The sequence below is a fragment of the Euphorbia lathyris genome, chromosome 7 (genome assembly GCF_963576675.1).
Source record: "Euphorbia lathyris chromosome 7, ddEupLath1.1, whole genome shotgun sequence".
Classification (NCBI taxonomy): domain Eukaryota; kingdom Viridiplantae; phylum Streptophyta; class Magnoliopsida; order Malpighiales; family Euphorbiaceae; genus Euphorbia; species Euphorbia lathyris.
Genome location: NC_088916.1, coordinates 16,194,311 through 16,266,399, shown reverse-complemented (window position 1 = coordinate 16,266,399; position 72,089 = coordinate 16,194,311). Strand labels below are relative to the sequence as shown.

General features: G+C 37.4%; 1 protein-coding gene across 1 annotated transcript; it reads left to right on the top strand.

Annotated features, from left to right (window-relative positions):
• The first annotated feature begins 40,202 nt into the window (after positions 1 to 40,202).
• Positions 40,203 to 46,307, top strand: LOC136201186 (probable terpene synthase 6). Its single transcript, XM_065991777.1, has 7 exons — positions 40,203 to 40,347; positions 42,212 to 42,485; positions 42,595 to 42,967; positions 43,053 to 43,271; positions 43,465 to 43,600; positions 45,511 to 45,759; positions 45,856 to 46,307. Exons 1-7 carry the CDS (start codon positions 40,246 to 40,248, stop codon positions 46,144 to 46,146), a joined length of 1,644 nt encoding a protein of 547 aa, XP_065847849.1. The 5' UTR covers positions 40,203 to 40,245; the 3' UTR covers positions 46,147 to 46,307.
• Positions 46,308 to 72,089: the final 25,782 nt, after the last annotated feature.

Genomic DNA, 72,089 nt, shown 5'->3' with positions numbered 1-72,089 from the left:
ATACTAAGCATACAGTTTTTGAAAACTTTTTCTCTAAGTTCAGCATGAAGACATTATCAATACGAGGGGCAGTTAAAATTAACTCATTTGTTTTACCCTCGAATATTTTACATCGAGTGTCATCAAATATAACTTTTCTCCCATTGTCATATAGCTGAGCTACGCTGAGTAAGTTATATTTGAGTCCGCTGACTAGGGAGACAGACTCAATAGTAGGATTACCTCCAACGGTTCCTGACCCTACTATCTTACCCTTTTTGTTGTCTCCAAAACTTACGCTTCCTCCTCGTTTACGCTCAAATATGATGAACTGAGTTTCATCACCAGTCATATGCCTCGAGCATGCGCTGTCAATATACCACATTTTTTACTTCTCAGCACACCTCAGGCTTACCTGCAATGTAACTAGTTACTTTTAGGTACCCAATTCTTTTTGGGTCATGGCTTGTTAGGTTCAACAGGTAAAGCATCATATTTTATTTTATGGCGACATACTTGGATAGTATGGCCATTCTTTCCACAGAAGTCACAGCTGACCTTCCGTTCAGGATGTCTCACTGACTGGTCAGCACCCCAGTGCTGAGCGTGCCAGCACACCTTTGTGGTGTGTCCTTTCTTCCCACATAAGTCACACTGGACATTCCGCTGAGGATTCCATCTCTACTGACCAGTACTATGGTACTGAGTATTCAGAGGAATATTTCTTTTGTTTGGAACCTTCAGTTGGTTCTGAATAGATGTGGCATCCTTTCTCAGTTTCTTAGAATCTGATTGGACCTCAGAGACAAACTTTTGCATAATTCCAATGTTACTATGCAAATCTGAGTTGTCCTGAAGAAGATATCGAAGGTCACTCAGTTTGACCTCCTCAACCTCGTCACATCGCCTGCTGAGTGCTCTAACCTTTTTATTACACTTTTTGACAAGTGTGTAGAGGTCACTCAGGGCATTAACCATTTCATTTCTGAGCAAGGGTAATGATATTACCTCAGTTGAATGTTCCTCATCATCAGATGAAATGGAGGGGTCAGCATGCTCAGAAACACATGGCTCAGCAAGTTCGTCAGCCATGAAACAAATCTTTGCTGACTCAGTGGCATCAGCTTCAGATGATGATGAATCATCACTATCACTCCAGGTTGCCACCATTGCCTTCTTGCCGTTCTTTCTTTCTTTCCTCAGCGAGGGACAGCTTGACTTGATATGGCCAGTTTGATGACATTCAAAGCATGTAATGGGCTTTGAGCTGTCCTTCTTGTACTTGTTGTCGCTGGAGTCGGCTTTGTACTTATCAAACTTCTTATAAGGCTTCTTAGAATATTTGTCATTCTTTTTGAACAGCCTTTTCATCTTTCTGGTAAACATAGCCATCTCTTCATCGTCTGTTGAGCTCCCATCAGTGGAGTCAGCTTTCATGACAAGAGACTTTTGCTTCTTGTCTTCAGACTTTTCCTTCACCTCGAAATTCTTCATCGAGATCTCATGGGTCAGCAGTGAGCCGATGAGCTCATCATACTTATAGGTGGTTAAGTCTTGAGCTTCCTCAACAGCGGTCTTCTTTGCTTGCCAGCTTTTAGGAAGACTCCTAATAATCTTCTTGACTTGTTTTTCCTCAGTGAAGATATTCCCAAGTCTCTTGAGCTCGTTGATGATGTTTGTGAATCTTGCATTTATGCCTGAGATCCCTTCATCATTGTTCATTTTGAACAGCTCGTACAATCTCATATGCTGGTTCACCTTGGATTCTTTCACCTTGTTGGTTCCTTCGTAGGTGACCTCCAGCTTCTTCCAGATCTTCTGCGCTGACTCACAACCTGAAATCTTGTTGTATTCTACAGCATCTAGCGCACAGTGAAGCATGTTTATAGCCGAAGCATGATTTTGTAGCTTCTTGAGATCATCCTCTGTCCATCTGGTCTCAGATTTGACAACCGTTTGGCCATCAACAGTTTCAACAGGAACAAATGGGCCTTGGACTATAGATAGCCATGCACTCATATTTGTTGCCTGAATGAAATTTTTCATCCTATTCTTCCAGAAGGTATAGTTAGACCCGAAGAATAGGGGAGGCTGAGTTATGGATAGACCCTCAGGAAGAATCTGAGTTGTCAGATTTCCTGGGAAAAACCGAGTGCTGTTTTCAGCCATAGTGGGGATCAGCTCAAGATGGTTAAACCTTGCACAGTGAGCTTTTAAGCTCTGATACCACTTGTTGGTCCCTTATAACGTAACAAGTTAGTTCCAAGGGGGGGGGATAGGAACTATTTAAAATTTTTTATATTGAGGCTGACTTCTTTTTCTTTATAAAAGATTTACACAGCGCGCTGAGTGAACTTAAGACACTAGCTTAGTCAACTGGTGACTAAGTCAACTTCTTTCCTTGAGTCAGGAGATATCACTTGAGTCTATTCCTGAACTCAGATACTCAATACACATAACTCAGCGTGACCTCTTTACTTAGTCAGTTTTTAAGCAAGCAATATATATATATATATATATATATATATATATATATATATATATATATATATATAAGGAGTTTAAGGTTAGAGAGATGTTACTCAGCAGATTTATCCAGGTTCGGCCTCTATGCCTACGTCTTGTCCCCGGAACACATTCCGAGCTTTCGAATTCTCTACTGAGCTCTTTAAAGGTAGAGCACCAAAACTTTTACAACTAGAAGCTGAGTATAACAAGAGTACCTTCCTCTATACCTCTACTCACTCCTATTCTACCGCTGAGTACTATAACCGAGTACTCAGCCTCTCCTTTCTATTTCTAGAATTGTTAATAAGATTGTCCTAAACAACAATTGCTAAGACACTTTAGATGATTGGAAATCACTCTAGACTTTTACACAATAATCTGGAAATTAGTGTAAGTATTTGCTTTGCTTTTTCTCACAGAACTTCAAGTGTGAATTTGGTCAGCGTAATGGCTAGTTGAAGATATGTGTGTAATGAAGCAACTGAAAGGCCTATTTATAGTGACACTTGAGGCATTCAGTGATTTCAAATTTCGAAATAACCGTTGGAGGGAAAACGGCTTCATGTCGTTGTCACTCAGTCTACTCAGTGCCGTTGGCCAATCAGATTCTTGCATCTTCTGTCTTCGCTCAGTGATGAGCAGCTTTTGGTCAGTTCAGCAGAATGTCTCTCCTTTTATGGAAAAGTCAACCAGACAGCTTTCTGTGTCTTCTGAACTTTACCCGAAGTGGAAATACTTTGTCTGGAAGTTGCTCTTGCTCAGTTGCTGTCTTGTACTCTTTGTCGTTCAACTCAGCAGCTTCGTTCCGAAGTAGTCAAGGAAGGTCTTCTCGATCCTTCTCATGCTGAGCTGCATTTTATCAACAACGACAGCGTTTTGCTTACACGGGCCGAGTGGTCTTGATCTGTTTTGACTTGGGCCTTTGACTTTCTTTTGGGCCTTTAGCCTTTTAATATTTGTGTCTTATAAACAAGTAATTTAACATTGAACAAACACATTAGTATAATAAATCAAAGCATTTAAACTTAGTGTGTTTAGAATATTTTTAATCATATACTTAAATAATTTTGTCAAATCAAAATCATGTGGAAATGTGTTTCAACAGATTCTGGGGACTGGACGTAGGCAAAGAGGCCGAACCAGGATAAGTGATACTGAGTAATTTCTAACTCTCTCAAATATATATATATATATATATATATATATATATATATATATATATATATATATCTGTTCTTGTGTTGATTGTTGCATTTGCTCAGCATATAAACTGTTTGAAACAAACACAAAGTAAATCGAAGTGCTGAGTTGGAAACTGACTACAAGAGAGTCAATTCCTATCTCTCAAGTAAAACAGTCTTAGTCAGCATCTGACTAAAGCTATCTTACGCTAAGCTCACCCAAGCTGACCAAAGCTGAGCTGTTCAACTTACTAAAATAACTAAGTCAGCAAGATTAATTAGCGAAAAAGTTATATTAGTTCCTAACCCCCCATTGGAACTAATCACACGGGACCAACAAGTTCTGCACGTTGAACGAAGTCAGGCATGTTCCATTGATGACGAAGAATCTGATATCTCTGAGTCTGTTAGACAGCAGGGGTCTCAGCTGGTCAGGAAAAGATGGAGTTCTACATGTCTATAAAGGTTCTGATGTGATTCTGAAAGGTGTGAAGCATGGTACTTTGTATTTTCTATAAGGTTCCACTGTTACAGGTTCAGCTAATGCTGCATCGTCAAAGATTGACCAGGAGGATATGACAAAGATATGGCATATGAGACTTGGTCATATGGGCGAAAGAGGGATGCAGATTCTATCAAAGGATGATCTTCTTGATGGCCATAAGGTCAAAAGTCTGGAGCTTTGTAAACCTAATCATGTAATCTAATTTTCGCCTCCTAATAATACTATTCTCCTTCTGCCCGTGGACTAGCCAACACAACGTTGGTGAACCACGTAAATCTGTGTTTTTCGACTGCTTGTTTATTTATCTTTCATTTATTTAGTCAAACCACCTCTAGGGAGAAAGATTATTACTTGCAAGTGGGTTCTCAAGATGAAGGAAGGGATATCACCTGTAGAGGGAGTCAAGTATAAGGCTAGAGTTGTTGCTAGAGGTTTCAATCAAAGAGAGGGAGTGGATTATAATGAGATATTCTCACCAGTAGTCAGACACACCTCTATTAGAGTGTTGCTAGCTATAGTTGCACATCAGGATTTGGAGCTTGAGCAACTTGATGTAAAGACAGCTTTTCTGCATGGAGATTTGGAGGAAGAGATCTACATGACCCAACCAGATGGTTTCCAGATTCCTGGGAAGGAGAATTATGTTTGCAAGTTGAAGAAGTCCTTGTATGGACTTAAGCAGTCTCCTAGGCAGTGGTATAAGAAGTTTGACAGCTACATGATGCAACTGGGCTACACCAGGAGCCCATATGATTGTTGTGTCTATTACAATAAATTGGAAGATGAGTCTTTTATCTATCTGGTGTTGTATGTAGATGACATGTTGATAGCTGCAAGGAAGAAGCACAACATTCAGAAGTTGAAGGGTCTTCTCAGCGTAGAGTTCGAGATGAAAGATTTGGGTGCAGCTCGGAAAATTCTAGGAATAGAGATTTACAGGGACAGAAGCAAAAGGAAACTTTTTCTGTCACAGAAGGGCTATATTCAGAAGATCTTGTCAAGATTTGGCATGTCTACCGCAAAGCCCATAAATACTCCTAGTGCTGCAAGTGCACATCTGTCTATTGCTTTTGCACCTAAGTCTGCTGAAGAGAAGGAGTACATGTCTCGAGTTCCCTATGCTAGTGCAGTAGGAAGCTTGATGTATGCAATGGTTTGCACTAGACCTGATCTTGCACAGTCTGTTAGTGTTGTTAGCAGGTTTATGGGTGAACCTGGCAAGGAGCATTGGCGTTGTTGTGAAGAGGACCTTTCGGTACCTAAAAGGTACTTCTGACGTTGGTCTCATTTATGGAGGTGATACAGAGTGTTTAGTGACAGGTTTTTCAGACTCTGATTATGCCGGAGATGTTGACAGTAGAAGATCTATGACTGGTTATGTTTTCACTCTTGGCGGTTCAGTTGTCAGTTGGAAAGCTACTTTGCAGCCTACAGTTACTTTGTCTACAACGGAAGCAGAGTATATGGCACTGACTGAAGCTGCTAAGGAGGGGATTTGGCTTAAAGGACTGGTTAGTGATCTTGGTCTACATCATGATCAGGCTACAGTGTATTGTGACAGCTTAAGTGCAATCTGTTTAGCCAAGGTTCAGGTTCATCATGAGAGGACCAAGCATATAGATGTGAGGTATCATTTTCTGAGAAGTGAGAAGAGGGTCAAGGTGAAGAAGGTAGGCACTGCTGACAACCCGGCTGACATGTTTACCAAGCCTGTTCCACAGAGCAAGTTTCAACACTGTTTGGACTTGCTAAACGTCAGAGATTATTAGTTGCCTTATGGGGGCGACTCTGAGGCAGAGGGAGAAGTCTGTTCATCTGGCACTATCATGGGTGCATCTGTTATGTTTTCAGGAGGATTCAAGTCAAGGTGGAGATTTGTCGTAATGCCTTGAATCAGTGTTTCCTATTCGGAGTAGTATTGGGTTTCGGATTCCTAGTTGGATTTGGATCATGGGTTCCTAGTTGGATTGGGATCATGGGTTCCTAGTTGGATTGGGATTGGGATCATGGGTTCCTAGTGGGATTAGGATCATGGGTTCCTAGTGGGATTAGGTTAGATTGTGTATTATAAATACCCCTTTATGTAACCTAATCATTGTAATCTGATTTTCTCCTCCTAATAATACTATTCTCCTTCTCCCGTGGACTAGCCAACACAACGTTGGTGAACCACGTAAATCTGTGTTTTTCGATTGCTTGTTTATTTATCTTTCATTAATTCCGCACAACAGAAAGATTTTTGGTCTGAATCTTTACTTCAACCTAATTGGTACAGTGGAGAAAACAAAACAATTAAGTGAAATTGTAAAATGCCTTTGAAGTTGCAGGCACATTTATGAACATAATGCTCATTGGTTTGTAATTCAAACCTGCACAAATTAGAATACCAATTAAGACAAAATTAAGGCATTAGATCAATATTATCAAGAGATTAATGCAACTCACTCACTTGGAGCCTAGGAGAAGTTGAATTCCACAGTTTGACAAGGTAAAATTCGAGCTAAAATTAAACAAATAATTGAGAGCTACCTATCTTCACTTCAACTTGATTGGTACAGTAAAGAAAACAAAACAATCAAGTGAAATTGTAAATGCCTTTCAAGTTGCATCATTATAATTTATAGGGATAAGGTACCAAAACATGTCTAAGGTTTTTGGGGAAAGAATATAATATGATTAATTTAATTATGACGTTTAGTTTAAATTGTATATATTTTGTAAGCGTTAAGCTTAAATTTGTATTGTTTTGTAAACGTTAAGCCTATATTGGTGCTATTTTGTACGTGAGGCCTAAATTGATGCTATATTGTAAACGTTAAGCCTAAATTGATATTATGGTGTAAACGTTAAGCTTAAATTCGTATTATTTTGTAAACGTTAAGCCTATATTGGTGCTATTTTGTACGTGAGGCCTAAATTGATGCTATATTGTAAACGTTAAGCCTAAATTGATATTATGGTGTAAACGTTAAGTCTATATTAGTGCTATTTTGAACGTTAAGCCTAAATTGGTACTTACCCAAAAACCTTAGGCCTATTTTGGTAACTTATCCCTAATTTATAAGAACATTAAACATAAGATTCAGCCATTGCCCAAACATTAATCCTATGAATTTAGTCAAATAAAATAAAATTGGCATTATTGAGCCACCAATATATATCAATTAGTTTTAACTTACAGCTAATCAAGCAAAACAAAACATAGCAGTACAAACATTAAGTAATTTCATTAGAAGGGCTTGTCGGCAAACAAGAAGGCTGTGTATTAAGTAATTTCATTAGTAAACTCTGTGGAAGTTGAAAGTAAGAAAACAAATGTTTAGCTCAACTCACCTGGTAGATATAACTACTATCTTTTGGATTTGACCTTGAGCAGCACTCAGCCGTGGCATGTTAGAGTGTTTCAGGAAATGTTTCTTGTGCCAGACCTGATAACTTTAACAATCCAAGTCTCACCAACAAATCAATTCTTTCGCCATTGCACTCTGGTTCTGGTTTTCTACCACCTAATAGAGTAGCAGAAAATAAATCAATGTATGCAATCAATGTGTCTCATAGTGTCGGCTATAATATTAGCAATTTACCATACCTATGGCATTTGAACCAGATGAAGTAGAAGCAACATTTCCATTTATTTTGAGCATAAAGTTACCACCAGTTCTTAGGGTGGCAGATGGAAGAAACACCTGAGACGAATTTTCCTGGTTCATCAAAGCTGACAGACAATTGGTATGCTCTTCCCATTCTTGGTCTTTGCAGTTCTTCACTGATGAAAGCCATTGCATAGTCAAAGATAGACGTGCACAAGCATCAGAATAGGATCCATAAGAGTTGGTGAAAGCTTTTCTTAGATAATCCAAGCTAGAAGGTCCCTTCAACAACGGTTCTGATTGAAAGTGCTATGGCTTCAACTGAGTATTTCCATTGATTGACGTTGGAATATAAAGAAGTTACAAGAGAGGTTACAACATAACAATCTCTAAGATACGGGAGATTTTGAATGATTCAAATAGTCAGATAAGCCTAACTAATATTAACAAAATATTAGGAGATAATTAAAGTTAAGGTTAATTACTAAACCGTCCTCTATCAGTCCCCCTCAATTTGAAGGTGGATGAACCTTCAAATTGTCACGTAGTTGAAGAAACCGAGCTTTGGAAAGTGGTTTGGTAAGGACATCAGCAGTTTGATCGAGACTGGAAATGTAGCAAACCTGGAGCTCCTTCTTGGCAACTTTATCTCTAACAAAATGAAAATCTATCTCAAGATGTTTCGACCGATCGTGAAAAATCGGATTAGCAGTTAGGTAAGTTGCTCCTAAATTGTCACACCATAAAATCGGAGCTTTACTCGATCCGAAGCCAATTTCATTGAGTAACATACGAAGCCATAAGATTTCTGATGCAAGACAGGCCAGTGCACGATATTCTGCGTCGGTTGAAGAATGAGAAATCGTTCTTTGTTTACGGGACCGCCAAGATACAAGATTAGGACCAAGAAAGATTGCAAAGCCCGATGTTGATTTCCGATCATCCGAATCACCTCCCCAATCGGCATATGTGAAACCAACAAGATCAAAGGTACGACCACGGTGAAAATGCATACCATGCGTCAATGTGGAGTGTAAATAGCGAAGAATTCGCTTGACTGCTTTCCAATGCTCTAAGGTGGGGCAATGCATAAACTGGCTCACTTTGTTGACTGGAAAACTGATATCCGGTCGAGTAATAGTGGCATATTGCAAGCCACCCATAATACTACGATATAATCCAGGATCATCAAATGGTTCACCACCGATAAGAGTTAATTTACTTGACAGACATGAAAGGGTAGAGATACCATTGGCGCCTGTCATCTGAGCCTTGGCAAGGAGATCCTGTATGTATTTATGTTGATTAAGATGGAGACCTGAAGCTGTCTATGAAGCCTCTAGACCAAGAAAATAGTTTAGTAAACCAAGATCACGGATGGGAAACCGAGACTGGATTTGAGAAACAATCTTTTGAATTGCAGCAGTGTGAGAACCCGTAATAAGTATGTCGTCGACATACAATAAGCAAAACAACTTAACACCTCGATGATTAAAGCAATAGAGAGATGAATCGACTTTGGAGCACACAAAACCGAGAGACACTAAAGCTTGAGTGAGACTACGATGCCACATACGAGGAGCTTGTTTTAACCCGTACAAACTCTTCTTTAATCAACAAACATGAGATGTAAATTGAGGATTGACAAAGCCTGGGGGCTGCTGCATATAAATAACTTCATCAAGCTCACCATGTAAAAATGCATTGGAAACGTCCAATTGTCGAACCGTCCAACCATTTGTCACTGCCACAGATAAGATAACACGGATTGTAGTAGGCTTCACAACTGGACTAAAGGTTTGTTCAAACTCCAAACCGGGTCTCTGATGAAATCCCTTTGCTACCAACCGGGCTTTATAACGATCAATTGTACCGTCAAAATTAAGTTTGAGTCGAAATACCCAACGACATCCTATTTCATTAGTAGCCTGATCACAAGGCACTAATTCCCATGTACCATTTTCAACCAAAGCATTGTATTCAGAACTCATCGCATCACGCCATTCTTTCTTTTTGAGAGCCTGTGTATAACAAGTTGGAGTTTCAGATTCAATAGCAGCAATATATACTTTGGGGCGCAATTTTCCAGTTTGGGTCCTTGTCACCATTTTGTGAGTTTTGGGCGTGTTTACAGTGTGTGTTGGGGCGGTTTTACTGCTGGCTAATAGTGCATGAGATCTGGAAGTGGTAATTGGTTGAGGTATAGTAGGCCGAGGTGAGATCGGGTTTGAGGATGTGGGGTTATGTATTACTAAAGGAGTTGCAGGTGGTGTAGATATTGGCGGTACTGTTTGGCTGGTAGTGGTTTGTAAATGCTGATTCGATAGTGTAAAGGGAATAATTTGGCGACAAGTGACTGGAGCTGATGTATGAGGAGCTATTGAATCTGAGGCAGTATTTGATGAAGAAATTGTAACTTGAGGCGGTAAAGCTGATGGAAAGGTTACAGATACCGGAGAACTGGACTGACTGTTTGCTGACAAAGAACATGCCTCACGATTTAACTGTGAATAGGGAAACACCTGTTCATTGAACACAACATGACGTGAGATGAATAGTTTATCAGTGAATAAATCATAACATTTGTAACCTTTGTGAACTTTGTTGTAACCAAGAAATATGCACTTTCTAGAACGGGAAACAAGTTTATGTTTATTATACGGTCTAAGCCATGGATAACAAAGACAACCAAATGGAGGAAACATGGTATAATCGGGAGCAACATTAAATAATTTCCGAAAAGGAGTGTAATTATCAAGAGAAGAAACAGGTAATCTATTGATAACATACATGGCACAATCAAAGGCATAGGTCCAAAAATTGTTGGGAATTTGCGCATTATGTAATAAGGAGAGACCAGTTTCTATCACATGTCTCTGTTTTCTTTCTGCACATCCATTCTGTTCAGGGGTATAAGGGCACGATACTCTATGATTTATTCCATTTGTCGATAAATATTGAGTCAGAGCCTGAAATTCACCTCCCCAATCTGATTGAAAAGTTTTAATTGGTCTTTGGAAGTGATGCTTCTTGGATATATAGCAAAATTAAGGTCAAGTATAAACCTATCGCAACAAGTAATAAAGTGTGCAAGCACAGGTCGAACCCACAGGGAGACAGGATTGCAGAGCCACTAAGTCTAATCAAACGTCCAAATGTCAATACAAATAGAATTGGGATGGAATTGGCATTAACTAAATATGCAATTGATTATAAAGAACTGAAAATTAATGTTAGGGATAACAATTGGTGAGATTAATGGATGAAAAATCTGGGATTTCGGATCCTTTGGTTGAATCATATATCTAGGTCGAGAGTTAAGAGTTGTTAAATCATGTCAGAATATAACGACAACCATTCTAGAGAAGGTATGAATGTGATCAGTATTCTAAAACCCCTATTCACATGTGTTCAAACAATAGCTTGGTTAGGCAATATGTTCTACAACATGTAAAGCATTACTAAGTCCTGTTTGGTTGAACTCTAAGCCGTAGCCTGAGTAAGAACCGCACTCCTAGTGTCCTAGCGAGGTCTGACTGTATGGGTTCAGTATAGATTCTCTCCTCTCGGTCTCGAATCTATCTAAAATTCTATTTCCTTTCGGATTAAGACATTAAGTACAGACAATCAGATTACAGTTGACAATCAAATCATACCCTAACTCTAAACCCAAATATAATCATTCACACCAAATTCACCTCCATCCCAGATCGGATGGAGATTAGCTCATAGATATGTAAATCAACACAATCATAATGATAAAGATGAAATCCATAAATATATATTGAAAATCAATAGAAGAGTACAAAGGAGAAGAAAACTAGACTGTCACTCTAGTGATCGTCGATGAATCCTCGATTGAAAGTCGCCAGAAAATGGAATGAGAGTAATTGAAAATCCCAATTGTTATAAATGAGCCCAAGCCTAGCTTCTAAAATGTGGTTTGCTATAACAATGGCTGCCCAAAATGTTTCAGAATAAGAAGATGATTTTTGAAGAAGATAACCTAATTCCCTTTTATAGTCACAACAAAAGCTAAAAGGGCAAAAAGGTAAATTACAGGAATAAAAATGGGCATTTCCAGGTCTTCATAGGGCCAATTTAGCAAAAAGAGCCGGACTTGCGTTGCTGATTCGCGTTCTGTCTCGGCGAGACAGAAGTTGTCTCGGCGAGACAGTGGCTGTCTCGGCGAGACAGTAGTTGTCTCGGCGAGACAGCATGTGGCCGGGTCCGCTTCAGCTCCTCGTTCTCTCGGTTGATGCCTGATTGCTTCCTAAAGCTCCGAGGAGGTCCAAAAAGTCCTGAAAGACACTAATCATGCCATAAGGTAAAGGAAACATAAAACCGACCTAAAACACGAAAACAATAAACAAAACAGTTGAAAATAACTAAGAACAGTGAATGAAATGCACCTAAACATCTATGAAATATGGAAATATCAGGAAGTATTTTTCAACAAGGGTTCGAAATTTGATGAACACACTCATAACTTCAGATTTATACTTAACAAAGAACAACCAAGAAAATTTACTATAGTGATAAAAAAAGATAACATAGACTCGACATTGATCATGTGAAGTTACAGGCGCAGGGCCCCAAACATCGGAGCAAATTAAATCAAGTGGACCAGAAGCAACATAATCAGATTTGGAAAAAGGTAATCTATGCGATTTACTCACAGAACATGAATCACATAAAGCATGATCTTTATTATTACTGAAAGGAATATTATTCAAACAAAGTGCTTTCTTAATAATTGGAAAATTCGCATGGCCTAATCTAGAATTCCATTGCGAAAGAGAGACATTAAAGGCTCGAACTCTATGAGGTACGGTTGGCGGAAGGGACATGGTGTATAGACCATCTTTATTCTGTCCTCTGTAGATTTCCTTCTTTGTCTCCAAATCCTTCAAAATAAAGTGATTAGCAAAGAACTCAACAGAGATTGGATTAGATTTGGTTAGAGAGGAAACAGACAGTAAATTGTGAACAGTTTTAGGGACACGAAGTATATCTCGAAATTGAACAGAGGAATCAGAAAGACGTAATTTAGAATGACCAATATGAGAGATAGGAATTGTATTACCATTGCCAACTGTAACTTCTTCAGGGCCATCATATTCTGAATGAACAGTGAGATTCCCTAGGTCTGCAGTTAGATGATGAGTGGCTCCAGAGTCAACAAGCCAGTCAGTAGTGCTCGGTATAGATGTTGTAGCCACATTAGAAGATGGACGAAAATTGTGTCTGTTGGTGTTATTACGATTTTGTTTCGGTGAAGGACATTGTTTAGCAATATGTCCAGTGCCTTTGCAATTGTGACAAGTCAGCGTACTGACATCAAGTGAAGCAGAAGCGGTATAATTTGGGCGAGGAGAATAAGAACCAAAGAAATTACCGCGACTGCAACCTCTGCCTCGTCCAGAATTGCGGCTAGCATAGTTAACCGATGGTGTAAAAGTTGGCATTGGAGTCTCTCTGGCCAACTGTCTTTCTTCACTCAGCAATAATCCAGTAAGATTGTCAAAAGAAATCGGTTCCAATCGGGCCTCAAGTGTTCGGATGAATGGTCTGAAGGCTGGACCGAGTCCATCAAGAGTAGCCTCTACGAGGTCATCTTCAGAAACGGGACTTTGAAGAGCAATCAATTGATCGCTCATATGCTTTGCAGTGCTCAAATAATTGGTAATTGAGTCATTCTGTCATTGCAGGTTGGGCAATCGATGTTTAAGATCTTTAATCTGAGATCTAGACCCCGTAGAATAAGCATTAACCAGCTTTGTGTATGCAGCAAGAGCGGTTTTTACGCCAACCACCTGTGGTAAAATGCTCGCAGACAAAGATGAAATCAACAGGCTGAGTACTTGTTGATCAAGTTGTTCCCACTGTTTGTACGCCGGATTAACAGCTCCGGTAGGCAAATCCTTGGGTGGAGGATTTTCGGTTGCATCAACATGATGTGCCAACCCATGACCTCGCAGTAGCGGCATAAGCTGCGTTTGCCATAGCAAGAAATTAGTCGAAGTTAATTTCTGTGGTAATTTGAGATGACAGGTTTGTGGGAGTGATTTGTATGGAGGTTGCGGTAGGTGATGTAGTTTCGAAGGTGGAGGAGGCGGTGCCATTAACATTTGTCATCGTGATAGGAAGAGAGTGGAAGCAAGAAAAATTAGGGTTTTGGGATGTTAATCCTCTTGTAGCTCTGATACCATGAAAGTGCTATGGCTTCAACTGAGTATTTCCATTGATTGGCGTTGGAATATAAAGAAGTTACAAGAGAGATTACAACAGAACAATCTCTAAGATACAGGAGATTTTGAATGATTCAAATAGTCAGATAAGCCTAACTAACATTAACAAAATATTAGGAGATAATTAAAGTTAAGGTTAATTACTAAACCGTCCTCTATCACTGATTTCTTGTTTCAGAGCCTGACATAAAAATAAGCCTCAATTAGTTGAATCTAAAACACAGCAGTACAAACATTTCCACCATGATCTTCCTCTCCACCTTGTGTTAATAATAAATATAAAAAAGCATACAATAAACCATAAGTTTGATATTAAGCTTCCGAAATTACTTGATTCGTGCTTGAAGGAGATAACCCTTGCTCTATTCCAAACCGATGTACAGTTCAAGCTCGTCCGCAAAATGAAAAACAAAAGTTTAGAATTAAACACAAAGTTTAGGACTATTCAACTAAATTAAACAAAGACCATTCAATTCAATTAAATTAACCAAAGACCATTCAATTCAATTCAATTATTCTTTTATGCAACAACAACAGTTCAAACTAAGCTTTTATAAAAAAAAACAGCAATTCAATTCAATTGAGAGAGACCAGAATTTGAGTAGGAGCAAATGTTACCAACAACAACAATTCACTTAAGCTTTTATCAAAACGAAATTCAATTAGCAATTCAATTAAGGATTTACAAAAAAAAACAACAGCAATTCAATCAATTAAGCTTTTGTGCTTTCAATTCAATTAAGTTTTTATGCTTTTAAGCAATTCAATTAAGCTTTTAAGCAAATGTTACTTGTTATCTGCTGAAGTTGATTCTGTTTTAGTTGAAAAAGAGAGAATGTTGGGGTCGGTGGCAGAAGGAGGAGCGCTGGCGGTGGTAAGTCTCCAATTCGCAGAGTGGCTGGCCGGCTCTCTTTCTCTTTTGCGATTTCCCCAATTCGCAGCAATTAGGGATTAGATTAAGAGGAGAACAGGGCAGTCGATGTGAATCGAACGGTGGGGAAGACAGAGAAAGGGGAGAGCTGTGATCGGTGTTAATGGTGGGGAAGAAGTCGAATTGGAAGAAAGGAGAGAGAGATGGAGAGCGATGAATCGATAATTAACGGTAGGGAAGAGAGAGAAAGGCGTGTTAGTGTTTTTTAATTTAATTAAACAAGTTATTAACTCTAATACTGTTTGTTAGTTAGGTTAATTTTATTCTTCCCTTAGAATAAAAAGTAAGGGACTCCCTCTCTATAGCCTGACTGTATATATATATATATATATATATATATATATATATATATATATATATATATATATATATATATTGAAACCAAAATCATATATGTATTTATGTATATATTTCACTTGTTCATAATCAAGCTCACAATTTTTCCATTCTCCAAAATATCAATCTTATATACCATCAATCAATAAAAATTCCAAAATTACTCAACTAAATTAAACTTTAAATCAACATAATCAAGTAAAATCTGAAATTCACATATAAGCATAGTCAATAGCTTCATTTGAACTATAATTTCACAATAAAAGCAAGATCGTGAAAAACACCAATTTTACAAAATACCTGTATAAACCCTAAGATATCAATTTCTGAAAATTCTTTGATTAGAAATAGGGAAAAGTATAAAAATAAACATTGTGGTTACACCTGTTTTCGAACAACACCCATGTGGTTTAAAAGTTTACAAAATGGTACCATGAGGTTAATTCCGTTAGCAAACACAAACCAAATTGACTAACCGTGTCAAAAGTCAAAGGGAAAAAAGTTAATTTGTTCCTTATATTTATTTATTTTATAAATTAACTTTCCCTTATTATCTAATTATTACAAACAAATCCCAAAATTAAAAATAAAAATCAAGCTCTCTAATTTCTTTTTCTTTTTTCTTCTTTCTATCTCTTCTCTCTCCTCTTTATTAATCAAATACACCTTCTTCTTCATCTCTCTGATCTTTAATTCATTCGGAGAGAGATGGAAATAGCATCATCTTAGCTAATGATTCAATTGATTTATGGCTAATGAGAACAATTGAGGGATTACTAGAAGAGTAAATTGTCCTGCTAATTCTGCTACTGTGTCTTCTTGCCCCAATAGCTTTAAAACTGGTGTTGCATATATGCTAATTGGTAAGAGCATTATGCAGCTAACCCATAGAATTATCAATGATCTTTGCATATATACGCCCAGGAGTTGAATTTGGCCTGCCCCAAATGCTTGCCCACATAGTGTCTCTAGTGCACTCCCCATACCCAGCTGCAATCAGTCACCAAATTCTCAGTTTTTCATGTTAAGATTCTATCTTTTTCAAAGAAAATGAAATCATAAGAGCATAATAGACGATGGGTTTAAACATAATCATGATTCTGAAACAATAGAAATTTTTGAAAACAGATGACTCCATACCCAGCTGCAATTCAGTTCACGAAATCATCAGTTTCTGATTTCAAAATTGTACATTTTTCAAATAAAATCAAATTTTAGGGAATAATAGAGATTGGGATGAAATATTGGAAATTTTAGAAAACAGAGTACTCTCCATACTCAGCTGCAATTCGGTTCACAAAATTATCAGTTTCTGATTTCAAAATTGTACCTTTTTCAAATAAATTCAAATTAGAGGGCATAATGGGGATATGTTATGCGGCTTGAAAAGAGAGAGGAGGAATCGAACCATGAAGCCGTAAGAGAAGGTGCCGATTACAAATAGAGAAATGGCGACGTCAGAGAGCTCGAGATCTCCGATATGGCCGACGAAAATGTTAGTGACAGAGTTTATACCGTATTGGCAAACCATAATGAATACAATGGAAGTGGCAATTTTCCACATCTTAACACTTTCAATCCAAAATACACTTTTTAGGTCCTTGAAATTGGTGATCGGAGAGCAATTGAGTTTAGAGAGATAAATTAACAAAGAGGAGGGAGAGAAGAGAGAAAAAAAAGAAAAAAAAAAATTAGAGAGAAATGGAGAAGAAGGTGTATTTGAATTTTATTTTTAATTTTGGGGTTTGTTTGTGATAATTAGATAATAAGGGGAGGTTAAGTTATAAAATAAATAAATATAAGGACCAAATTAACTCTTTTCCCTTTGACTTTTAACACCGTTAGTCAATTTGGTATGTGTTTGCTAACGGAATGAACCTCATGGTATCATTTTGCAAATTTTTAAACCACATGAGTGTTGTTCGAAAACAGGTGTAACCACAAGGTTTATTTTTATACTTTTCCCTTAGAAATATATATACATAAAACTCAAAATATAGTTGATAGTTACTTGCCTTGCTACTAATTGAAGAAAACACACCCGATCGATTCTTCTCTAAATTCTGTCTAAGACGTTTTCAACTCCAAATGCTTCCGAAACTCAAAAAATCTTCGGTTAGAACTTAGGACAAAGTCAGTAATATTTCTGAGAATAAACTGTAAGCACAAAAGTAGAGAATCAGTAAGTGTAAGCTGGGGTATTTATATAGGTTTCTGTAACCTTCAGCATTAATGGGGAAGCAGGTGAAGAGTCATGTCATTACTCATCTTTAATTGCTATCAATTCTCCATTAATCCCAGCATTTAGCATTGAAATCCTCAGAGTTGAGGTATTCGAACAGTCAAGCCTTTATTCCCCTTTAATGGCTATTACTTGTCATTTAATTGTATTTATTCCCATTCATGGGTGATAATAAAGGCGCCTTTTGGTATTCTTAGATCTGCCAAGGCGTATGCACGCTCTCCTTGAGAGCTATGGCGGGTCTCCACTACTCACTCTCATCAGGCGTATCTCGTTATGGCGTATCTCGTCATGGTCCATGTGGCGTGGCATAATGCTAGAAAGTCCTTCATTTTCTTCATTATTTGCATATTCACCCCTGCATTAATCCTGCATTAATTCCACATTAGTTCCATATTAATCATGCATAAATATCTCTTTTAGAAGGAATAATGGTTTGCCATTATTTCTATTAATTTTCCTTTATTCCTGATTCTAGAATAATTTGGGTTGTTATCAGGATGCTATGGTTTAAATTTCGAGTAATTCGAACTGTCGAAACTCCGTAAATCAAAGAAACGGTGGAGATGCGGTTGAAGAAACGATGAAGAGGCAGAAGAAAAAAAAAGAAACAGAAAAGAAAGGAAAAGAAGATGCTGGAATGTCTGAAAGATTTGAGATTTATATCCCTAAATCTGGAAAATATCAAGTTTGATCATCTATCTTTATATAATCTTTTAAAAGTTACCTTAAACTTTTAATTTACACATAAAACCATCGAATTAATCCCAAACTTTTCCTATAGCACCGAATTCATATCACACACCCAATAATTATAATATATACTAATATCAAGATATAAATTCTAGAAATTTAGACACGGACGTGACATCATACTAACTTATTTGTATGCTATTAAATTTCTTGTAAAATGATACTTAATCTCCATGTGCTTTGATTTTCTATGGAATCTTTGATCTTTAGCAACAACAATAAAGAATTAACTATCATTATTAATAACTACATGAGCGTTAGAGGTCGTAATGTTAAAATCCATCATGTTCAAAATACTGCCTTTTGGACCATATACGAGTATGGCACATACTCTACTTCTATGGTGGATAAAGTCAGATAAGCTTGTTTCTTCCCATTCCAGGACATCTAACCATTTCTTACAAGAAAATGTGGCATGACATGTATTTTATCTCATCCAAGTCTCATGTCCAATACGCACATCTTTACCCTCTTAGATTAAGATATTTGCCTTTATAACACATAAAGTAATCTTGAATAGCTTTGAGATGCATTCATATCCTTTTCACATGTTTCTAATGCGCTTCTCTAGGATTTAACTGATATCTATTGTAACACCCTGCCCAATACCATGTAGAAATTGTCTGTTTTGGCCCAAATCCAACACCTTGGGCCTCACGGCTTTAAAACGCGTCTACATGTATTGGATTCTCATCTTAATAATAAGCTCCAATCACTTCCTATCCATTCCCGATGTGGGATTCAGTTCATTCCTGCCCCCCATCACCATCCATTAGGACCGCTCCTTGCTCAGGCATTCTACCTCGGTGCCACCCTCTCTGGACCGGGTCATTACATGCCCACCAGCTTCCGCCTGGTTCGTCCCCGAACCACATATCGTACGTGGGATTCAGTTTTGATACTCTTAGCGATATTTTCAAAATATGCTAATTTCAACCTTGTCACGTGTGGTTAGGGTGCGGGCGTGCCAGAGACATTATTTCTCAATTATTAAAGACGGTTAAGTTTGTGAAATTGTGCGCCAAAAACATGAATTCTAATCGAAACGATTGGCGAGGGATGCAAGGATTGAAAAAGTCCCTCTTGGGTCTCTAGCGCCGTTATAAAAACTTTGCTAGATTAATTATTTTAATTAAGCTAAGTGTGTAAATTGAAGACGGGTAAAGTAAAGAAATTAAAAGTACGAAATTGACACAAGATTTAGTGAAAAAATTGGTATTTTATTGATTTGATTAAGGTTTGAATACATATATTCAACAAGCATGAAATTGGGTAATGAATTACAATTGAAAAATTTCTATACTAAACATATAGACAATCAATTGAATTGGGAAAAGACAAATCAATACGAAGAATTGAAATGCAATTAAAATAAAATTGAAATTCAACGACAAACTCGGAGCCACAATAGCTATCTCGGCTGGACGTTGAACTTTGATGTCGGCTTGGAATTCTCGGAGCACTGCGGTCGGTCGGGCCTGTATGGTATACGATCTTGGCAATGTCAAAACGTATGGTAGGCAAAAGGGGCAGATTTAACCTTTGACTTCGGTGAGTTCATTTGAGTGCTTAGGAATACGGAATTGGACGAGTAAATATGCTAAATTTAACTTTGGAAGGTCAGGAACAAACTTCTATAAGGGATCGAAGGCTAAAACGGACTCTAAATAGACGAAATTGAGTTTTGAAAATAACTGGACGAATCTGGAAAATTCTGGAAACAGACTAGCTAAAAGAATTTGGGCTGTAAAGATTGGCTTGTAACTATAGTTTCTGGGCACGGAACTGGGAAAATAAATATACTAGATTGAAATTCAAAACGTCAGGAACAAGTTTGTTGAAGGGATCGAAAGCAAAAAATGAATTTAAATGGACGAAATTGGGTCTTGAAAATACTTGGACGAATCTGGAAAATTAATTTGGAAACAGAATTCTAGCTAAGGATTGAGCAAATTAAAGGCTTGAGAATGCTAAATTGAATTGAAAAACTTGAAAAGAGGCTTGAATTAAAGCTAAAGCACACTAAAAGAGCTAGAAAAAGGAAAGGAGAACTTGAAAAACTTGAAGAACAAAAACTAGGAACTAAGCATTGGAGCTTTGAGAAGGGATTTATGTGTTGAATGAGTGTGTTTTATTATGAAGAATGGAGGGTCTATTTATAGTTTTTTTGGAGTGGTGTTTTGGTAATTGTTGAGTGGTATTTTGGTAATTGTTTATCAACTAACCCTTAAAATTCTCTCTAACCTTGCCCACTACCTTGCCACATCACCCCACTTCCTCAACTTCCACAAACCACCACTAACTACCATGCCACATCACTCCACTACCTTGTGGTTGGAGAGATTCTCAAAGCTTGGGCCTAGGTGTGGGGGTGAGCTCGTAGTTATGTCTGGGCGCGTTCGGAGAAGTCGGTGACCGAAAAACGGGCTCTGGACGAGAACTAGCCTCTAGCTTGCCGAGACAAAGAACACGTCTCGCGTAAGTCTGGTTACGCCCCGCGTAATGGAGCCTCTGAACCTGATGCATCTTGTTGATGCATTTTACGCGTGGCGTATAGGAAGGTACGCCCCGCGTAGTGGAGTCTCTGAAGTGGAACGTCTTCGGATGGCTGGTATACGCTCTGCGTATAGGAAGGCACACCCCGCGTAGTGGAGTCTCTGAAGTGGAACGTCTTCGGATGGCTGGTATACGCTCCGCGTATAAGAAGGCACGCCCCGCGTGTTTGAGGTGAGTTTACGAATGTATTTTTATTTTTATTTTATCATTTATTATTTTCTAGATAAAATATAAACTATATCCTAAAATCGAAACCCAAGCATTCTATATACATAAAATAAAATTTATTTTATTTTGGGCCAACAATTGCCCCCCTCTTTTGTGCATAAATAAAATAGCAAAAATAAAATTTATGTATAAAAGAAGTTTTATTAAATATCTTTTTTCTCTTTTTTTTTTATTATCAAGATAACAGAGAAAGAATCCTGTAGGATTTTTAGAATTTGAATCCCTTAAGACTCTCAACCTTGATCAACTGCAACTCTTTTTCCTCTTCTACGTTTTTTTTTGTTTCTGCCATTTTCTTTTCTCGAAGCTCAACAAACATAAGGAATCAAGCTCTCAATTTTCCATTATGGGTATGCAAACTATCGTTTCTTCTCTATTTTCTTTCTCTATTGATTTTTCTTTTGCTTTTACCGTATGTAAAATTATGTTTGTTGAAAAACTGATAGATTGAATTGGAATTTAATGTAAGAGTTTTAGAACTACCATATGTGGGTGAAATTTTATTGCTGAAATTTTGTATCTGTCTGTCACAGCTAGCTGTTCATATTCTGACACCATTCGCGCCGATTCTCGCCTAGGCATAGCTCTTGGCTTGCAGGAGGTAATTTTCAATGAATTTTGCAATTTCCTGATCATGTATTTGAAGGTAGCATCCATAGGCTTTAATTGATCATGTTTATACTTCAATTTCAAGATAGTGTCTTTACTATTAGCCATGTTGCTGCGAATAACTCCCCTTTGCCCCCTTATCCCATGAGTAGTTCTACCGAATTGGCCCTTCATAGGAAAACTTATCAATTCCCTGCAAGTAAGAAAGGGCTGATATTCCCTCGCTGTTACATTGGATGGAATGACCTTGTAGATCGCTTAGAGCCGAGATATGCGAGTGTTTGGGACCAAGTTGGCATTAGGGATTTTGTTCGTTTGACCCGTCATGAAATTACTCCTTGTGTGAATGTGCTTGAGCGGGTGCTGAATTATTGGTCGCCGGTATGTAACTCATTGATCCTTCCGTTGGGTCCCATGTCTATCACTTTATGTGATGTAGTTGCTTTGATGGGATTGCCTATTATCGGAGAGGAAGTCCCGAGTTGTGTCGAGACAAATGCGTTCCCTGAAGTGAAGGATATCTTATCCAAAGAGGCCGGGACGTATGTCCAAATGATCAGAAGGAAATTGGACAAGAGAGAGTTGGATGAGGAGGATCATGTGCATTTTCTGTGGATGATGCTCAGCAATTATATCTTCGAGCCGTTGGGCCTCAGACCTACTGCAGAAATATTGATCATTGCTAAGGCTCTAGCTTCGGGCCGCCATTTAGCTCTTGGCACCATGTTGTTGGCCTCAACATTCCACCGCCTAGCTCTTACTGTTGAGGATAGACCATTCATAAAACCTCGAGGTGGTTTGTGGCTATTGCAGCTGTGGCTTTTTTTTATCTATTTTCCTCATTTGGCCACCGCATCGTCAATGGAGACTTCGGGGCATCTTGGCGTGGACCTTTTCTACAGCTCTTTGAGTCTGGCTGTTAGTGTGGTTGTGAGATTTCTTCGTACTTTAGTGCCATCTACTCATAACAAGCTGTTTCTTTTTTGGGAAAAAGATAACTCGTGTCTACCATCTTGGGCCCTCTCTTACTTGTCTGCTGCCCCCCATGAAGGTGCTGAATGGTGGATGACGGTATGTGCGACACGTCGGTTACACCATGGGGTGAACCGAACTAGAATCTCTCGATCATCAAACCCTGGTTTGACCTTATATGCACCTTGTCCTTGGGCACGTCAATTAGGCTTTTTCCAATCTATCCCGGGGCAACTCCCATTTCCTACCTCTTCTCAGCGGTGTGGGGCTAGTGATGAAGATATAGTCGCTGCGGTTCTGGATGTAGGATATGATCAGGGACCACTTCTGCTTGGATCGGATCAACCTTCATTTGATGCTTGGTGGGAGACCATTTTTCAGCATTGTATCCCACCTGTTGGTAAGTTCTTTTGCTTTATTTAGTTATATTTTTTTATTATTATTACTTTTTTTTGTTTTATATATTCTTTTTTTTTGTAGAATCAAGCGGTAGCTCGGGGAAGGACAACAATCCAACTTTCCTAGCCCCAAATGTGCTTGACACCAATGACAAGGGCAAATGAAAAGCAGTTATGATGGATGAGGGAGAGCGGGTGGCTACTGTTGCAGGGCCTTCCGCGAGACAAAGGGAAGAAGAGGACTCCGAAGAAGGCCTATATTTCGGTTTTGAGGATGAAACACTAGATCAACTGGGGGAACGCTGGAACTTGACGTCTTCGCTTGGAACCTTGTCCCTTGATGAGGACTCGACTGAGGTGGGTATGACTCCATTGCAACTTCCGGCACGGACCCATCTTCCTTCCGCGTCTTCCCTAAACCGGCTGGTTCTTGCACCATTGTCTCAGGTTTGTATGATCTTGCTAATCTGTTATTTATGAACCATGCTTGAGATGCCTTAGTCAGATGGATTGATTGAATTGCTAAATTATGGCAGGAATCAGCTCTTATGCGTCCTTTGTTGGTTCCTATCGGTCTTAAGGCTGATAATCCTTTTACCGACTTGGATTTCTCATTTTTGAAAGGACCATCTACTGTTGCAGCTGACTCATCCTTGCCTAGTGATGATTCTTTGTGTGATGCTCGTGCTAATCTTAGTAAGCTCGTCGCTTCTCCTCTTGACTCTTGGACTCCTACCCGTATTGAAAGGGCAATGACTGATTTTGATCTCATGATGGGTGCGTGTGCTCATCCTTTCAAGACTGAGCCATTGAGATCCGCCAAGAACTATGTATTATTTTGCTATCAGTCCTATATTACTGAGAAAAATGTAGCAGCAGGTCTTGCAGCTCGGGTTAGATCAAACATGGCAGAGCTTGAGTCCTATAACAAGAAATTTAATGCTTTGGTTGATGTTGAAGAAGCGGATAGGCAACGGTTAGCCAAAATTGCAGCTGTAGAGGAGCGTCTTTTGGTATTAGAGAAGGAGGTGGCTGAAGCTCGATCGTCTAAATAGGAAATGGTTAGAGCCAGTTCCGGGTTTAGAGCTTATTTCTCGCGGATGGAGGAAGAGCTGGGCCGTGAGAAAGATCGGTTGGCCAATCATTATGACGAGATGTTGGAATGGCACCGACAGAGCGAGCAACACAAAGAGGCTGCCTCAAAGCTTTGTGAATCTTGGTCGAAATACCCAAAGCCTGATTTTTGTTTATTTCCGTGAGGCACGTTCACGGGTTGCCTGTACTTTTCCCTCTTTGTTTTGAGCTTGTGACCATGTACGCTCATTCTTTCATTTATTAGTTTTTTTGTAGCACAAATGGACATTATTTTATGAGCTAATTGCCACCTGAACATTTACTAATTTATCTATTTTTATGCCCTAAACATATGGTACATGCGAAATAATCGAAAATGCATAGGATACAAGGAGAAGCGCAGACATTAATTGAAAATTGAGATGATTTATTGATTAGGTTCCTACGTTAATTACATCCCACATACTTTGAAAATATTTCTTTAAATATTTACCATTAATGTACCTCCTATGTGGTTCTCCGTCCAAGCTCTTCAACCAATATGCGTTCCCGGGAAGCACCTTGTGGATTTGAAATGGTCCTTCCCAGTTGGGCGACCACTTCCCAAGCTCACGGTCCTTCGTCCCGATTGGTAGAATTAGCTTCCATACTAGCTCGCCTTCTCTGAAGCTTTTCTTTTTCACTTTCTTGTTGTACACGTCTTCCACTTTCTTCTTTTGGATCATCATGCAATCGAGCGCTTTTTGCCTTTCGTAGTCTAAATCTTCTAGTTCCATGGTCATGGCTTCCACATAGTTGTCTGGCTCCAAGTCATTTTGACGCATCACTCGCAATGAAGGCACGATGACTTCTAATGGTATTACTGCATCATGACCAAACGTTAGGAAAAATGGACTCACTCCAGTCGCTCGTGTCTTAGACGTTCGCATAGCCCAAAGTGTTTCTGAGAGAACTTTATGCCACTCCCTAGGATTGTCTTCTAGCATCTTCTCCAAGATTTGGATCAGAATCTTGTTGGACGCCTCTGCTTGACCGTTTGCTTGTGCGTAAAATGGGGTGGAGTGAATTAATTTAATTCCGTACTCTTCCACAAACTCGTTCATATCCTCGCCTGTGAACATAGTTCCTTGATCCGTCGTAATGGATTCTGGAATTCCGAACCTGTGGATTAAGTTCTCCTTGATGAACTGTATTACTTGTGCTTGGCCGACTTGCTTCATTGGTGCTGCTTCGACCCATTTGGAAAAGTAATCCGTGGCAACTATGATGAAACAATGGCCTTTTGACGAAGCTGGAAATATTTTCCCAATTAGATCAATAGCCCATCCTCTAAAAGGCCATGGTTTCACAACTGAGTGTAATTCTTCTGAGGGCGCTCATTGGATTTGGCCATACAATTGACACTTCTTGCAACCCTTCGCGTATGTGAGGCAATCTCACAAGATCGCTGGCCAGAAGTACCCATGATGATTTATGAGCCACCGCATTCTCCTTCCGGATTGGTGAGCCCCGCACGTGCCTTCATGGACTTGCTTCATGACCTCCATTGCCTTTGGAAAGCCGAGGCATTTCAGTAGAATTCCGTCATAGCTCTTACGGTACAAATCACCCGCCAACAATATGTAATTTCGAGACTGAATGCTTAGTGAATACTTCACTTTTTTGGATGGGTCATTGAGGTAATCGATGAATGGTTTCCTCCAATCCTGAGCTAAATTAATGTCGATGTTGAATGACTCGAATTGGACGCCTCTATCCGCCATGGAAGGATGACCCTGTCTTCTGATGATGACGATTTTGTATGCTGTCTCTTTGGAGATTTTCATTCCAGAAGCGATTTGGGCTAACTCGTCAGCTTCCCAATTGTCATTTCTTAGAATATGCTCCAAACTGACCTCATCGAACATTTCTAGAAGTTGAATTGCAAATGCGAAGTACGGTCACAATGATAAACTTGAACATTTGTATTCTCTTGTTAGGTGTCGGATGACCAATTGTGAATCCCCGAAAATCTTGACTTCTTTTGCTCCTAGGTCGATCAAGATTTCCAAGCCAATGATTAGAGCCTCATACTCGGCTTGGTTGTTCGTGCATTCAAAATCCAAGTTTACAGCTAGTATTGTTTTAGTCCCGGATGGAGCTGTGATGATCACTCCCGCTCCGTTGGAACTGTCTGTGCTTGAACCATCGAACTTTAACTGCCAAGGTTCCTTGTGTGTCAGATAGACTGGAAGTTCTGCCTCTTCGGGATATTGGAAGCTATATGGGTGATCGGCTACAAAATCTGCGATTGCCTTCCCTTTTACTGAGGATTGTGGGAGGTACGTCAAGGTGAACTCGGCCAACGCTAACGAACATTTCCCTATTCTTCCCGAGAGGATAGGCTGATTTAGCATGTACTTTATCAAATCTATACTAGCGATCACATAAACCCTTGCTTTGAGCAAGTAATGCCTCAACTTCATGCAAGCGAAGTAGAGGGCTAAGCATGTTTTCTCGACTGGACTGTATCTCGTCTCTGCTGATAGCAACGTTCGGCTTAGGTAGTAAATGGCTTGTTCATGGCGGTTTGCATTATCTTGGGCAAGCAGACACCCGATTGACTCGTCGGTTGCTGATATATAGAGCTTGAGTGGAGTGCCCTCTCTTGGTGGCATCAAAACAGGTGGATTACTCAAGTAAGTTTTGATCTCTTCGAACGCCGCTTGATGCTTGTCGTCCCATTTGAAGCTTTCTTCGTCTTTGAGTCTTAACAAATCTGAGAATGCTCTGGACTTTCCAGCCAAGTTGGATATGAATTGCCTCAAATAGTTTACTTGACCCAAGAATCGTTGCAACTCCTTTTTATTCTTCGGCGGTGGGGCTTCTTTGATTGCTTTCGCCTTATTATTGTCGATCTCTATTCCTCTTTGATGGACTAAGAATCCGAGGAAATTTCCGGCTTTGACCCCGAAGGCACACTTCAGAGGGTTGAGCTTCAAGTTATACCTTCGCATTCGTTCGAAGCTTTTCCTCAAATGGTTGTCATGTTCTACTTCTCGCTTGGACTTAATAACAATGTCGTCTACGTATACTTCCATGGAGGTGCCTAATAAATCGTGGAAAATGGCATTCATGGCTCTTTGGTATGTGGCACCGGCATTTTTTAAACCGAATGGCATGACAACCCATTCGAACGTGCCAATTGACCCCGGGCATCGAAATGCCATTTTTGAAATGTCTTCTTCGGCAATGGGGATTTGGTTGTACCCCGCATAGCAATCACAAAGAGATATCAATTCATTTTTAGACACGACATCTACTAACATATCGGTTATAGGCATCACATAGATATCTTTTGGCGTAGCTAGATTCAAATCACGGAAGTCTATGCATACGCGTAGTTTACCGTTCTTTTTCACAACAGGTACGATGTTAGATAACCATACCGCGTACTTGACTGGTCTGATGAATTTGGCTTTGAAAATCTTTTCTATCTCTTCCTTCACCTTGCCTTCAACCTCTTTACTCATCCTCCTTGTTGGTTGCTTGAAGGGTTTGAATTCTGGCTTGATCGGTAACCTATGCTCCACCACGTCTTTACTCAACCCGGGCATTTCATCATAATTCCACGTGAAACAGTCCTTGAACTCGTGAAGCAAATTGATAATGGCCTCTTTTAAGGCTGGGCGTAGTAAGCTATTGACGAATGTAACCCGAGGTTCCTCTTCCGTTCCTAGATTTACTTTGTCTAAAGGGTCGACTGCCATAGAACCTTCATCTTCTAACTTTGTGTTCGCCCTCTTCAGATCTTGTAGTTGGATTTCTTCTCCTTGAGGACTTAGTTCTGTTGTTCCTTTGGGGGTTTCGACTTTTGAGACCCCCATGTCGTTTGCTTGGTACAGTTTCTCCGCTAGTTGTTGTGCATTCAGTTTTGATATAGCGGCCAAAGCTACCGCTTCTTTTCCCGATGTTGTCTTAATCATGGAATTTCTTCAATTATCAGTTCATTACGGAATGGCCTTCGTCGAGGCATGATTGCCGTTGGCTTTAAGATATTCTTAATCTCTTCACCACATGATTGCTCTTTGTAATTGGACCCAACTCGGATTGGGCCAACAGATTCCTCATAAAGTCTGGCCTCGACCACATCTGAGTAGATTTCGAATGGCTTCTCGTTCGCCCGAATGACTTCCACATCGTCTCCCTTCCAAAATAGAAGAAGTTGGTGTAATGACGAGGGGATGCATGAGTTGGAGTGAATCCAATCTCTCCCCAAAAGTGCTTGATAGCTCGCAGTTGAATTTACCACAAAGAAGGCGGCCATAGCGGTGTGAGAGCCAATAGTAAGCTCCAAAGGTAGGACACCGTACGTCTTCGTAATTTCTCCCGTAAAGGCTGAAACTGACACCTCTGACGAGATTATATCTTCCTCCGATTTTCCTAGGGCTAGGACCATCTTCATTGGCATGATGTTAACGGCTGATCCATTATCGATGAGCACTTTGGAGATCGGTTTGCCATCTATATGAGCCTTGATGTATAAAGGTTTGATATGACGAGTCATCCTTGGAGTGGGCTTGTCAAAGTAAACCCTCTTCATACCCCTTTCACTTGATGTCTTTGGTATTGTGTCTTCTTGCTCCTTATGCTCGAGTTTGGGGACTTCCTTCTTGGTGTGTTCACCTCTAAAATCCGAAGGTAAGATTAAAGAGGTAGTTGCACAATCTATCCGAATGATGAAATCTCCAACCCGAATCTTGAGATTTTTCTCTTGGGTTTTCCTACCTTCTCTCGCATTATTAGAGTTAACGCTGGGAGATTCCTTTTGACTATTTCTTTTTTCTGCCTCTCTTTTCCTTAATCTTCTTTTCGCATTTTTTGAAAGAGGCCTTGGGAACTTCTTATGGTTATTTAATTGCCAGTGATCAATGGGCGACGTGCTTGAAGGTGTCACAAAACGCGGTCGTTGTTGTTGCACCTTTCCTTCCCTTCCTTTTCGTGATTGCCTTGAACTCTCCTCCAACTTAGCTGGCCTCACCTTTGGTACCCATATCTATCGAATCCTCGTGTTGCATTGTTGTTTTCCTTTGCCCCCCCACACTAGTGAAGTGGCATTGATCATGTTGGCCACCGGGAATGGGTCATCATCGATCAACATGCTTTCCTTCTTTTCCGGGAATTGGAGTATCCCGCGGTTAATCCTATCCTGCACGGAATTTCTAAAACCAAAACAAGCTTGAGTGTTATGGCTCCAGTTATCGTGATACTTACAGTAATCTCGTCCGCGTATCTCCTCTTTGGATGGGATCACATGCCTAGGTGGTAACGTGATGAACTGCTCTTTTAACAAATAATCGAAAATTTCTTCCGCCTTTGAGACATCAAAAGTACATTGGGTGGTTGGAACCCTTTTGACTACCTCGGGTGTTTTGGGATTTTTTAACAACACAAGACATGTTCGAGATCCGGTGTTTGTTAGGTCGGCGATGGCTACCTCATGTGTTTGTACCTCCCCTTGATAGCTTCCCACCGAGTTCTTCTTGCGTCGGTGATCCTCCCTCATCAATTCCTCGTACTCTGAAACTTTGGCCACCAATTCATAGTAATCATGAAAATTGATTCCCTGAAATTTCTTCCGGTTTTCGAACTCTAGTCCACGTTGGGCAATCTTTACGAATTCGACCTCGGGGATGTTGATTCGGCATCGATGTCGCATCTTTTTGAATCGGTTGATAAAATTTTCAACTGGTTCCCCATGCCGCTGCGTCATTCGGGACAGTTCCGCCACACAAACCTCGGGCTCCGTCCGATAGAATTGGTTATGGAAAAGCCTTTCCATTTGCTCCAATACATGAATGGACCCCGATGGCAAAGTGGTATACCAAGAGAACGCTGGTCCCGTTAGTGATCCTGGGAATAGTCACAAGCGCAACATGTCGAAGTTCATGTCCATGCTCAAACCACTGCACTGAAAGGTGAAGCGTGCCACATGCTCTACGGTGGATTGCCCTTCCTCTCCTGAAAACAAAGTGAAATCAGGGACTCTAAAATTATGAGGCAAATGGTATAGTTGGTCATACTGCCCATAAATCTCTTAGACGATGTTCTTTATGCGTTGGGCCTCTCCTATGTTGTTGGTGGGTTCCACGCGTGTGTGTGTCGTCCGTTGTGGGTGAAAGCTGCTTCCTCTCCTATTGCCACCCGAATTACGAGTATAGCTCTCCTCATAATGTTCGGCATGGTTACTAGGCCCGGTATGAGACCTAAACTGTTGTTGAGGTGGTGGGACTTGAACAGGTTCTGGGCTGATCCTATCCCCGCGCTCATTGAACCTGAGGTTTTCTTCTCGAACTGGTGGAGGGGTATACCTTTCACCGGCAACTGAGATCGGTGTTCCTTTTCCATTGCCTGCCGGTCCTTAGGATCTTGACTTTTGTGAGAAAAGCTCGGCACATTTTTCTGGGATTCTGCCAATTTCTCCGGTTAAATCGACAATCCTCTCCTCGAGAGCTGGAACTTTGTTGGAATTGTTTACCGCCTCATTGTTAGCTTTAAACATGGCTTCGTTGCTAGCTTGCATCGTATGGCACATAGCCTCATGACTCTCTTTCATGGTTTGTGCAAACCCATGTAGAAATTGGCTGATTTGCTTCTCCATACTTGCTATGATTGATGTCATGTCGAATACGGGTAGCCCTTGAGGTGGCAGTTGGTTTGCACCTCCGCTATTGCTCACAGTCTCGGCCACAAAGCCTTCGGGTACTACAGATTCATTGTTGTGATCTCGGTTCTGATTTTGACTCTCTTCGGAGTCCGATGGAGTTGGGTCTTTCCCGGTGTTCTTCCTAGGAGGCATCCTCCGTGAGTATTGATAGGTGAAAATGGTGAAATTAAGTTAGTAATCGAATTTGAACAAGAAAGAAAAAAAAAAATATAAATGAATGCTTAGTAATGGAATAAAAGCAAAGCATGAACATCAAGTTATTTAAAAAACTGAGTGTGAAAAATTAAGGACGTAAAAGAAAACGGGTACAAACACAATTTTTGGTAGCTAAAAAAAAATAAAAGGTCCCACTGGGCGTGCCAAAAATTGTTAGCGTTAGCTAATAAATTTTGGTATGGTAAAGTGGGGCGAGAAAAGTGCAATACGAGGTCCAAAAAATAATAAATTGTGTAAAAAAGAAAGTTTTAGGTTCTATATGCAATTTTTGGTAGCCTAAAAAAAACAAAAGGTCCCACTGGGCGTGCCAAAAATTGTTAGCGTTAGCTAATAAATTTTGGTAAAGTGGAAGTGGGATAACGAGTGTGAAGAGAAAAAAAATGTGTGTGATGGGTATTCAATTTTTGGTGAAGCCTAAAGAAAAGGTCCTACTGGTCGTGCCAAAAATTGTTAGCGATATTTTCGAAATATGCTAATTTCAACCTTGTCACGTGTGGTTAGGGTGCGGGCGTGCCAGAGACATTATTTCTCAATTATTAAAGACGGTTAAGTTTGTGAAATTGTGCGCCAAAAACATGAATTCTAATCGAAACGATTGGCGAGGGACGCAAGGATTGAAAAAGTCCCTCTTGGGTCTCTAGCGCCGTTATAAAAACTTTGCTAGATTAATTATTTGATTTAAGCTAAGCGTGTAAATTGAAGACGGGTAAAGTAAAGAAATTGAAAGTACGAAATTGACACAAGATTTGGTGAAAAAAATGGTATTTTATTGATTTGATTAAGGTTTGAATACATATGTTCAACAAGCATGAAATTGGGTAATGAATTACAATTGAAAAATTTCTATACTAAACATATAGACAATCAATTGAATTGGGAAAAGACAAATCAATACGAAGAATTGAAATGCAATTAAAATAAAATTAAAATTCAACGACAAACTCGGAGCCACAATAGCTATCTCGGCTAGACGTTGAACTTTGATGTCGGCTTGGAATTCTCGGAGCACTGCGGTCGGTCGGGCCCGTATGGTATACGATCTTGGCAATGTCAAAACGTATGGTAGGCAAAAGGGGCAGATTTAACCTTTGACTTCAGTGGGTTCGTTTGAGTGCTTAGGAACACGGAATTGGACGAGTAAATATGCTAAATTTAACTTTGGAAGGTCAGGAACAAACTTCTATAAGGGATCGAAGGCTAAAACGGACTCTAAATAGACGAAATTGAGTTTTGAAAACAACTGGACGAATCTGGAAAATTCTAGAAACAGACTAGCTAAAAGAATTTGGACTGTAAAGATTGGCTTGTAACTATAGTTTCTGGGCACGGAACTGGGAAAATAAATATACTAGATTGAAATTCAAAACGTCAGGAACAAGTTTGTTGAAGGGATCGAAAGCAAAAAATGAATTTAAATGGACGAAATTGGGCCTTGAAAATACTTGGACGAATCTGGAAAATTAATTTGGAAACAGAATTCTAGCTAAGGATTGAGCAAATTAAAGGCTTGAGAATGCTAAATTGAATTGAAAAACTTGAAAAGAGGCTTGAATTAAAGCTAAAGCACACTAAAAGAGCTAGAAAAAGGAAAGGAGAACTAAGAACTTGAAGAACAAAAACTAGGAACTAAGCATTGGAGCTTTGAGAGGGGATTTATGTGTTGAATGAGTGTGTTTTATTATGAAGAATGAAGGGTCTATTTATAGTTTTTTGGAGTGGTGTTTTGGTAATTTTTGAGTGGTATTTTGGTAATTGTTTATCAACTAACCCTTAAAATTCCCTCTAACCTTGCCTACTACCTTGCCACATCACCCCACTTCCACAAACCACCACTAACTACCATGCCACATCACTCCACTACCTTGTGGTTAGAGAGATTCTCAAAGCTTGGGCTTAGGTGTGGGGGTGAGCTCGTAGTTGTGTCCGGGTGCGTTCGGAGAAGTCGGTGACCGAAAACGGGCTCTGGGCGAGAACTAGTCTCTAGCTTGCCGAGACAAAGAACACGTCCCACGTAAGTCTGGTTACGCCCCGCATAATGGAGCCTCTGAACCTGATGCGTCTTGTTGATGCATTTTACGCGTGGCGTATAGGAAGGTACGTCCCGCGTAGTGGAGTCTCTGAAGTGGAACGTCTTCGGATGGCTGGTATACGCTCCACGTATAGGAACGCACGTCCCGCGTAGTGGAGTCTCTGAAGTGGAACGTCTTCGGATGGCTGGTATACGCTCCGCGTATAGGAAGGCACGCCCCGCGTGTTTGAGGTGAGTTTACGAATGTATTTTTATTTTTATTTTATCATTTATTATTTTCTAGATAAAATATAAACTATATCCTAAAATCGAAACCCAAGCATTCTATATACATAAAATAAAATTTATTTTATTTTGGGCCAACAGATACCAATTGTAACACCATGTTCCAATACCATGTAGATGCATTTTAAAGCCGTGAGGCCCAAGGTGTTGGATTTGGGCCAAAGCGGATAATATCTACATGGTATTGGGCATGGTGTTACAATTGGTATCAGAGCCGACTCTTCACGTATGATGTGTGGTTTGGGGATGAACCAGGCGGAAGCTGGTGGGCCTATAATGACCCGGTCCGGAGTGGGTGGCACCGGGGTAGAAGGCCTGAGCAAGGAGCGACTCTAAGGGATGACGATGGGGGGTAGGAATGAGCTGAATCCCACATCGGAAATGGAGAGGGAGTGATTGAGGCTTATTCGTAAGATGTGAATCCAATACATGCAGACGCGTTTTAAAGCCGTGAGGGCCAAGGTGTTAGATTTGGGCCAAAGCGGACAATATCTACATGATATTGGGCAGGGTGTTACATCTACTCACCATTCCAATGACATGACAAATATAAGGTCTAGTACACAATATAACATACATTACTAGCCGCAACATTGGCATAAGTACATTTTATACCTGATCAATTTCTTGTTAAAGTTTAGGAAACATATGCATACTAAGAATTATGTAGTTTGGCATCGGGCTATAATGGGCTTGAAATTTTGCATATTGAATCGATCAATGACTTTGTTGATGTATCTCTGTTGAGACAAAACCAACATTTTCTTTGAATGATTTCTTGAAATCTTAACTCCAAGAATATACGCTGCTTCTCCTATATGGTTCATTTCAAAACTTGAGCTAAACCAATCTTTGATCTGATTCATATATTCAATTCCATTTCAAGCTATCAAAATGTCATCAATGTATAATGATAAGATGGTGAATTTTCTTTCAGAGTGTTTCATGTAGACGCAATGCTCTTCTTCAATTATTTGAAAGTAATTTGTTATCATTTGTTTATGAAAATGAATGTACCGTGTGAGTGATCTAGCATAAAATATGAGTCGACATAGATAACAATAATACTAACAAAAACAATTATTGTACTAAAGAAACATGAAAGCAAGATTCTCAAAATATAAGAGGATGTTGATGTTTGTATATTTATGTATATGATTATGAATACTCACTAGGTGCCCACGTCGAGAAGAAATAATTTAAATATATAATTTAAATATAGCTAGAATAATTATTTATCTTTTCCTATAACGTGTTACTAATATTACGTTTAATTGAAGAAATAATTGAAGTATATAATTTTAATGGGTAAATTACACCCATGGCCACTGAACTTCAATTCTTCACGGTATAACTATTGAACTTTACACTTTGTTACACCGGTGGCCATTGTGACTGTTGACCAGCCTTTTTGAACTGTTGACTCCCCTTTTAACTGTCTGCCTCTCTCCTTTCACCTTTCTAAAACCTAAAATTCTCATTTTACCCTCCATTTCTTTCTCTTTCTCTGTTTCTTTCTCTCTCATCACTTTCTTTGTCTCTCTTTCTCTCTCTATTAAGAGAATACATTGATTTTATTTACAAAACAAGTTTTAAACAACGCGTAAATGCAAATTATCCAAAGATTAAGATTTCTTTTCTCCTATAATTCAACATAAATTTTTGAATTATAAGAAACCTGAGGAACTTCACAGACGAGACACTGCCATGGCCGTCAAATACGCTAGCAAAGAAGAATCAATTAAAGCTAGCTGATCGAAGGATAAAATCATCTTCCGTTTCTTTACGGGCGCCCTACAAGCTAGTAGAGCCTCATCGGATCCCAGAAACATCTGTTAAAGACGACGATAAATCAATTGCAATCGCAGAGCATTGGTAAAGGGTTTGGAAGTAAGAAATTTGTTTTTGGTAGAGGTTATGAAGTTGGAGCTACAACAGTGGTGGAGCTTGGTAAAATAGAAATTTTAGGTTTTAGAAGGGTGAAAGGAGAGAGACAACCGGTTAAAAGGGGAGTTAACGGTTGAAAAAGGCTAGTCAACGGTCACAGTGGCCACCGGTGTAACAAAATGTAAAGTTCAATGGCCATACTGTGAAGAATTGAAGTTAAATGACCATAACGTTAAAATGGATAAAATTCAGTGGCCATGGATGTAATTTACCCTAATTTTAATAAGTGAATATAAAAGGAACAATTTGGAATAAGATCCTATAGCTATGAATAATTAGATCAAGCAAAACAGTGTGAATATAATTGATATAAAATAAAAAAATAAAGAAAGATTTTTGGAATACTTTAAATCAAAACAGTGAACAAAGTTCAAATAACATCGTGAACACGTGCTAATGAGAGCAAGTGCACCTTATCGTATATCAAGAAATAGAATGGAAGTAGAGTTCGTTTCGACAAGAAATATGATCATAATTACCAACCTCTATGTAAAGTTATTATTATTATTTAGGGAATCAATTAATGAAGATATTGTAGAATTAATGAAATTCCAGTACCAACTGAAGCAAAAGCTAAGTAAAGCAACAGAGATTATGAGATGAAAACTAGAGCTTTTGCTCATATATTCAAGTTCTTTACCTTATTTGAGATGGTGGCTTTTCCTATCCAAACTAATATTGAGTTTTCAAATTATTAGTTCTAAACCTTAAGGTCCCGTTTGGTACGCCGTAATGAGCATCGTAATGGAATGTCCATTATAATGGAGGCTCATTACCATGTTTGGATTAACCATATTCGTAATGGAATCATAAATACATCACTTAGGTTTTCTTTACAAATTCATGTAATGAGCATTACATAAAGAATAGACATGAATTCTCATTACGACTAACTCTTGCATTTTTATTATTATTACTTATTATGCACAATTCTTATCAAACGATAAAAATACTAGAAAACCATGAAAAACGAAAAAAATGTGAAAACTGGAAAACATGAAAAACGGAAAACCCGGAAAACTTGATGAAATATAGCCCGTCGAGATTTTTTTTGTTTTTCGTCTTTTTATTGCATTTTTTTCATCTTTTTCTATTTTTTATGTTTTTCGTGTTTTTCTCATTTTTAACGTATTCATATTTTTCGACTATTTTAATTGTACAAATAAAATTTTATGATTACATTTTAAGTAAGAAAATATAAGTATTAACCTTCTATATCAATCTTATTAATTTCATCATTTTTTTAGTTTGTCAATCAAACATAGTAATGGAATCACTATTCCATTCCATTACATTACAATGTTCATTACATTACATTACGTCATACCAAACGGGCCCTAAATTAATTATTTTACTATGTCTGGTGAAAACAATTAACTGAATGAAGCATTACGTATAGTGAAAAATCTTGGAAAACAAATAAACCTCACTAGTTGACCATTAAGTCTAATTTATGAATTTCGATTTACCGATATAATCATGGCGAATTAAATGATTAACTATATTCAAGTTGGGAATTTGGTCTATAACCAACAAGCATTAAGAATCTTAAATTTGTTTTCAAATCTGGAATTACCTCTTATAGCGCGGATAACCTCTTATGTGATTTGCAGCAGAAGTATGGGTCACCACGACCTTCATATTACCGTTCACGCTTCCGTTGTACTTAAGTTAATCAGAAAAGGAAACCACTAATCCATGAACTAGTGCTTATGGTTTTGTTCAGGCTGTCTTGGGTCATTGTCTCTTTACATTTACCCACAATGGCACTTTTCCTATGTTAATTTTCTATGTAGATGATGTTATCATTACATGTAATTCTGAATCTCCTACTACCCATATTAAAACTCATCTCCATGTTCTTTTTAGGCAAAAAAAAAACATCTTGAGGCCCCTGATCTTTCATTGTTTGGTGCATTAAGCCATTGATCTTTTATTTAGACACATTAAGCCCATGATCTTTCATCATTTGGTGCATTAAGCCCTTGATCTTTCATTTAGACACATTGAGCCCTTGGTCTTTCATATATGGGTGTATTAGGCCCTTCCGTAAATCAATTAATATATAGGTTTATTAAGGGCATGTTTGGTTAGGTTTATATAACTGCAGCGTTTCGCATTTTCTCTGGACACTGCAACATTTTGGAGCTTTTCACGAAAAGCTCTTTTCATGAACAGTTGTTTGTAGTTACTTGTTATTGATAAAATTACCCTTCTTATTTCTACAAAATGTGCTTCACTTTTAACATTATTTTTATTTTTAAAACATAATTATCAAAAAATAAGGTTTTATTGTGTTCAATAAATTTTTTATTTTTTATTTGAATTATTTTTATTAATTTGTATAATATATTTTTTATTTTAGAATTTGTTATTTTTAGAACATCATTTGTTGTCACACCAAATATGCCCTTAATAAACCTATATATTAATTGATTTATGGAAGAATTTAATACACCCATATATGAAAGATCAAGGGCTCAATGTGTCTAAATGAAAGATCGAAGGCTTAATGTACCAAATGGTGAAAGATCAGGGGCTCAATGTGTCTAAATAAAAGATCGAGGGCTTAATGCACCAAACAATGAAAGATCAAGAGCCTCAGGATGCTTTTTGCCCTCTTTCTACTATTAAAGATCTTAGACATGCTCAGTATTGAGATTTCCCAAGCCAGTGATGACATTTTTTTTTTATCTCAACGTATGTGGTTTATTTAATTCCTGATGCGGGTTTTGACAATGCCTTGTCTATTTCTTGTCCCATGTGTCTAAATATAAATTTAGATCCCTCTATTGGCACTATTTCTTCTACTCAAAATCTTTATCAACGATTTGTTGGGCGCCGCCTTTATCTAAATTTTACTCGATCGGACATCAGATTTGTTGTTCAACATCTTAATCAATTTATGCATAGTCTGGATTCCCATCATTTGGATGCTGTTTTTCATTTTATTCGATGTCTTAAGGGTACTTTACAATATGATTTATTTTTATAGTTTTGTCTAATTTTTGCCTTACCGAGTTTTGTGACACGGATTGGGATCGTTGCAAACAAACATGACATTCGATCAGTGGCTATTGTATTTTTTCAGGCGATTCCCTTATTTCTTGGAAAGCCAAGAAACAAACCACTGCTAGTCGTTGTTTTGCTGAAGCTGAATACCGTAATATGGCGAATACTAAATGTGAAGTTAAATAGATTTCTTATTTGCTTCAAGTCCTTCAAATTCCTCTTTGCTTACCTATTACATTTTTTTTACGTGATAGTGACAGTGACGGTGCTATTCATATCACCTCTAATCCAATCTTTCACGAACGCATAAAACACCTTGATATTGATTATCATAATGTTCGTGATCATATTTCCATGAGTTTTCTTTCCATTCCACAACACTTCAATTCACTGATATATTTAGCCATTATTTGCTGCTTATGTGAAACATTTTTCTATCCAAAACATTTTTTCTAACCTCCATCTTGAAGGGGTGTTAGATATTATTTATTATTATCATATTTATTAACTAGACTTTTACACACTTAATTACTCTCTCACCTTACAGCCGTAACCCTAGTAACGGTATTAGAGTTTTCTAGACTTTACTTTTTACTTGTATATATACAGTTTGTAACGATGGAGTATGTGGCGCTAGGGTAGAAGGCCTAGTAAGGAGCGGTCTTAAGTGATGACGATGGGGATAGAGATGAACTGAATCCCACACAGAAAATGAAGAGAGAAAGACTGGGGCTTATTAGTAAAATAAGAATCCAATACATATAGACGCGTTTTAAAGCCGTGAGGACCAATGGATTGGATTTAGATCAAAGCGGACAATATCTAAATGGTATTGAGTTAGGATGTTAGACAATTGCTTTCATAATTAATAGACTAAATAATTTATTAGTCCTCTACTTTTTACTAACACGCTGTTTAGTCCTCTATTTTAAAAAAATACATTATAAGGTCCCATCTTTTGCTAATATTAACCTTTTGATCATTTTGTCTATTTTTTTAGACTTTGAACCGTTATATTTAGCATAAAAAAACTGACGTCACATAATAGAGTAACATGATTATTTTGTATTGTACTATTGTTATACTAAAAGCTAAGATATATTCGTTTAAAAATCTAAAAATAATAGACCAAAGGACCAAAGAATTAATATTGGCAAAAAATAAAAACCTCATATTGTATTTTTCAAAATAGAAGAACTGTTACGTAAAAATAAAAGACTAATAAATTATTTATCCTAATTAATAACACACGAAGAGATATTTTACCATTTTCACTTTGTTGAATCTCTGATGATGATTTACTAAAATTTTCTTTTAGTAATAAATTATTGGGCAGTTATAATGATGGTTGGACCAACGAAGAACGGACATGGAGAAAAAGTTGATTGAAGGCTTAATTCATCCGGTGTACTTGTTCAAAAAGCTTGATTGATTCTTTAAACTTTTAAAATATTCCAATAGCCCTCTCAACTTATATAAAATATTCAGTTAGCCCCTTAAACTTGCATAAAATATAATCCGTTGATCACTCGGTCGTAAAAAGGTAAACTAAATGCAGAAGATGTATTCCACACATCTTAGAATGTTATTACATAATTCAAAAATAGATTAAAAATGAAGTTATTACTTGCTCAACTATACAACTTCTCTTTTCTAATCTAAGAACCATATACCCCGATTTTGATCGTTTTACTTTTTTTAAGACCCGTGGAATATATCTTCCGCATTTAATTTACTTTTTTGCGACCAAGTGATCAATTGATTACATTTTACGCAAGTTCAGGAAGCCAATCAAGCTTTTTGGACAAGTTCAGGGGCCAAATGATGTATTAAGCCTTGATTGAATTATTAGGGCATTCTAAATTTCTCCTATTTAAGCATTGGATGAATTGAAGTATGCAAAAATATTGTAATTGTTTGAGCAACTTCTACTTAAAATGGCAACAGAAATTGATCAGAAAGACCTTTTCCGAGCATTGCCAGGCTTCCCTCCGTCCGTCTGGGGTTCTTCTTTTGCTTCTTTACCCTCCCAAGATCAAGTAGGAAAATTCCCATCTTATCATATTTCTTACTTTTGCTTTATTTCTAACTAAATTTCAAATGGAATATGTGACAGATAATAATGAAAGCTTTTGATTAGATTTTCTTCACGTATTAGAGATAGAATGCAAATTCTATAAAATTTCATTTATGAACACCAAAATCAGTGGTGGTTCCAAGATTTTATATACGAGGGCTAAATTCAAGCCCCTTAGAGCTGAGAAATTATTATTTTTAGCTTTCAGCACCCTAAATAATCGTCATTTCGGTGTGTTGAATAATAAAAAAAATAATAGTGGCCAGCCTAAAAGAAATAGATGTATTTAATATTTTATAAATCCAACACTAATTTCTTAAAAATTATACAATTTTTATCTTTTTATTTTTAATTATAAATTTCTTATAATTTTCAGAAAGTATAATTTAATTTAAAATTAAATTTTTAATTATAAATTTCTTATAGTTTTCAGAAAGTATAATGTCTCTTAACCAACTCAGCCATTTTAAAATATTGTAATTATACTACAAAAAAAAAAAAAAGTCAAGATAAAGGTACCAGGGGCCGGAGTCCCCGAATCCTAGACTGGATCCGCCTGTGACCAAAATTATATCCAACTTTACAAATGATTTTTCATATAGTCATGTTGACTGGAATCTCACAATAATAATGATTATCAGGATGGATCACTGCGTACCTTCTAAAATAATTAATTAGGTCTCCATCCTAGACCTTGAGCTCAATTACTTCCCAAACTTTCTATAATCACAAATTTAGCCCCTAACATATGTTGAAACTGTCAATTGGATATATAAACTCAATACTTCCCTAACTTTCTATAATCACTTTGAAATAAAATTTTGTTTGATTATTTCATACTTTAAGTTTTGTTAATTAGATCAGTTTTTATAATATTTTCAATTTTGGGGTGAAGCTCTTAGCCTAGTGGTTGAGAGTTTGTCTATGCCTTGAGAGGTCATGGGTTCGAATCACATCCGGGTTTGGTGGAGATTTTTCTTTCTTCTTTAATGTAAGCGCATTGTGCGCAAATTTTAAAAAAAAATAATATTTTCAATTTTGCTTATTTGCTCGGTTTATTAATATATTATACCAATTTTTTTTATATTTATATATAATATTATTTTTGGTTAGATTTAACTGATTTTTGTTTACTAAACCTGAAAATATGAAAAATATTAATGAAAATCAAACTGAAAATATAAAATAATCAAATCCACAATCCAAATTGAAAATATCATAAACTACTAAAAAATGAAATAAAAATATAAATAGCCCAAACGATAGACAAAACTGAAAATATCATAATGTACTAATCATAACCGAGTTTAAATATTAAATAGTTGAACCAAAATTTTATTTCAGTTACGAGATCTATCCAATTGACGGTTTTAGCAGTCATTAGGGACCTAATTAATTAACTTTCAAAGTATAGTTGAGGATCTAATTGGTGATTTTAGAAAGTTCGTGAGCTAATTGATTTTTAAGATATTGATTAGGGACCTAATTGAAATTCAAACTTATAATTAATTACACTGTTAGCTTTTTTTACATATTTTTCCATTAAGCAACTCCTTTATTTTGTAATATATAAGATCCATGTGCACTAATGCCTTGGTTTAACTTTTATTGCGAAGTTTTAATATATAATACTCAAAATATTTTGGTAAAGATAAAAAAACGTTACAGTGCTTGACAAAATTAAATTTTCAAGATTTTGTGCATTAAGGATTAAGGATGTGTATTCACAATGCATTGGTTTCATTTGACTAGATGTGTAAATCTTGTTAATGAAGTTGATTTTTTTTTTTTTAAGAAGTGGATTTTTTTTTTCTTTTTTGTTATAGCAATTTGAAGCATATACTGAAGAGATGGAGATACTTAAAGTAAAAGTGAAGCATATGTTAATGCAATCTAAGACGAGTTTAACTACTAACATTGAGTTCATCAACTTGCTATGCCGGCTTGGCCTATCTTATCATTTTGAAAGTGAAATCGACGAGCAACTCAATCATATGTTCAATATATTTCCAAGTTTATATGAAGGAGAGAATTACGACCTCTACACATTAGGAGTTTTCTTTAGTACTTTCAGACAACATGGCTACAAAATGTCTTGTGGTAAGATTTTTATAAATATGTCTTGTATATATATCTAAGTTACAAATCGTATTTTTAGTTAATTGGAAGATAAATTTGAATTAATTTTCCTTTTGGTTGTAAATTTCAGATGTATTTAAAAAATTTAAAAAGAGTGATGGAGAGTTCGACAATAACATTACTAGTGATGTGAAAGGGCTTTTGAGTTTATATGAAGCAAGCTTTTGGCGTGTTCACGACGAAGACATATTAGATGAAGCCTTTGATTTTACTAAGAAACATCTTGATACTTTCATTCAGAAATCAAGCCCTAATCTTCAAAAACATATCAAAAAGTCTCTCTCGAGATCGTTCCACCATGGAATAGAAAGATTAGAAGCTCTGGAATATATATCATTTTATGAAGAACAAGAGTCCCGAAATGAAATTCTCCTCAAGTTTGCAAAGTTGGATTATAATCGATTACAATTATTATATAGGAAAGAGTTGGCATATCTCTCAAGGTAATTCATTAAATTCTTTGATTATATATACAAGAAGAGTAAAAAAATTAAATGGGTAAAATTATATTTTTTTTTGTAATTTCAGGTGGTGGAAAGAGTTAAATGTTGCTGATAAACTCCCCTATGCAAGAGATAGAATAGTAGAGGGATATTTCTGGATAGTTGGAACTCTATTTGAGCCTCCATATTCTTTTGCTCGGCTGATTGGGACAAAGTATTTAACACTTGTATCACTAATAGATGATACATACGACACATATGGAAAAATAGATGAACTCGAACCTTTTACCTATGCTCTTCTGAGGTTTGTTTCATATTTATTGCAACTATTTTTCCTATTTATTTAGATCTTAATCATTTATTTTACATATATTATGGAATCATTTTTTATATAAATGATTTATTATTTCATTGGCACTGATTATTAATTTGTTGGCCTACTCCATAAATAAATGACTAATTATATGATGATATTATTTCATAATTTGTTTATTTAGGTGTACAAAGGATGCCAGTGATGGATTACCAAATTATATGAAATATTTGTACAAACTTATCCAGGATGTTTTTGCTGAAACTGAAAATCATGAAAATGATGGAATCCGCTACCGAACCTCCTATTCCATGGAGAAGGTAAACTTCTTAGGGTGATTATTTTTCACAAAGCCATGGTTTTACTTTTTAGCTTGTTAGAAGATCAAATTACAATGCTAAAACTTAAATTACAAATTTATGGTTGTATTAGTAGTGTTTTTTGTTTTCTTTCTTTTTTAGAAATTACACCAATAGTGTTAAGGAACCAATTTATATAAAAAAAAAAGTTTAAGTGATGTAGAAAAAGATTGAGAGGAAGAAGTTGTTGAAGGTTTGACCTTAAACTAAGAAATAATATTTTCAAATTTAACTTCAAGGAGTTCAAAACCCTTAAAATGATAAAAGAGACGAACCATAGCTTCAAAGGAGCAATTTCAGAATTTGATAGATAAAAGATTTATTCACATTACATGAAACAGATAACTTATTTATACCAAACTAATCGTAAGAGTAATATCACATACTAAATATATAAAAATCTAAAATAAAAGAAATAAGGATAACGGGGCCAAATACGTAAAAGAAATATAACTTAAAGACCGAAGTGAATTAACTACCTCTTAAATAAGCCAAATACATGAAACGGAACCAAAATTCATGGCATCATCGACCTTGGCTGAGGGCAACGACCTCATTGGTTCTACCCAAAATGCTCCTCCACACACATTTTTCTCTGCAATGCTTCCCCAATGCATTCCAATCACCCTAACATCATCTAGCACCGTCCCGAGCACTTATATTGTCCCTTTGAGCATTATTTCTCCATGTTAATAAAATCATAATGATCTCCAATGGTCCCATGTTGCTTTGAGTTAAAACTCTTTGACCCGATTTCTCTCATCAATTACTCAATTTTGCATTTTTGGTCAACTTGATGTCTTCATCCTACACTCTTGAAAAGATATTGACCGTAAGCCTTTTTTTAGTGTGGAAGAAGATGTCGATCTTGAGTAGACTCAAAAGCTTTCACAGAGCGCTGGAGTGTTGTTGTTCCTAACGAATTCAAAGTGGTACATGATATGCATTCGGGCTCAACTTCTTCATCTCGACATTCTTCTTCCACTCTATGACAAAATCAAATGGAATGTCTTAACGAAGCTCGTCCACCCATTCATTGGAAATCCCATGAAAACTCTTTGAAACCCCTATATAGCTTTGAGCAAACAAACTTTGGGCATTCCTTCCCTCCACTTTATTAACCCGGATACTATTCACAACCTTCTTCCACTCTTAGCCTACATTAAATGGAATTTCTCAAAGAAACTTGTCAACCCACTTAGTTGCGATCCCATGAACATTCTTAGAAGCTCCTTTATTATTTTGAGTTCACAATTGTGAGAATTTTCTATTCTTCTATTTTCTAACCCGAACATTATTCCACAAGTCTTGGGTTGATATATCATATTCTCCTTATCCCTCCTAGATACCATCCACCTTCACCACATCATGAACTTCACTTTCAAGCTTGCTCTTCTACTTCTCAACTTCATTTTTCTCTTTGGATCTCACTACATCGTGAGGAAGACTAGGTAAATGATCTCTTGGATCCAAGTAAATATGATGCGGTATCTTCCCCAAAGGTAGAAGTTCTTGAGGTTGCTATTTAAAGGAAACATCATTTCCATCTTCGGGCATTGGCTCTACTTCCATTTGGTTAGTTCCGTTGTTATAGGAATTTGTTGATTCCCCATGCATCCAGTCAAAATTGATTCCTGAGTTGGACAAGCAATCAAAGTGGTCTTTCAAAAGATACTAATTAAAACACTAAAACAACATAAATGAATTAACCTTATTGATATTAATATTAAACATAATGTATTAATTTAATTGCTATAAGAAATCACTTGTTTGACACTTTTATTTATTGTTACAGCTCATAGTTTAGTTGATTGGTCTCCTGTTTCATGTATTACACATATAATTTTTCATTTTACCATCTTGTTAATTAGTTCCAAGAACTGGCGAGAAGCTATTTTGTTGAGGCACAATGGTTGAATGAAGATGAATATGTTCCCCCGTTTGATGAGTACATTAAAAATGGATTAGTCACAAGCGCTAATGACGCAATTTCTTCAGCAGTTATGATTGGAATAGAAGAAATAGGGATTAAGGATTATGAATGGATGAAAAGTAACCCAAAAATAATTGAAGCTCCTAAATTTCTTGGTCGTATGATAAATGACACAAAGGCTCATGAGGTATGTATAATATTAATTAATTAGTACACATTAGCAAGTTGAGGGAATATTACTAGTAAAATATTATAATTCTTGCATGTTTATATATATATATAGGTGGAGTACAATAGGAGAGATTGTCCTATAGGATTGAAAAGTTACATGAATGAATATGGACTCTCAAAAGATGAAGCAATTGAAGGGATTCAAAAAATGTGTATGAATTCATGGAAAGACATCAATGAAGCTTACATGAAGCCAAGTGCTGGATCAAGGATTATAATTAAGCATTTTCTCAACCATGCTCGAGTAGTCGATTTTATATACACATCGTGTGATATATATACATACTCATCATATTTGAAGGATATTATTGAGTCATTATTCATTCACCAACTCCCTTTGTAATGTATTGCATATATATTTGCCAAATCTATTATCATTTGTCATTATTTTGTGTTAAGAGTGATCTACTTACGAATAATGTTATGAGTGTGTATTAGTTTGTCAGGCTCTCATATTCCTATTATATACTTGATGCATAAATAAGAAATGTTTTTCTTGTACAAGCGATTCTTCCTGTAATGATATTAGTGTGATAAGGATAATGCGTAGTTCACATTTAGAAAGAAATCTAAAAAGAATGAAATAATATGAATGAGGAAAAACAACTCTTTTTTATTGAATAAGAACAGATTATAACTTTGTTACTTATATACCTACATGGTGTAATGACTAACAACTTTTATGAAAGAGAAAGAAAGTATATCTAATAGATTATGAAAGAGAAATGACAAAAATGAAAAGGTGAAAGTATAATGTGTGCATACAAAAATCGTGATCCTCTCCTTGTGTGTGATTAGTTAGCGATGAAAAAAATATTATGCTGATTTGAATGAGAATGGAATGATGAAAGTTTAATGAATTTGGTGATTTTAGAAAGTTTGTGACATAATTAATTTTTAAGGTATTAATTAGGGGCCTAATTGAAATTTAAGCCAATAATTCATTATACTATTGGCTTTTAGATTTTTTTCCATTAACCAACTCCTTTATTTTGTAAAATAACACTTGTCGTACTCTATGAAATACCTAATTTAACTTTTATTACAAAGTTTTAATATATACTCCCTCCGGTTTTTATTATATGTTATTTTAGGTTTTTTATTTTGTTCTTTTTTTTTATATGTCCTTTTGTATTACAAATACACGTCTAGTAATATTTTCTCAACTTTTTCCTTGTTAATGGTAGGCGAGAGAAGTTTAGTATTAATGCAAATAATCCTAATAGAGCCATTAAGTTAAGAAAAGAAATAATTTTTGCATAGAAAATAGAAATTTAGGGGAGAGATATTAAATGTAAATTAGTCATTTTAATAGTTTAATTAATGTTGCATTAGAAATTTTAATTTTTCAAGATTTTCTGCATTAAGAATATGTATTCACAATGCATTGGTTTCATTTGACTAGATAAGTAAATCTTTTCAATGAAGTTGATTTTTTTATATAGCAATTTGAAGCATACATGGAAGAGGTGGAGATACTTAAAGTAAAAGTGAAGCACATGTTAATGCAATCTAAGGCGAGTTTAACTGATAAGTGCAATTTATACCTGAATAATTAAGGGATTTCCACTCATTTAAGAACCTAAAAGAGCCATACTTTATCCATATTTCTTATAAATTGCCTTATCTATGTAGGTTGTACTCAAATGTGTCAGCTGCTCTCCTTTGGAGTCAAGAACAGTCAAAACACACACACAGAGAATGAGAGGGGGGGAGAGAGAGAGGAGGTCACATGATGAAAGAGCATGGGGAGAAGAATCCTCCTTTTCAAGAATGAATGTAAAAGTTAAAAAATTGGGTTATCACATGTTGTCCATTTGTGGCACATGAAAAGTTGAACATTTGTTATTTAGTGAGCAAGTTGTTTGACAACTTGTGCTTTTGTCTGCATGTGGGTAGACTGTTTTATTTTATTAGGTAGACTATTCTCCAGCTGTTGAGTTTTAGGTATTTATTATGCTTATTTTATTGTTTTCTGCATGTTATTTATAGCACATTGAGATGATGCTAATAGAGGAATCAAATTATTTGTTCCTTAAATCTGAATCCTTTTAGATTCAAGAGGTTCTATCTATAAAAAATTATCATTTTCCAAGTGTTCTTCTTTATTTCCTATTTAGTTCAAATATGAGCATGAGTGAGTAGTCACTCTACGGCTAAAGCTAGCCTTAGACTGATCAATGTAAGTAATTTCTTCCTTAATGTCAATGAAAACATAGTTGGATGATTGTTAAATAGGTTTGTAATTCATTATAGATTGATGACTGGTGATGAAATCTTAATCGGCGCCCTTCCCTGTGAAACGCCGTTGGGATCGGCGGGAGACACTCCGATGCTAAAGTCAGTAACTTGAATGAGAATAAACTGTAAGCACGAAATAGGGTTTTTGGAAAGTGTGTACTGGAGGAAAATAGGCAAACGTTTGGCAGCGGAAATATAAAAATTTTAACCTTTTTCCATTAACCCAAGATCCGTTAATCGTTATTTCATATAAAGAGGGATAGAAGGAAATACCTTTTGATGTTCTATCTACCGTTGCAATCGAAGTGCCCACAACTCTTACTTCGAGTTCCCGAGCACAAGACAAAAACACAATTCAAAACCAAGTTAGAATTCAACCGTATGAAAAGCAATCAAGAATAGATTGCCTCTAATTAATCAACACAAGATCAAGGAATAGAGAAAGAGATTGATAATCAATTGAAACGGAAGGAAGCGGTGAATAATCTCATCCTCAACAAGGGGGTCGAAATTCTTCTCTTCGGTAGACACTATGTTGGCATATATACTCTCTTGTATCTAAACCCTAGTTAGATAGAATTAGGTTATTGAATAAGAATTTAATTCGGAATATAATTCTTATTTATTATCTATAATTATATCTAAATATAAAGATAATAATAATAACGTTTTAGGAGAATAATGGGAGCAATTTAATCTCATTAAACCTCCTAACTTATTTATCCTTTAATTAATTTAATTCACAATCATAATCTAATTAGGATTGCTTAAAATCAAATTAATTTCTTTATGTAATTTATACATAAAAATCGCCCCCCTTGCTTATTGGGCCTTAGTGGACTCAGTTGGGCTTCCATCAATTAATTAACATCTGTTTCTCTTTTGGGCTCCAAGTCCTATGTGTGACCCATTAGGTTCTTATTGCTTTTAGCCGTATGCAACTATTAAATTAATTTTCTCAGAATTATATTTGATCTTTGCATAACGGAATGAGTACGCGAAATGTGATTAGCAAATCCGAAACATTCCCCCAGAGCTATAAGAAGACAGGTTGATTCTGTCGTTGACCTTTCCGTATTAGTTACAGTATAATTCGATCCTTTATCAACTACATCCTTGAACTGAATCTTATGACTATGGATAATGTCAAGTCACATATAGCGAGACGTTCGTTTTACTTGTACAGGCCGAGTCAACTCCAATTAGATAGGTTAAGTGAAATCTGTATTTCAAGTCTTAAGCTATCACCTTGTAAGGATTTAGAGTCAAGTCTTCCACAAGCGATCCTTGGACGTATCTCCCATTTATCGGGAGTGACAAATGCTTAATCCAATGTATAACTATCCTGCAATTACTTCATGTGATACCCAACGTCTGCTGTTCACACCCCAGAGTCATCTCTGTTAAGGATCGTGTTACAACAGGATCAAAACGTCACATTCCATAATCCAGAATCACTAATTAACATTCCTTTGAGTCTGAAGATTACTTATACCTATTAATACCAATGAGATGAACAGGTGAAAAGGATAAATCTACCCATCTTGTTATCTCAAGTCGCGTCCCTAATCCTAATGAACTCACTTTCATTGGATCCATGTAACTGTCCAGATATCTGCATATCTGAAGCTTGTGAGATCAGCTTTCTGTCTCGACAGAAGACATTGTTACATGCAAGTCTCAACAGTGATATGTCAATCCTATTTCTAAACATATTACTTGACTTAGGGTAGTTTTAAGTTTATTAGTTTATTATAAAGTTTCGTCTCACTTCATGCTTGTATGAACACTTTATAATCACTTTAAACAAACTTAGGGATTTTCTTTTATTAGACTTATTTAGTTCTTAAAAGAGGTTGCCTTTATATAGTTATGAAACCATATCTTATTAAAATAAATGATGCAAAGAACACTTCATTTACATTAAGTTTATATCCTAGAACAATTGTCTATAGGACACTAAACCCCTACATACTCCCACTTGGACTAAAGCCAATTGTTTCTACAACTTATCCCAGTAGAGCTTAGATGACGATCATGTACTTTCTGGGCTAAGGGCTTTGTCAACGGATCTGCAACATTGTCCTCAGTAGGTACTCTTTCTATTCTCACATCTCCTCTTGCCACAATCTCTTTTACAATGTGGTATCGCTTCAGGTAATGCTTGGATGCATTATGAGACCATGGTTCCTTTGCTTGTGCAATGGCTCCATTGTTATCATAGTACAGTGTAATGGGATTTACAATGTCAGGCACCACACCAAGTTCAGTAATGAACTTCTTAATCCAAACTGATTCCTTTGCTGCTTCCGCAGCAGCGATGTACTCTGACTCGGTCGTAGAGAAAGATACGCTTCCCTACTTGGAACTCTTCCAACTGACCGCGCCCCCATTCAAGATAAACAGGTATCCTGATTGGGATCTAAAATCGTTCTCATCTGTGAGATGACTGGCGTCTGAAAATCCTTCTATTTTCAAATCCCCTTCTCCATACACTAGGAACATGTCTTTAGTCCTTCTCAAGTACTTAATAATGTTCTTGATGGCATTCCAATGCTCGTCTCCCGGATTACCTTGATAACGACTCGTTATACTTAACGCGAATGCTACGTCAGGTCTAGTGCATAGTGAAGGAAAATAGACTAATGTATAGCAGCGGAAATATAAAAATTTTAACCTATTTCCATTAACCCAAGATCCGCTAATCGTTATTTCATATAAAGAGGGATAAAAGAAATACCTTTTAGAAGTTCTATCTACCGTTGCAAACGAAGTGCCCACAACTCATACTTCGAGTTCCCGAGCACAAAACAAAACAATTGAAAGATCAAGTTAGAATCAACCGTTTATAACAACCAAAGTAGATTGTCTCTAATTAATCAACACAAGATCAAGGATAAAGAGAAAGAGATGAAAATCAATTGAACGGAAGGAAGCGGTAGATAATCTCATCCTCGAACAGGGGGTCGAAATTCTCTCTTTTGGTTTGCTTGGGGTGTTTCGAAAATCACACTAGGGGGGGTATTTATAATCTCTTGTATCCAATCCCTAGTTAGATAGAATTAGGTTACTGAATAAGAATTTAATTCGGAATAGAATTCTTAATTATTATCTATTAATATATCTAAATATATATATATATATATATATATATATATATATATATAATAACCTTATTGGATAATAATAGGAGTAATTTTAATCTCATTAAAACTCCTAATTTAATTATTCTTTTATTAATTTAATACATAATCCTAATCTAATTAGGTTTGATAAAATCAAATTAATTATTTATGTATTAATACATAAATTTCGCCCCCCCCCCCCTTTAGTTACTGGGCCCTATTGGGCCCAGTTGGGCTTCCATCAATTAATTAACATCTGTTTCTCTTTTGGGTTCCAAGTCTTATGTGTGACCCATTAGGTTCTTATTGCTTCTGGCCGTATGCAACTATTAAATTAATTTTCACAGAATTATATTTAATCTTTGCATAACGGAATGAGTACGCAAAATGTGATTGGCAAATCCAGAAACATTCTCCCAGAGCTATAAGAAGACAGGTTGATTCTGTCATTGACCTTTCCGTATTAGTTACAGTATAATTCGATCCTTTATCAACTACATCCTTGAACTGAATCTTATGACTATGGATACTGTCAAGTCACATGTAGCGAGACGTTCGTTTTACTTGTATAGGTCGAGTCAACTCCAATTAGATAGGTTAAGAGAAATCTGCATTTCAATCTTAAGCTATCACATTGCAAGGATTTAGAGTCAAGTCTTCCACAAGCGATCCATGGACATATCTCCCATTTATCGGGAGTGATAAATGCTCAATCCAATGTATAACTATCCTGCAATTACTTCTTGTGATACCCAACGTCTGATGTTCACACCCCAAAGTCATCTCTATTAAGGATCGTGTTACAACAGGATCAAAGCGTCACATTCCGTAATCCAGAGTTACTAATTAACATTCCTTTGAGTCTAAGGATTACTTATACCTATTAATGCCAATGAGATGAACAGGTGATAAGGATGAATCTACCCATCCTGTTATCTCAAGTCGGGTCCCCAATCCTAATGAACTTCTTTTCATTGGATCCATGTAACTGTCCAGATATCTATATATATGAAGCTTGTGAGATCAGCTTTCTGTCGGGACAGAAGACATTGTTACATGCAAGTCTCAACAGTGATATGTCAATCCTGAACATATTACTTGACTTGGGGTGGTTTTAAGTTTATTAGTTTATTATAAAGTTTCGTCTCACTTTATGCTTGTATGAACACTTTATAATCACTTTAAACAAACTTACGGATTTCCTTTTATTAGACTTTATTTAGTTCTTAAAAGGGATTGCCTTTATATAGTTATGAAAACATATCTCATTAAAACAAACGATATAAAGAACACTTCATTTATATTAAGTTTGTATCCTAGAACAATTGTCTATAGGACACTAAACCCCAACACATAGCATAGCATACATAATCAAACCGATTGCGCTGGCGTACGGATTATAGCCATACGTTTCTTATCATCTTCGGTTTTAGGACATTGATGATTGCTTAACTTTGCTCCATGTACGATGGGTAAGTTACCTCGTTTCGATTCAAGCATGCTAAACCGCTTTAGCACCTTTTCAATGTATGTAGCCTGTGAAAAACCAAGCAGTCTTCTTGATCTATCTCTGTAGATCTTTATACCAAGTATATAAGCTGCTTCACCAAGGTCTTTCATGGAGAAGTTACCTGATAACCATACTTTCACCGACTGTAGTAGAGCTATATCATTTCCCATTAATAATATATCGTCCACATATAATATTAGAAATGCAACTGAGCTCCCACTTGCTTTCTTGTAAATGCAAGCTTCTTCGCAATTTTGTTCGAAACCAAATTGTTTTATGGTTTCGTCAGAACGCTTGTTCCAGCTTCTAGATGCTTGCTTGAGTCCATAAATGGATCTCTGTAGTTTGCAAACCTTGTTTGCATCCTTTGATATGAAACCTTCAAGTTGCATCATATATACATCCTTAAGCAGGTTTCCATTTAGGAAAGCTGTTTTCACATCCATTTGCCAAATCTAGTAATCGTAGTGAGCGGCAATAGCGAGCATTATTCTGATTGATTTGGATATAGCCACAGGAAAGAAAGTTTCGTCATAATCAATTCCTTGTTTCTGACGATATCCTTTCGCTACTAACCTAGCTTTGTAGGTGCTAACCTTTCCATCCATGTCAGTCTTCTTTTTGAAGATCCACCTGCACCCAATGGGTTTTATCCCTTCGAGTGGATCAACCAAAGTCCACACTTGGTTGGTGTACATGGAATCCATTTCAGAATCCATGGCCTCGAGCCATGCTTTAGAATCTGGACTGGTAAGAGCCTCTTCGTAGTTCTCGGGTTCGTCGTCTAACACGGGAACCTCATCATCATCTCCCACTAGAAAACCATATCTAATTGGGAGTTCACAAACTCTTTGTGATCTACGAATGGGTGGCACTTGAGTCTCATCCAATGGGACTGCTTCGGGTTCCTCAAGCGCCTCTGTTGTTTCAGTCGGTGTTTCTTGTTCTTGAACTTCATCAAGTTCAATCATGCTTCCCTTTTCTGTTTCTTCGAGAAACTCTTTCTCCAAGAAGGTTGCGTGCTTGGATACTATTACTTTCTGATCATCTGGATGATAGAAGTAATACCCTACAGTTTCCTTAGGATATCCATTGAAGAAACATTTATCAGATTTAGAATCTAGTTTGTCTGATGCTACGCGTTTGACAAATGCTGAACAACCCCATACTCTCCTGAATGAGAATGTGGGTTTCCTACCAACAAACAATTCATATGGTGTGGCACTAGCGGATTTAGTTAGTACTCGATTTAGGGTGAAGAGGGCAGTTTCTCAGGCATATCCCCATAATGTCTTTGGAAGTAATGCTATGCTCATCATAAATCGTACCATATCTAGTAAGGTACAGTTCCTCCTTTCGGATACACCATTGTGTTGTGGTGTATAGGGAGGTGTCCATTGTGAGCATATCCCACATCTAGATAGATAATTCAGAAAATCATCTGAAAGATATTCTCCACCTCGATCGGATCGAAGTATCTTTATTTTCTTTCCTAATTGATTTTCTACTTCATTCTTGAAGCATTTGAATTTCTCAAAAGCTTCGGACTTGTGCTTCATCAAGTAAACATAACCATATCTGGTATGGTCGTCTATGAAGCTTATAAAGTATCTGAATCCTCCTTTTGCTTGGACCGACATAGGACCGTATACATCTGAATGTATTAATCCTAGAGTGTCTGATACATGCTCACCTTTATTGCTAAAGGGTGTCTTTATCATTTTACCTTTTAAACATGCTTCGCATGTTTCCAATGATTCAGAATCAATTGAATCTATAAGCCCATCTTGATGTAGCTTAAGCATGCGGCTTTTGTTTATATGGCCTAAACGACAATGCCATAAGTAAGTCGAATTATCTAGCTTATGTCTTTTGGTATCAATTGCGAATACAGAAATTTTGTCATCTAGCACATAAATCCCATTTTGTGATATTCCTGAAAAATAGAAAATCCCATCTCTATAAAACTCGCAACGTTTGTCTTTTATTGAAATATGAAAACCGTCGTCAACAAGACGGCTAATAGAAATAATGTTTTTGGACATTTCTGGAACATACAAACAGTTCCCTAATTCTATTACAAGCCCAGAGGGCAAACTTAAAACATAATCTCCAACAGCGAGGGCGGCAACTCTTGCTCCATTTCCTACTCGCAAGTTTATGCTTCCTTTCTTCAATTCCTTAGTCCGATTTAGTTCCTGCATATTTGTACAAATATGAGATCCACATCCGGTATCAAGTACCCAAGATTCAGACTGTGAAATTGTATTTATTTTAATATAAAACATACCAGACGTTGAAGCACCGTCTTTTCCCTTCTTGAGGGAGGCTAGGTACTCCTTGCAGTTCCTCCTCCAATGCCCGTCTTTACCATAGAAGTGGCACTCTCCTTTGGGCTTCTTCACTTCCTTTCCCTTTGCTCTAGTGGGCATGGCCCTCTTGCTTTTCTTGGGATGTTTAGGATTGGGAAAATTCCCTTTCCTCTTCTTTGATCCCTCTATGACAAGAGCCGGTATTGCCTTGTCTTTCTTCATATTGGGCTCAACTGTCTTGAGCATGTTTGCAAGCTCTTCAAGAGAGGTTTGCAAGTCATTCATCTGGTAGTTCATAATGAACTGTGAATAACTCTTTGGGAGGGATTGAAGAATTAAGTCTATGCTTAGTTCGTTATCCATCGCGAATCCAATACTAGAAAGCTTGGTAATATAGCCAATCATCTTGACACAATGTGTCATTACAGATGTGCCCTCTTGCATCCTTCAACGATATAGCAATTTTGATATCTCGTAGCGTTCGCACCGAGTTTGTTTCCCAAACAACTCTTTTAGGTGCACGATGATGGAATAGGCATCCATTTCCTCATGTTGTCTCTGCAATTCCGTTGTCATCGATGCAAGTATGATGCATCCCGCATGATCGTCATCAGCCTTATTCTTCTGGTAAGCATCGATCTCTTCGATGGGAGCATCATCAGCTGGGATAGGGGGTATCGATGTATCAAGTACATACCCTATCTTATCGAACTTCAAAACGATTTTGAGGTTACGAAACCAGTCGGTGAAGTTTGAACCGTTCAACTTGTTATCGGTAAGTATATTTTGCAGATTGGTTTTAGTCATGATTTTAGAAGTGTTTTAATTTAACCTGAGATTGAGAAAGAGTAAACGTATGTTATTCATTTTCTTTAAAGTACATCAATCTAAAATTATAGGTCTTTTTAGTTCATTTTAAATTGCTCCCACTATTTTGCCAAATTAAAGCCCTCCATATTAATTCGAAGAATTTCACAAATCCTTTAGTGAGCTAGGATCCTAACTCCTGAGATTTCACCTTGAGTTTGCTCAACAAGCTAGTCTCATTTGTTAGGTAGATTAATGTAATCAATCACATCTTTAATGTGATTCCTAGGTTATTGGGTTACTAACCACATTAGTAACTAATATGCTATTCATATTAATCCTAACCATATTGCCCATTAGTTTATGATAACATGAGTTTGCTCATCCAATTACCATAATCTAATTTAAGTATTACCCCATATTCATGAAAGAACGATTTTCGATAATTCAGGTGTTACCATAAGACCCCGAGCTTGAGTTTGCTCAACAACCCAAAGGCCCCCATTACTGCCGGCTGAATTATAATATTAGGGAGGGGCAACCGATTTTAATAACTTGCTTATTTACTTAACTTTTAATTAGTGAAAGATTTTTATTTTAAGTCTCATAATCTAACTTAGTCTTGATTTGCTTTAGCATACATCAGACACATACATTGGTGTTATGGACATATTATCTAAATTATTCCGTCGAGCCAGAGACGGAATAAAAGGCCAAACCTAGGGAAATACTAACTATTACATATTTCTCTTTAGGCCCTCCGTCTTCTCCATGGCGCCTTGAAATTACATATTAATTTCTATACTACTAAAGAAAACTTCAATTAACTTGAAGGGAATTAGATGAGAGGAGAAATTACAATAGATAGTAGAAAGGCAGGACTCGCATGCCCTATTTCAAGAAATACCAAAAGACTAAATAGAGGGTCCAATCCATAACTCCAAACATACATAGACTCAATTAAATAAATTTAATTGGTTGATTACATAAAATACTTATGTAATATTTAGGTTAATCACATTAACTCATCAAATTAACTTTCATCCAATTTTAATTCTAACAGTTTCGTATCTTCTATATTAACCTTTTAGATTAATACAACTATACAAAACTTTATTTATGCATGTCCCAATTATTTCGATTTCAATTCATTTAATACTTTTGATTTACAAATAGGTAAAACAAACTTTTAAATATATTCTTTTATTCGATAAGCAAAACAGAAAACTATTAATTTCTGAAACATATATATAAATATATTTAAAAACCATATTTTAAAACAGTTTTAAAATATACATGTTCCGGGCCGGACCCCAAACACGTGGCTGCTACCGTTCGGCATCAGCCACGCGTCTGGTCCGCCGCTGCCTCGCGGCAGCAGCGGCCAGACGTCACGCGATTGCTGCTGCGAGGCAGCAATCGCACGACGGCAGTCGAGTTGCGCCGAACTGCTGTCCTTTTTTTTAAATATGTGTGTATATATATATATATATATATATATATATATATTGGTTTTAAAACGATTTTCAGAAAATAAGAAAACTTATTAAAGATTTTCCGTTTTATCTTTAGATTTAATAAAACTAACTTTTATCAATCCAACTATAAAACTAATAGTTTTGTCATAATGATTATCAACCATAATAATTAGGAACATATGCATAATCTATTTTAATTAATAATTAATTAAAACTTATTTATCTTTAGAATCAATTAATCAAAACAGTTTCGTTAATTAACCTAACTATAAATATTCATTCAATCTGATTGAAAAATTTCTTAATTTTTATATATGAAATAACGGATTTAACGCAGGCTCTGATACCACTGAAGGAAAATAGGCAAACGTTTGGCAGCGGAAATATAAAAATTTTAACCTTTTTCCATTAACCCAAGATCCATTAATCGTTATTTCATATAAAGAGGGATATAAGGAAATACCTTTTGATGTTCTATCTACCGTTGCAATCGAAGTGCCTACAACTCTTACTTCGAGTTCCCGAGCACAAGACAAAAACACAATTCAAAACCAAGTTAGAATTCAACCGTATGAAAAGCAATCAAGAATAGATTACCTCTAATTAATCAACACAAGATCAAGGAATAGAGAAAGAGATTGATAATCAATTGAAACGGAAGGAAGCGGTGAATAATCTCGTCCTCAACAAGAGGGTCAAAATTCTTCTCTTCGGTAGACACTGTGTTGGCCGAAATTTGCATATAGGGGGGTATATATACTCTCTTGTATCTAAACCCTAGTTAGATAGAATTAGGTTATTGAATAAGAATTTAATTCAGAATATAATTCTTATTTGTTATCTATAATTATATCTAAATATAAAGATAATAATAATAACCTTTTAGGATAATAATGGGAGCAATTTAATCTCATTAAACCTCCTAACTTATTTATCCTTTAATTAATTTAATTCACAATCATAATCTAATTAGGATTGCTTAAAATCAAATTACTTTCTTTATGAAATTTATACATAAAAATCGCCCCCCTTGCTTACTAGGCCTTAGTGGACTCAGTTGGGCTTCCATCAATTAATTAACATTTGTTTCTCTTTTGGGCTCCAAGTCTTATGTGTGACCCATTAGGTTCTTATTGCTTCTAGCCGTATGCAACTATTAAATTAATTTTCTCAGAATTATATTTAATCTTTGCATAACGGAATGAGTACGCGAAATGTGATTAGCAAATCCGAAACATTCCCTCAGAGCTATAAGAAGACAGGTTGATTCTGTCATTGACCTTTCCGTATTAGTTACAGTATAATTCGATCCTTTATCAACTACATCCTTGAACTGAATCTTATGACTATGGATAATGTCAAGTCACATATAGCGAGACGTTCGTTTTACTTGTACATGCCGAATCAACTCCAATTAGATAGGTTAAGTGAAATCTGTATTTCAAGTCTTAAGCTATCACCTTGCAAGGATTTAGAGTCAAGTCTTCCACAAGCGATCCTTGGACGTATCTCCCATTTATCGGGAGTGACAAATGCTCAATCAAATGTATAACTATCCTGAAATTACTTCCTATGATACCCAACGTCTGCCGTTCACACCCCAGAGTCATCTCTGTTATGGATCGTGTTACAACAGGATCAAAGCATCACATTCCATAATCCAGAATCACTAATTAACATTCATTTGAGTCTGAGGATTACTTATACCTATTAATACCAATGAGATGAACAGGTGATAAGGATAAATCTACCCATCCTGTTATCTCAAGTCGGGTCCCCAATCCTAATGAACTCCCTTTCATTGGATCCATGTAACTGTCCAGGTATCTGTATATCTGAAGCTTGTGAGATCAGCTTTCTGTCTCGACAGAAGACATTGTTACATGCAAGTCTCAATAGTGATATGTCAATCCTATTTCTAAACATATTACTTGACTTGGGGTAGTTTTAAGTTTATTAGTTTATTATAAAGTTTTGTCTCACTTCATGCTTGTATGAACACTTTATAATCACTTTAAACAAACTTAAGGATTTCCTTTTATTAGACTTATTTAGTTCTTAAAAGAGGTTGCCTTTATATAGTTATTAAACCATATCTTATTAAAACAAATGATGCAAAGAACACTTCATTTACATTAAGTTTATATCCTAGAACAATTGTCTATATGACACTAAACCCCTACATGTACCTCAAAAGCTTGGGATGCAAGCTATTTATATTCATATAATTGTAACTCCGGATAACTAGAAAGTCTCCATTAATGCCTCATTAATGGCGGTTACTGATCTTATTCAAGTATGACCGTTAGCTCATTAATGGGTTATTAGTTGCCTTTATTGGGAATCGGCTCCGCTGTTCTGTGGGCGTATCGAGATGTGATGGTGGATCTCCCAAGTGTTTGACTACAGATGGCGTATTGAGGAATCTATCTGATTCACCACCCAGGTGTATTGTTTCATAAGCCATAGCCTTGGCGATCCCCTTTATCCGCGGTCGTTTGGTTAATTATCCTTTTAGTCCCATAAATAATATCCGGATGTTATCAGAAGCCCCCCTTAAAATGTCGTCAAAGTCCTTTAGTGCTTTTGAGCTTCCAGGCGTGCCGTCAATCGACGGCTTATTGATGATTGCTCTGTCCTAGACCACTCTTCCATTGCGAGATGTCTAAGACGCTCGAATTGAGGTGAGTCTTTCTTTTAAAACTCTTTCTTTCTCTCTCTCTTCTGATTTCATATCTCCATTGTTCGGACCTTCTATTCTCGCCTTAACTTCTTCGGAGCCCTCTTCGTGTCAAGAACTCGAGTGTTGAAGCTTCTTCTTTCTTACCTTAGAATTTCATGTAAGTTCGACTTCACACTCCTTCCGTTTATCTGCCCCTTTTGTTTTTATGAGTTCCTCCTCTGGTTTTACCTCTGAGCTCTTCGGTTTATCTTCTTCCACCGATTACTGACTTAGCTTAGAACTTTCCGAAAGCACGGATTCTTCTGAGAGCACTCCGAGTTGTGATTTGTCTGGTCTACGTAGTGCTTTAGAGGAGCATAGGAATCGCTGTCTTGGGTTTATAGAAACCCAGAACTCTTTCACCTCTGTTGCCCCCATTGCACCAGTACTGAATTCTAGAGTCGTCTCAGGGATGGAGGCTTCTTCTTCGACCCCTAGTAGAAAAAAGGGGCCCCGTGTGTTGGAAATTAGGTTAAGGTATAGCAGCGGAAATATAAAAATTTTATCCTACTTCCTTTTAACCATAGGATCCGTTAATCGTTATTTCATATAAAGAGGGATAAGAAGAAATACCTTTTGAAGATCAATCTACTGTTGCAAACGAAGTGCCCACAACTTCAAAAGAGATGGAAACTGTTTACCAATCTGCCCCTATCCGAAACAGACCTTCCAGACCTCTGAACAACAATCCCTTCGGTGGAAAGGTGGAAGAATATGTCTAGAAGCTACTGTCCAAATATCGCGACGATCCGACGGTTCAATCTCCGGGAATCCGCAAAATAGTGAACTGACCTCATGTAGGTGAAGAAAAACGAATTTCTCCCTTTTGTTTGTTTTTCCTTCTTTCATGAACACAGTGAGATTAAGTTAGAATCAACCGTATGAGATGCAACTAAAATAGATTGCCTCTAATTAACCAACACAAGATCAAAGAGAAAGAAAGATAGATGAAATTAATCGATCGATGGAAGCCGTATGAATTCTTGTCCACGAACTGGGGAAGTCGAATTCTCTTTCTCTTTCTAGCTAGGGATTTCGAAAATCACAAAGGGGAAAGTGTATAGCTTGGTCGAAATTCATGTAGTAGGGGGTATATATAATAACTTGTATCTAAACCCTAGTTAGACAGGAATAGGTTACTTAATAGGAATTCAATTCGGAATAGGATTCCCAATTATTATCTCTTTATATATCTAATATATCTAGGATAATAATAAATAACCTAATTGGATAATAATAGGAGTATATTAATCTAATTAAAACTCCTAACTTAATTATCTCTTAATTAATTTAATTCACAAACCTAATCAAATTAGGATTATTGGAATTAAAATAATTCCTTATTTATTATATATAAATTTCGGCCCCCTCTATTTAAATGGGCCTTACTGGGCTCAATTGGGCTTCCATCTATTAATGACATCCATCTCTCTTTTGGTTCCAAGTCTTATGTGTGATCCATTAGGTTCTTACTACTTCTGGCCGTATGCAACTATTAAATTAATTTCTTCAAGAATTATATTTAATCCTTGCATAATGGAATGATGTACTGAGTATGTTATTGGCAAGTCTGTAATCATTCCCCCAGAGTCCGTTAAGAAGACAGGTTGATTCTGTCGTTAACCTTTCCGTATTAGTTACGGTATAATTCGATCCTTTATCAACTACATCCTTGAACTGAATCTTATGACTATGGGTGATGTCAAGTAACATATAGCGAGACGTTCGTTTTACTTGTATAGGCCGAGTCAACTCAAATAGATAGGTTAAGTGAAATCTATATTTCTTACTCTTAAGCTATCACCTTGCAAGGATTTAGAGTCGAGTCTTCCACAAGCGATCCTTGGATGTATCTCCCATTAATCGGGAGTGATAAATGCTCAATCCAATGTATAACTACCCTGACATTACCTCCTGTGACACCCAACCTTTGCAGTTCACACCCCAGAGTCATCTCTGTTAAGGATCGTGGGACCGCAGGATCAAAGTCTCACATTCAGTAATTCAGGATGACCAATTAACATTCCTTTGAGTCTGAGGATTAGTTATACCTATTAATACCAATGAGATGAACAGGTGACAAGGATGAATCTACCCATCCTGTTATCTCAAATCGGATCCCCAATCCTAATGAACGACGTTTCATCAGATCTATGTAACTGTCCAGATATCTATATATATGAAGCTTGTGAGATCAGCTTTCTGTCGAACAGAAGACATTGTTACATACAAGTCTCAACCATGATATATCAATCCTAAACATATCACTTGACTTGGGGTGGTTTTAAGTTTATTAGTTTATTATAAAGTTTTGTCTCACTTCATGCTTGTATGAACACTTTATAATCACTTTAAACAAACTTACGGATTTCCTTTTATTAGACTTTATTTAGTGCTTAAAAGGGATTGTCTTTATATAGTTATAAAACATACATCTCATTAAAACAAATGATATAAAGAACAATTCATTTACATTAAGTTTGTATCCTGCAACAATTGTCTATAGGACACTAAACCCCAACACCGTGCGGAGATCACTTCGTCTCGCATGAGTCCTGCGAATCTTGCCTACTTGGCGGATCACTATCCCTGGATGAAGAATTTTGAATTAATGTTGGCGGATGCCCATCAACGTCCTGCCTGTCCCCCTAACGGATTCCTTTCTATGTACAAAAGCCATGTGGAAAGGGGTTTTCATCTTCCCCTTCCCCAAGTGATGGGAGAAATCCTTGATTACTTTGGGATCACGGTCAGCCAGTTGCATCTGAACGGCTGGTTGGATGTAACTCTGGATGCTTTTTTGGCATCCAATCTGGGAGTACATCTTACTCCTCGGGTTTTCATATCCCTCCATAAGCCTTCTAAGTGAAAGAGCGAATCCTTTATAACTTTCATTAAGTTTAGGAGTTATTCGCCTTTTAGTGATAAGATTTCTAATGTCCATCTATGGGATGAAAAGTTCTTTTTCGTCAAACTGAAAGAGGGCGAATCCTTGGGATTCCCGATGTATTGGAACCACAAACCCCAACACATGGCTAGCGAATTGATTCAATTAACTCCCCTTGAGGAGAATGTGGTGAATCTCATGAGGAGTATCAAGACAGATTTCTAGACATACGCCGACGCCTTAGAATTCATGATGAGCGGGGTTCCGTTGGTCCGCCGAGTGGGGACTCAAATCGACTATGTGAAATTTACCCAACTTGGTGAAGGTACTTTTATTCTTCCTTGAACCTTCACTATCCTTTTGTCCCCTTGCCAGGGAAATGTCTGAGGCCAGTCGCGCCCTTATAGAGAGGCGAAAGAAGATGAATAAGCTCGAAGGGAAGAAGAGAAATGAGCCGGTGGAGAATCCCGGTAAGAAAGATGGGAAACGCCTTTTGGAAGGTGCTCCGCTTCCTGCGGGCAAGAAGACAAGGGCGGGAAAGCCCAGAATTGATTGGCTGGGTCTTAACCAGGAACATGTACAGTTCTTCCTCCTTACTCTGCTTTTTGTTATGGGTACTAATTTCTGCTTTTTCCGTTTAGGTGACCAAACCAGATTTAGGGAAGTACTGGTTCACCAAGTATGGAGAAAAGGGAGCCCTTAAGAGCGAGTCGGTCATAAATGACTTGGATGAAGCCATTGGTCAGCTGGGAAAGGTGCGGGAGAGCCGAGCCAAGTACTCTGGATCTGCCCATGCTAAGATGGGAAAAAGGGATCTCCTTACAGTAAGTTTCTCATCGTTTCATATTTTTGGATGAAAGATGATCCCAGTTTTGTGGATCTTGTTTTCTAAGTGACCTTTTCCTTTTATCAGGCGTATGCCCATATGTGCGCAATGGAGGCGGATCTTCTCTAAGGTGTAGCCAATAAGGCCAGCATCAAAAAGTTGGAGAATGAAGTTTCCGTCATCAGTGCCAATGCGACTGCCGCCATAGCTCTTAATGAGAGTAAGGACGCCAAGATCCAAAAGCTGGAGAAGAAAGTAGCCGAAGATGCTAAAGACCACAAGGCCGCTTTGCTGAACATGCAGATTTTGGCTGGTAGTCGTGCCTTTTACTATGGTGAGCGGATCATGGCTTATGTTAGACTTGCCTATCCGGAGATAGCTTTCGTAGATCCAGAGTATGTCGTTCCTGAGGCTGAGGAAGATATCAGATATGATAAAATGGTGAATGCTCATGACTTCATCTATGGTCAAGTCCGGAATGAGCAGAGGGGATCGAAGGAAGAAGATACAAAGCCGGTTGTCAACCTCGAGGTTGAGGCGGATGACCTTAGCAAAGCGTCCAAGGGACTTGATGATGACGCTGACATTGTGGAGATTGATAGCAGCGTTCCTCAAGCGAAGGAGAATGAGGCTCTGATAGGGGTCAAAAACCCCTATTTTTGGGTACAGTTTTAGGACGGTTTTTAGCGTTATTTTATGAATAAGCGAGCAATTCTTGCATTTATATGCTTTTGTGTAAGTTAGTTAGAAATTGTATATGTTCTATTTACTTTTCGTTGTTTAGGCTCGTTTTCTGATTATTTTAGGCAAATATGGCCAAATTAGCATGTACGTTAAATTTCCATTATCTTTTATAGCTAATTGGTCCGCCAAAAGTCACACCAAACGGAGTGTTTACTCAAAATGAGCGATTGGCGGGTCAATTTAGCCTCGGAACTAATGTTATTTAGAGTTTTCGTGCATGTGCAGGCTAAAACAGGAACGAGTTCAGGTGAAAGTTACGTTTTGGGACATCCAGCAGCCACGCATAGCGTTCTGGGCATTCCTGCTCGTCGAAATGGCCTTTTTGGGGCCAGATCGGCGAGCTGGCACTACCAGCCCGTCGAGCAGGCCGTTAAGGGGCCAGCTCGACCGAGCTTGCCTCCAGGGGCCAGATCGTGTCGAGCTGGCCTTTATAGGCCAGCTCGGGCGAGCTGGCCTTCAAAGACTGATTCCCGGTGAGCTGCCCTGCGGGAATCAGTCAAAAGACTGATTCCCGGTCCCACGACACCATGATCGACCGCACGTCTTCCCACCTGCAAAAGGATGCGAATTAGGTTAGAAAGAGGGTCCGAACTGTGTCTATAAATAGGATTTTCTAAATGTAAAATAAATATCTTTTATCTTTTGTAAAAACCTAAGCTTCCACCTTGAGAAATCCTCTCCACCTCCTCCATCTCCTTCAACCTCCATTGAGACACCTCCGAAGCTCCGTTCACCGAGGATTGCTCAAGTTCCATCCTTAAGTCCTAGGAAGACACATGCATTGGTAGACAGGTTCCCTGAAAGGGATTTTTCTTCTTTTATATTTTGTCTAGCCTCTGATCCATGTTATGAATCCTAGGCTCATTGTATCTTCGTGGCAATACTTTTCATCTTTAATATATATCATAGTTTTGTTTGTTCAATTGTTTTATTGCTTGATTCTTTGTCTTACGCTTTGTCTGATTGGTTTAACTCATTCGATAATCCCAAAATTAAGTTGGCACATATTGCGAGCAGAATCTGACCTAGTTAGTGCCTATAGGATTGACGACCCTATAGAAGATTAAGCCCAAATTGCTAAGCCTTAGAGCTAGTTTCGGCCTTACAAGGGAATCACGAACTAGGTACCTCAGGAGGATAGGTAGGGTTAATCGCCTCGGACACAAGTGACTTAGATTAGGTTTTAATTCTGTTGTCTAAATAATCTATTTTCATTATTATCGTATCACCTCTTATTCCTTCGGGTAATTACATTGGTAAAAGATCACCTAGGGGTAGAATAATTTAGATAGGAGTAGAAGTAACTTAATTAGGAGTAGGTTAACTTAATCAAAACCAATTCAAACCCCCCATAGCCTAGATAACACCTGAGACCAAGTAGCTCGATACTTGCAAGAATAAATCCTGTGGATTCGATACCTGGACTTGTCCAGATTTTATTACTTGATAACGACGGGGTACACTTATCCCTTAGTGAGCCTTCTATAGAGGCGCATCAAGTTTTTGGCGTCGTTGCCTGAGATTTATTTCTTCTGCAATATCGAACCAAAGGTCGATTTGTTAGTTTAGGCATTCCTTTGTGAATATCCTTTGTTTATATCGTTTATACCTGTATATATATAATTCTTTATACATTCTATACTTGTTTATATCTTTTGTATTTGTTCATAACTGTATACTTTTACTTATCAACTTTTGTGCTAGAACTTCACTTTTTCTCAGCATTCTCTGATCAATGAATTGGCAAGAAAGAGCTGAGTGGTAAGCTCAAAAGTTTACTATCCCATCAAGACAATACATTCATGCCCTTGAGAATGAGGCTCCCAATCCCTCCATAGTCGAGTTAAATAAGAAAATGGATATCTTGATGGTGAAATTGAGCCTCAACACCAATGAAAGTGTAAGTCTTGTGGGTAATCACCAAAGGTACAATTCTAACCCCAATTCTTACAGCTTTTATGATAGTGATTGGAGGAGACCTCAACACTCAAATCTATCCTACAGGAACCCTAACATGTTGAGGCCTCCAAATAGGTTTGTTAATGAGCACAGGGAAAATGATTTGGGAATGTTTCCTTACGAACAAGCAAGCCAAGTTCCTCCACAACCCTCTAGCTCACGAGATGAGGTGATGTCCCTTTTGAAAGGAATATCAGCCCGACTTACAATCAATGAGGAGGTTTGCAAGGACTTGAGCAACCAATTGGCTCAAATAAACCATGAGATGCAAATGCAATCCCGAGATGCTCTCCCATGCATGAAGGAAAACATAGAAATCCCACAAAGGGAATCAGCTCAAGTCATCTCCTTGAGGAACGACAAAAAGGTAGAACCAAGTCCATTGTCACATGCATCACTCAAGGTAAGTGAGGAACCGAAAGCGGTAAGCAACCCCGGTTCAGAATCTGAAATTCTAAATCATGTGATAGAAACTTGTGTATCTCAACTACCTTTTCCTCAAAAGTTAGAAAAGTTTAGGTTCGCTTCATGCTCAGAAGTTTTCATTCTCTTCGACCTACCAAGAGAATCCAAAAGGGAGCAAACCAAACTTTTTCATAATATGTTTAAATTCGGCCTCCTACTTTCATTAAACTTATTTAAGGCTCTTAATCCGTTTTATAGGTACGGGTTATTTGTTAAGGATTTCGAGTTCCTAACGCGAGTAGAAGCTTACACCTAGGAAGGAACTCTATGTCGAGCTAACCGACTATAAAGTAGCGCTTTTTGGGAGGCAACCCAAGTCTGGATTAACTTTTTCTAGGTTTGTTTTTCTTTTTAATTTAATTATAGATTTCTGCTTTTAACCTTCATCAGTTAAAAAAAATTATTTTTTTTCCACTACTGCCCTCCAACTCGCCGAGTCAGCTCGGTGAGCTAGAAAAAAACTGGCAGCGCCAATAATCAAGTTTTGGCAATTGCAAGGTAATCCGTAAGTTGTCTTCTCTACCCTAACTTCTTGCACATGTGTTTTATGGTTTTATATGCAATTGGAACTTATTGCATGATTTAAGTGTGAGGAGGAGGGGTAGACAAACTTACAAAAATTGTATAAATTTTTAAATTTTTGTTGCGTCGTGTCTAGTTTAGTTTAGCGTTTTGATAGGGGTCAAAAACCCCTATCTTTGGGTACGGTTTTAGGACGGTTTTTAGCATTATTTCATGAATAAGCGAGCAATTCTCGCATTTATATGCTTTTGTGTGAGTTAGTTAGAAATTGGAAGTGTTTTATTTACTTTTCGTTGTTTAGGCTCGTTTTTTGGTTATTTTAGGCAAATATGGCCAAAATAGCATGTATGTTAAAATTCCATTATCTTTTATAGCCAATTGATCCGCCAAAAGTCGCACCAAACGGAGTGTCTACTCAAAATGAGCGATTGGCGGGTCAATTTAGCCTCGGAACTAATGTTATTTGGAGTTTTCGTGCATGTGCAGGCTAAAGCAGGAATGAGTTCGGGTGAAAATCGCGTCTCGGGGACCTCCGGCAGTCGCTCGGTAAATTGAGCATCGGTGAGCAGCCCAGGCGGTGCTCGGCGCGTAGCCCAGGCACTGCTCGGTGAGCTGCCCAGGCGCTGCTCGGCGCGCAGCCCAGGCGCTGCTCGGCGAGCTGCCCAGGCGCTTCTCGGCGAGCTGCCCAGGCGCTGCTCGGTGCACAGCCCAGACGCTGCTCGGCGACCTGCCCAGGCGCTGCTCGGCGACCTGCCCAGGCACTGCTCGGCCGAGTAGGCCCCTGGAGGCCAGCTCGGGCGAGCTGGCCTGTGGGAATTGGTCAAAATCTCAATTTTGACCCCACGACTCCACGACCGATCCCACGACTTCCCACCTGCATAAGGACACGAAATAGGTCAAAAAGAGGGCCCGAGCTACATCTATAAATAGAACTTTTCCATTGTAAATTAGATATCTTTTTACCTTTTGTAATTTTCTTAGCTTTCACCTTGAGAAATCCTCTCCACCTCCTCCATATCCTTCAAACCTCCATTGAAGACACCTCCGAAGCTCCACTCACCGAGGATTGCTCAAGCTCCATCCTTAAGTCCTAGGAAGACGCCTGCATTGGTAGACAGGTTCCCTGAAAGGGATTTTTCTTCTTTTATATTCTGTCTAGCCTCTGATCCATGTTATGAATCCTAGGCTCATTGTATCTTCGTGATAATACTTTCATCTTTGATATATATTATAGTTTTGTTTATTCAATTGTTTTATTGCTTTAATCTTTGTCTTACGCTTTGTCTGATTGGTTTAACTCATTCGATAATTCCAAAATTAAGTTGGCACATATTGCGAGCTGAATCTGACCTAGTTAGTGCCTATAGGATTGACGACCCTATAGAAGATTAAGCCCAAATTGCTGAGCCTTAGAGCTAGTTTCGGCCTTACAAGGGAATCACGAACTAGGGACCTCAGGAGGATAGGTAGGGTTAATCGCCTTGGACACAACTGACTTAGATTAGGTTTTAATTCCGTTTGTCTAAACAATCTATTCTCATTATCATCGTATCCCTTCATGTTCCTTCGGATAATTACATTGGTAAAAGATCACCTAGGAGTAGTATAACTTAATTAGGGGTAGAGTAACTTAATTAGGTGTAGAATAACTTAGTTAGAATTGGATAACTTAGCTAGGAATAGTGTAATTCAACCTAGGAGTAGATTAACTTAAGAAAAACCAAACTCAAAACCCCCAAAGCCTAGATAACACCTTTAGACCAAGTAGCTTGATACTTGCAGAAATAAATCATGTGGACGATACCTGGACTTTTCTAGAAATTTATTACTTGATAACGACGGGGTACACTTATCCCTTAGTGAGTCTCCTTTACGGGAGGCGCATCAAGTTTTTGGCGCCGTTGCCGGGGATTTATTTCTTCTGCAATATCGAACCAAAGGTCGATTTGTTAGTTTAGGCATTCTTTTGTGAATATTCCTTGTTTATATCATTTATACTTGTTCATATATAATTCTTTATACTTTTTGTGAATATTTTTGTGTGAATATTTGTTTTTAATTTTTATTGTTATTTTTAATGATTCTTCTTTTTTTTAGAAAATGGCTAGAAACAATGGAAATAAGGAGTCTATTACGCATTTGCTTAACTTTCTATCTACTCACGAAGATCAAACTGACGATTTGTATGCCTCAATTAAAAATTTATGCATACAAAAAGGGATCCTAGTTGATTCAACCGCAGACGAATCAATTAAAGAACCTAATTTGGTAGGTCAGGTTGATGAGGTAATATCTCTTCCCATTAACAATGAAGAACTGATCCCTAATTATGAGAAACCAAAAGTTTCAATATTAATTGAGGAATCAGTTGAAATTGAGCCTCTAAAGAAGAATCCAAAGATAGAAGAGTTCAGTTTTGCTCCAAGTCCAGAAATTTTCATTCTCTTTGATCTACCAAGGGAATCAAAAAGGGAGCAAACTAAATTTTTTCATAACTTATTTAAATTTTGTCCTTTGTTTTTATTAAAATTCTTTGAAACTGATAATCCGTTTTGCAGGTACGGATTATTTATTCAGGAATTTGAATTCCTAACGCGAATGTCAGCATACACCTAGGAGGGAATTCTATGTCGAGCTCACCGACTATAACGTAGCGCTTCTTGGGAGGCAACCCAAGTTTTAATAAAACTTTTCAGGTTTATTTTATTTAGATTATACATTGATCTTTTAGTTTAGTTGTTTAGTTTTCTTTTACGTTTTTTTAAGTGTTTGGGTTTAAAATAAAAATAAAAATATAATAATAAAAATATATATATATATATATTTTCGGACCTTCTGCCTGCCAGATTGCCACGAGCTGAGAAAAAAAAAATTGGCCCCGGGAGGCCCAGCTCGCCGAGCTGGGCACTCCAGCTCGGGCGAGCTGGGCACTCCAGCTCGGGCGAGCTGGGCACTACTGCTCGGCAAGCTGGGCACTGCCGCCCAGCCCAGCAACATTTCGGGATTTTTTCCGAACGGAGCTAAATAATTAAATAAATAAATTTGGCACCGCAAATCATCAAGTTTTTTGGCGATTGCGATAAAATTAGTGTTGGGGTTTAGTGTCCTATAGTAAATTGTTGCGGGATACAAACTTATTATAAATGAATTGTTCTTTATATCATTTGTTTTAATGAGATATATGTTTTATAACTATATAAAGGCAATCCCTTTTAAGCACTGAATAAAGTCTAATAAAAGGAAATCTGTAAGTTTGTTTAAAGTGATTATAAAGTGTTCATACAAGCATGAAGTGAGACAAAACTTTATAATAAACTAATAAACTTAAAACCACCCCAAGTCAAGTGATATGTTTAGGATTGATATATCACGGTTGAGACTTGTATGTAACAATGTCTTCTGTCCGAGAGAAAGCTGATCTCACAAGCTTCATATATATAGATATCTGGACAGTTACATAGATCCGGTGAAACGTTGTTCATTAGGATTGGGGATCCGATTTGAGATAACAGGATGGATAGATTCATCCTTGTCAACTGTTCATCTCATTGGTATTAATAGGTATAACTAATCCTCAGACTCAAAGGAATGTTAATTGGTCATCCTGAATTACTGAATGTGAGACTTTGATCCTGTGGTCCCACGATCCTTAACAGAGATGACTCTGGGGTGTGAACTGCAAAGGTTGGGTGTCACAGGAAGTAATTTCAGGGTAGTTATACATTGGATTGAGCATTTATCACTCCCGATTAATGGGAGATACATCCAAGGATCGCTTGTGGAAGACTTGACTCTAAACCCTTGCAAGGTGATAGCTTAAGAGTAGAAATACAGATTTCACTTAACCTATCTTTTTGAGTTGACTCGGCCAATAACAAGTAAAACGAACGTCTCGCTATATGTGACTTGACATTACCCATAGTCATAAGATTCAGTTCAAGGATGTAGTTGATAAAGGATCGTATTATACCATAACTAATACGGAAGGGTTAACGACAGAATCAACCTGTCTTCTTAACGGACTCTGGGGGAATGATTACAGACTTGCCAATAACATACTATGTACATCATTCCGTTATGCAAGGGATTAAATATAATTCTTGAAGAAATTAATTTAATAGGTTGCATACGGCCAGAAGTAGTAAGGACCTAATGGATCACACATAAGACTTGGAACCAAAAGAGAGATGGATATGATTAATAGATGGCAGCCCAATTGAGCCCAGTAAGGCCGAAATACAAGGAGGGGGCCGAAATTTGTATGTATTAGTAAGGGATTTATTTTATTCCATTAATCCTAATTTGATTAGGATTATGAATTAAATTAATTAAGAGATAATTTAATTAGGAGTTTTAATTAGATTAATATTCTCCTATTATTATCCAATTAGGTTATTTATTATTATCCTAAATATATTAGATATATAGTGAGATAATAATTAGGAATCCTTTTCCGAATTGGATTCCTATTAAGTAACCTATTCCTATCTAACTAGGGTTTAGATACAAGCTAATATATATACCCCTCCCTATAGTGAATTTCGACCAAGCCCTAAGCCTCCCCACTTGTGATTTTCGAAATTGCTTAGAGAGAGAGAGAAAAGAATTCTATTCCCCAAGTTCGTGGACAAGAATTCATACGGCATTCCATCGATTGATTAATCTTATTCATCCCTCTTTCTCCTTGA

Excerpts from the sequence above, each read along its gene's own strand:
- LOC136201186 (XM_065991777.1), top strand. The coding sequence starts at position 40,246 with ATGGCAACAGAAATTGATCAGAAAGACCTTTTCCGAGCATTGCCAGGC. Across the intron at positions 42,968-43,052 it reads GAGTTGGCATATCTCTCAAG|GTGGTGGAAAGAGTTAAATG; the intron begins GTAATTCATTAA and ends TTGTAATTTCAG. Across the intron at positions 43,272-43,464 it reads TTTACCTATGCTCTTCTGAG|GTGTACAAAGGATGCCAGTG; the intron begins GTTTGTTTCATA and ends TTGTTTATTTAG.